At 33.6% G+C, this 72,089-nt stretch overlaps 2 protein-coding genes across 2 annotated transcripts; one reads left to right on the forward strand and one right to left on the reverse strand.

The window, feature by feature from the left end:
* Positions 1 to 3,415: 3,415 nt before the first annotated feature.
* On the reverse strand, positions 3,416 to 36,667 carry LOC124372259 (dynein axonemal heavy chain 5-like; the record flags this gene model as incomplete). The annotated part of the gene is made up of 19 exons (XM_046830635.1): positions 36,539 to 36,667; positions 33,212 to 33,404; positions 32,196 to 32,431; positions 26,593 to 27,114; positions 24,900 to 25,660; positions 23,956 to 24,019; positions 22,589 to 22,648; positions 17,627 to 17,848; positions 15,859 to 16,125; positions 14,418 to 14,630; positions 14,134 to 14,333; positions 8,921 to 9,085; positions 8,535 to 8,687; positions 8,218 to 8,425; positions 7,667 to 7,828; positions 7,344 to 7,568; positions 5,628 to 5,800; positions 4,479 to 4,657; positions 3,416 to 3,603 (listed from the first exon to the last, which is right to left on the reverse strand). Coding segments are annotated over exons 1-19 (4,320 nt in total), but the record flags the coding sequence as incomplete, so codon positions are not given.
* Positions 36,668 to 36,882: 215 nt separating this feature from the next.
* LOC124372258 (E3 SUMO-protein ligase ZBED1-like) lies at positions 36,883 to 38,702 on the forward strand. The gene is made up of 2 exons (XM_046830634.1): positions 36,883 to 37,974; positions 38,081 to 38,702. Exons 1-2 carry the CDS (start codon positions 37,315 to 37,317, stop codon positions 38,249 to 38,251), a joined length of 831 nt encoding a protein of 276 aa, XP_046686590.1. The 5' UTR covers positions 36,883 to 37,314; the 3' UTR covers positions 38,252 to 38,702.
* The last annotated feature ends 33,387 nt before the right edge of the window (positions 38,703 to 72,089 follow it).

Here is a 72,089-nt window from a genome sequence, read left to right on the forward strand (position 1 = left end):
GGCCAGATATACATATAGTTAATGGGTTCAAAAACGTATGGTAAATTCGTTAAAATATATTGTTAGATTTGTTATAAATGTCTTTGCTTTCTGAGTTTTTAACTCTTTTGACAGCTTTAATGACCTCATCAATTGAGACTTCTACAAAGATAAATGTTTTTCTTTCAAAATATGGTAATTTCTTATTAAGTTCATTCTATTAACATGAGGCTTTTTGATACTACCCTTTCTTTGGTGTTAACCGAATTGATAAAACAAATGGTTTAAGTTACCTGGAGTAATTGAGAATGTCGATTGAGATGCTAAATGTTTGTATTTTAGTTTATCTGCACCGAAAACGCCTTATATTGGCGTTAAAAACCTCTCCCCAGGCCTTATATTGGTTACTGCTATTTTATATTTTTGCGACATTGTGAGTTCGCATCTTCTACGGACTTTTAATAACATTTCTAGAGATTTAAATAGTTAACATGAAGCCTGTCACTAGTAGAAAGTTTTGTCGATTTCTCCAAAAACAAAAATTTCTTTCATTTGGTCCAGTTCCCCACTATACCAATAATTTTGATTTCGACCTTTAATCTCACTAACTGTGGAACGTTGTTTTTTAACTGTAGAGTAAAATGTTTATTTATGAACTGAAATGGAGAAATATGCATGAACGAGTTTTTGGGTAGAGAATACTCTTCCATTACTAAGTACGACATTCCAATCATGTGAAAACAAATGGTTTGTCAGATCATCAATAGAGGATTCTGGAAAAATTAAAAGAAAATGTTTCACTTGTACTTTTGGATTTAGCAAGGTTTTAGATGTTTCAGACAAAGTATTCTTTTGAATATTTAAAATAAGCCCATTACGATCCGAGAAAGAAAAATAAAGATTTTGCATGAAATAACCTGATCTAGGCAGACTAAAAAACATTATCAAGACAATGGGCTCCCCCAGTTTACAAAGGAAGTTTACAAGGAAGTAAGGAAGGGAAGTTTACAAAGCAAAACGTAGTTTTTTATAGCGGGTACTACTTCCATGAAAACGAGTAATCTAGGAAGTTCTTTAACATACGTTGTATAACCAATTTATATGACGAGAACTGTGTGTGTGTGTGAAATTTAAACTTTTTTCGGATAGCGGGAAGATGAAAAATAATAATATACTTTTTCTAGGGTTTGCAATTTTATATTTCATTCGCTATGGTAGTTAATCTTCATAAAGACGCTATTGATTTTCTGTGAAAGTTATGAGGCATGTGTGTGCCACATTTTATGTACATAGGACATAAGGAAGGTCTTCTAAGAATTCCAAGTCCATTTCTACCCCTATGGGTGGATTATATTAATGAAAGATGTAGTTATTGCTATGTATAATACACTGTATAATTCAAAATAAATATTTAAAGCACCTATGAGCAAAAGATATAAGGCAGAAATTACAGGATGGTTTACTAGAAAGGAGTCACTTTAGTTCAGACATGAAAAAATTGAACTTCTAGTGACAGTCAAGCTCCACGCGATTGAACTAATATGGGCTTAAATTAATTTACATATCGCAAAAATAATAAGTCGCTCACTATTAATTATATCACAAAATTTGTAAAGAAGCTTTGGAAAAGACTACGCCTGATTGTTGGATGAAAGTTGTAGAGAATAAAAAAATAGTTATTGATAACGCTTCAACCAATGAATGATTGCTGGGGGAGGCTGTAGAGAGACTACTAATATTTTGACTGAGGGACAGAAATTCGTCGGAAGACTGTGTCAGTGAACATGAGGTAAACAGTGAAAATATAACACCGATAACAAAGATGATGGTGATAGGATTATGGAAGGTATTCGGCCGCTTCGCTTTGAGGAATATTAATTTCCCTCAAATTATCTGTTAGTGAATTTACAAATATAAGTTTAATTAAATATTTGTTTTGGGTAAATGGATAATTTAATCGCCTTTCCTTAAATTAATATATTTACCAGAATCATACAAGCCTAATTTAAACATTTTCCTGTTGTGGTTTGTGTGAAAATAAAACTGTCGATATTTTATCTTGTGATTTTGGCATACGGGGCAAGTTGGTATGTGTGTTTCATTAAGCCATAATGTAGTAAGGTTCCGGCACAGTTACTGTGTACCTCGCTTGTTCTGCACCCTCACTCATAAGTAAAGACTATTAGTAATAAGCATTGCGTGATTTATAAATAAATACAAGTCTAATGAGTTTCCCAAAAAACTTGTTACGCCTTTAATTATTAACTTAGAACTCTGAATTATCAGTATGTCGTTCTTTAAGAGACATACAACAAATTATATATTATATTTTTAACTGTAATTATTTTTGAATTAGGAGGAGTTAAATTGAAGAAAGCTTAAATTTAAAAGAAAACTGTGTTTTTCTTCATATTTTTGATTATCACAATCAATAAACATATCTAAAATATCTCAATTTCGCTATATATAGATTAATACTACCTAAGCCGTCAAACGTTTTCAGATGTAATAAAGGGGTATATTTTAATGTGGTAGACGTTTTAAGTGAGATGTTTAGTGTGTGTGAGAGAGGTCGCCGGGATCCGGTAAAAATAACATAAATGTCATAATATAAATTCCTAAACGAAACGTCCACCGCCTTCAATTCTTCCGGCGAGCGCGTTAATGCAACCCGCACAGCACGTGTCAATAACCAACTCAGAGCTCTCCCCTAACCACGCGACTCAACGGACGGTCGCCCACTGGCCACGGATAGTGGTGGCGGCCTACCCCTCCGGCGATCCCCACCACTCCCTTTTAGGTGGTGTGATATTAGGTGCTATAAAACTCCAGCACGATCTTTAGGTGCCGTGCGACTCTCGGGCATTTCCTTAGGTGCTGTGAGATTAGGTACTATAATATTAGGTGCTATGAGAATCGGTGCTATTAGACGGTTAAATTTTAGGTGCTGTGAGATTAGGTGCTATTAGATTAGGTGCTGTGAACCCCCACGCAAAGTTCCAATATGCCAACATGATGTTATTGTAGAGGATTGCTGCTGCTTTTGAACATAGTCCAAGTATTAGTACAAGATGTATTTCTAAATGGTTCAGGGTTAAGCAAAGTAACTCAAAGGGATGGGCATTGCCTCTTGGATGTAAATGCTAAATTTTTTGTTTATAGTTGGGATAAAGCTTGTTTTAGTTGAGTGTTAGCCATTCTTTACTTTGCGTAACCCTGAACCGTTTTGAAATACGTCTTGAACTAATACCTGGAGGTTGTTATGTGCAAATAAATCATTTAAAATTTAAATATGCCGAACTCAGGTCACATGCAATGGTATCACAATGAGTGAACACAATGTGTTCTTCTATTATTTGCTTACCAATACTACCATCAATAAAAGATAACATTGTATCATCAGACTTGTGTTGTTGAAGTACAACATTGAACTCACCATGGTAATGAAGATGCCAAATTCAGGGCACATGTCAATGGCATCACCATCAGTAAACACAAAGGTCTTTTTCTTCTCTTTCTTGGCTGCCAAGACCACCGCAACCTGCTGGGCCGCCACTGACAGCACTGGCAACTCTATACGGTTGAACTCGTCAAAACAGCCCCATGATCCAGACTGTGCTAGGCCTAAACAAAATTTCACAGTAAATTATATTTCTAGTTTTGCAAACATTTTTAGAACCAAACAACTATTGTACTTCTCACTAATTGTAAAAGACAGAAGTAAACGAGGCTGTAGCAGGCTGTAGTAAAACTTGTACAATCTAGTCTGTAGTATTTTTGTTTGGGACACAGATCTAATAATTAGTGATAGCTCTTGTCTAATGAAAACTTAAAAACATTTTTTTATTAAAAAAAATAACACTACAAAACATTAATGATATTTGCATTAGCCTTAAAACAACTTAATGTAATACTAGAGTATTCCAATTGATAAAAAATATCTTCAATGTTAAAGTAGTTTGAAATTATGAATGAATATAAAGGCTTGCATTATCTTCTTTTAAAATGTGCAGAGTAAATTTAATTGTATAATTTCTTATTTATAACTAAAGTTGCATAATCTTTATGTTTTTTCTTACATAAAACAAATTATTTTCAAAAATAATTCTAATTAAAGCTCTATTTTTTCATTTATAAAAGTCTACAGAAGAAATTTTTAAACTTAGAACATAACTATTCAAACGTTTTATATCTTACAGTTTATTGATACAAATATTTTCAAAGAATATTCCTTTACTACTCACATAGACTGCACATATGATCAGGTTTTATTAGACCAATTAAAAAGGAGGATAAAACAGAAACTTAAGACAACATGCCATGACAGATGAAACAATATCAAAGTTATTGAATTAAATGAGTATCTTAATATTCATATTAAAATTATACTATTATTATTTTAATAGTTTTATTATTTAATGTTTTTAATATTTTGTTATTTAACTAATTTTAATATTTTAAAATATATTATTTTTTATGCTCCAGAAATAAACACTGACCCTTGTAAATCCTGCCAAGACCTCTATAGTCCATCTGGTCAGAGCAATTGAAGACGACTACGTACTTGGCCAGAGTCTTCCCCATGTCCTTGACTGTCTCTGTCTTGCCCGTACCTGCAGGACCACAGGGCGACCCTCCCATACTCATAGCTAGAGCCTGGGCCAGGGTGATGTAGCACCTGCAAGTATTCGTTTGTTCAGGCAGGGAATGAGTATTTTAAAGGAAATAGCTCATTTTTATTTCTTAGAATATGTTCAGGAATGTATACATTATTTTAAAACAAAGGCACCATTTATTGCACCTGTTTCATAAACTACTCATCCAATATATGTTGGACTGGACACAAGAAAAATTATAAATTGTAGGACATATGCTACTTTTAAGTTAGCAGAGAGTATACTGCCCCTTTGATTTAAATTATAATAATAATAGTATAATTAAATAAATAATTCAAAAATTTTAATATGCCTACTGACTAATATCAGAAGAAAAGTTTAAAAATGTGGGACACAATTAATGCTTGAAGGTTTATAAGTCTTTGGTTATAACACTTTGAGCAGAGTGGTGGTGAGCAGTGTCTCATTCGCTACAAATCACCACCCAGACATTGCTCTTTCCCGGCACCCCATTCCTCATTACTTCAACAGAGTGCCTCTTAAGTTTTCAAAGGAACTCCTATTGTGCATTTTGTTTCACCAGTCTGAGCTTGCCATTGTCACATTACCTTTTTTCTGCTTTCTTAGTTTTCAGCATCTCTTCCTATATACAGGTTTGCTGACCCAAATCAGTTAGAGGAGATTTACTGGACAATTCATTTTGTTGTGAATTAGCTAAAGGCTACATAAAGCTCTCTTGTTATTTCTTTCCACCCCTGCATGAGAGCTAGGTATGGTTAGCATCATCTTGTACCAAGTGTCCTTAAGGACTCCAAGGGGGTACTCTGAGTTTCTGGATTGGTTTTAATTGACCTTGAAAATGACCAATGCATGAAAAGGATGAAAATGAGCTCAGACATGGTTTTCTTCTGCAACAAGCAACACCAGTGTATATGATGACAAGAATGATATTTTTGGAGATAATTTCAGAAAAGTCTTGCAGGGTGCTGAGCATTTTGATGTTGAGTTTAATGCCAGATCTAGGGTATGTACCTGTCAGTGAGTGGAGTGATGACCAGACGCTCTGTACAACCTAGATACTCGTTCTGGTATGTGAAAGTGACGTCTGTGATGGCAATCCAAGTCTTGTCCATGTCCTCCTTGAAGTAGAAACGACACTGCTTCAGCCATTCAAAGTCATTGGCTGACTTCACGTTCAGTCGACACTGCAATTTAATCGTTTCACTATTTTGCTCAGTTATTATTTTCTACGTTTAAAAATATAATACTTTCACTAATTTTACAACAATTATTTATATAAAACTATTTCGCAGCTAAGAGACCAAAATGAAACAGATTCAAAAGTATATACTATATACCGTACTTAGCAAATAGTAGACATTAGAAAAAGTATTATATTATATACTAAAAAAGTTATTTCAGTCAATGTTTGAAGTGTATGGAAATAAGATAATCACCAAAGATAGTGTGTGCCAATTGTGCACTTGGTTTGAAAATAAATGAACAAATGTGCTCAATGTCTTAAGAACAAAGTAAAATACTCAGCATTGTGACTTATCAAATAGTAGCAAGAATCAATAAGAAGATTCCAGAAAATTTCTAATTCACAACAATGGAGCTTTGATGTATTTTTCCATCAAATTTCTTAAAGTTCGTTGCATGAAGTTGTTGTACATAAACTAGAATATAAATTCTATGCCAGTTAAATTCTGAATACCTTATTTGAAGAAAAACTTGTTTAAAATATGTGAACTGCGAGACCGAACTGTTAAGGTGTGAGCAGACAAATTTTTTAAGTAAACCAAGAAAATGCATGCTAATTATATCAGCAAGGAAGATAATGATCATTGATTTGGGACTGGAAAGGTATGCTACTTGTTGATTTTATTGTATGTGGCTCAACAATAAACTCTGATAGGTATTGTCAAAGTTGGGAAACAAGAAGAGTTAGCCTGCATAAGTAAAGAGTTAAAAAATTTTGTTTTTGCAAGACAATGCATGACCAAACACTAACTATAACTGCCCTTAAGAACTCTTGGGCGTTTTTAAATGGAAGATGTTTCCACATCACTCATATTGTCTAGATCTTATACCAACTCACTATCATCTGTTTTCAGGAATGAAAAAGTTGTTTTCAAACTAAATGAGTTTTTGTCCAATGCTGACAAAACTGACTAAGCAGACCCAGTTAAATTTTTCCACTTATCTTGAATGAATAAAAATACACATTCTCCTTCCTAGGAACCAGATCCCGTTTTACAACAGTTATTGCAAAATAACCAGGTCAAGCAATGTCGTACATGGCTGCTGCTTAGATGGCTGACCGCTAAGCGATCTTGTCTTGGCAAGCAGCCCACCTGTTGGTGGAGGTTCGAAAGTCACCTTTAAGCTGTCGATCTCCAGGTTGTGTTAGAGAAAGCTTCTTAGCCCTACTTTGCCTGCTAAAATAAGACATCTTTACTTTACTTTACTTTAGGGACATATTACCTGATGATCCAGTCTTTTACAAGTTCAATAAATGTCACAAAACGACATCTTCTGCTGCTAAATTTGTTTAATTTCCTCCACATTTTCACCATGTATTCATTAAAAGAAAGTTCCCATTGTACTCAATTTGAGGAATGTATTGCTCATCTATTGGCTGCAGAAAGAATTGCAAGAGAGATATACGTTTCAGATTAACCTTCTTCAATCCATGCAATTTAATTAGGAACTAAGGAAAATAAGTAGTATTACTTATGGACTGACAAGGATATCGAAGATGTCACGCTGGTGAACATGGATAGTGATGAGGGTCTCAAACTTGATCCGCTCCAGTTTAGTGAGGTCCCGTGTTGTCTGGTCTATTAGAGTGTTTAGAAGCTCCAGGAACTTATTATTGGTCTCTGCCATCAGCTTCTTGTCAGAGCGAGCCTGCATCAGGGCTGATTCTGCATCTCTTGTCCAGATCATCTGGATACCCAGGATACCAATCTGAACAGGAAACATTTATATGTCTTCTGCTTTGCTCATGAAATACTTAATATCAGACTAAATTCTTTGAGAAAATTTTAAAGTCTAAGATAGCATACCTGTGCTGGCATCTTGTCAAGGAAGCCGAGTAAGTTGAAATTGGGATCGTTAATTTGTGTAAAAGCGTTACGGATGATAGAATGAAGGGATTGCTGAGATGTCTGCAGCAGACAAGTCAACCACGTCTCCACACTTCCTTCAGCTCTCACTGCTCTCTCCAACTGAGTAACCAAATATTTAAAATTACATACATTAATTCATTTTTTCAATATTATGTGAATTTGCATATCAGACTTCTTTTAACCTTATTTAACATAGAAAATAAATGAAGAAGGTCTTTTTGGATATCATACCAGAACAGCTAAAGAATTTATCTGTACCATTTGAATTGCTTTGATTATTACCAGGTTTATTACGCATAACATTGAATCACTCTATCCAAAATCGTTCCTTAAACTTCTGATTCAAAGTAATACTGTATACTTTTGTTTATTAATTTGCATATTTTCCCTTTGAAAACTCAATAAATTCTTCTTCATCTCTACAATATTAGCATGCCAAACAACAGATTTATTGTAGCACACAGTTTAAAGTAAACAAAATATTCTACCTGAATGGATTCTCCCTCGGAGGAAATGATGGCAGTCATCTTGTTGTACTCAATGTCATGGAACTTTACAGACCTGGTATTGTCAAATATTGAGAGCAGATGATTCTGGATGGTGTGGGAGTCAGAGGCCTGGCCCAGGATCTCCAAAAGGGCAGGATCTGAGACGAAGAAAAATCTTGGGAACATCATCCTCTTCTTCTCCAAATACCTGTAAACACAGATGTCATTTGTATGAAATCAAAATTAAATCAGTAAGGTAGATTTAAATCTTCTTAAAGATAACAAAAATACAAAAGGTACAAATGTCAACATCTAACCCGCTGAGAGACTTTTGACACAGCTCCAGCTGTTCTTGCAAATGAGGTAACAGCTGTTTCAGCATGTCATCACCCACACAACAGGACACTACTCCAGGAGTCTCATGGGCACGTTGCATGATCTTCTGCCAGGACTTGTCAATCTTGCTGAATCTGTTGACAAGAAGAGAATATCAATATTTTCTAGTTCAAGCAAATCATCTTAACTGTAACTATATGGAGTTAACACAGAACATGTTTGTTGTGATTTCTAACTTCTGTTATTGAAAAATCCTGTTACCTTCAACAAATCCTCCCTCACTCAATTATAAAAAAAACTTTAAACAAATGGATCATAACTGTTATTAGTCAAATTAAAAGGCAACATTTTAAAGTAAACAATTTACCTTTTGGCTTCTTTAGGAAGTTGTTTAGCAATGTCACCTCCCACAAACACTGCTTCCAGATAGACCCACATGTTCTGCACCAACAGCCACCTTTCAAGTATCTCGTTTGTGTTGCCAAGATCAAACATCCACTGCTGGATCTGTTTGCGGAATGGAGCATTGTACCTGAGAATACAGCATTAATTTCATAAAGTATTTTTTTTAATAAGTGTCAAGATGTCTTTACACATTATTTCTCAAAAATTAAATTATTAACTCTTAGGAAAGTAACTAAGTTGTGGAACGTCACTCCTTTACGTGTTTATAGGAGTAAGGGCACAAGAACCACACAAGACCTAAAATAGTAAAAGAATATTTGTTTTAATTAAATGAAAATTATATACAGGGTTATCATAAAAGAATGGTGCAGTTTCAGTAATTCGTAGGAAGATAGTAGGGAAATTTCTAGATGTCATATTGGTATCTCTAAAAACCTCCAACCCAAAAGTTTGTTTATAAGCTGTTCTAACCTCTAGATCAGTTCTTGTATTGATGTTGCGGTGAATTTAGTGTGTTACTATGTTATCGGATAAAGATAAAGCAAAGTGGGTTTTATTGTTGGCTGAATTTAAATCCATAATTTTATTTCACATGCATTCCGATGTGAATTTGGAAGAGATACACCGTACAAAAATAACATAGCACGTTGGTTTAAACAATTCGAAGAAATTGGATCAGTTAAGAAACAGAAATCAACTGGCAGACCAGGTCTACCAGACGGTATGGTTGAACTAATTATAATTTGGCAATTAGAAGTTCTGGGAAGTCCATCCCTTATCAAAGCATTGAATTAGGTATTCCAGAAACAACAGTTCACAATGTTTTATATAAAAACTCAAATTACACGCTTATAAAATCCAGATACTGCAGGAATTGAAACCCAATGATTGTGTAAACCATTACAATTTCGCTGTTGAAATGTTAGACAGAATAAGTTAAAACGAATCATTTTTATATGATATAATTTTTACAGATGAAGCTACTTTCCATATGAATGGATGTGTTAACAGACACAATTCACGAATATGGGGGCTCTAGAAACCTACACATAACTGTTAGGAAACAACGTGATTCGCCTAAATTTAATGTTTGGTATGGTGTGATGAAAAATCGTGTAATAGGGCCTTTCTGCTTTGCTGAAAAAACAATTAATGCAGTTGTGTGTCTTTAAATGTTAACTAATTATTGCTTTCCTCATCTAGAACTCGGAAACATTCATCAACTTCATTCCCAATAAGATGGTGCTTCCTCACACTTCAGTGCATTGGTCACGGACACTTGAATGAAAGATTCGGAGATTGGTGGATAGGCCGGCAAGGACCTGTGCTGTAGCCTCCAAGGAGTTCAGACCTGACACCTTGTGATTTTTCTTGATACATCAAAAGCATTGTTTATTCACAAAATATTCTCGACCTGAACCACAAGATTAATGAAGCAATGACAACCATGACCGAAGAAATGTTAATGAATGTTTGGAGAGAAATTAAGTATTGTTTGGCTATTTGTTGAGGGACTAAGGACGCACATATTGAAATGTATTAATTATGTAAAAAAACTGTTTGAGATAAAAAATTAGATGAATAAACAACATTAACTGTAAATAATTCAGATTTTCTTTAAACCATGTTCGAATCCACACCATTCTTTTATGATAACCCTGTATAATACTGTTTCAGATAGTTATGTAGTCATTGTATGTGTATTAGGGTGGGCTGAAAAAAAAAATTATTTTTTTTTTCAAGTGCTATACCGCGGAAAACTTGCATATATACTTCATAAATAAAATGCAACTGGGAAAAAAATTATTTTTTCAATATCACGGTAGCGCAATGCAATTAAAATAGTTCGTTTTTTGAAAAAAACTTGGATTTTTATAATTTTTTCTCCGGTGTAAAAACTTTAAATAATCAATCGCTATAGTGAAAAAACTGTATAATTTGACTTAGAAAACAGAAATACACAATGAACCAGTTAAAAAAACAATGTTTACGGTAGTGCAAACAGCTTTAAATAACGGATAATTACGCTAAAAGGCGCAGTTTACAACACTGCCGTCCTGCGACAGTTTACTCACAATGCCTTTTAATAAAAAGTTTTGTTTTAATTTATTTGTTGTTTAAAGTGTGGGGACTGCAAATTAATAATTCAAATTCCTTTTAACATAGTTTATTAGCATCAACTTAATCATAGCATTACACATTTTTCATGAAAATTGTTATTGAAAATTCAAAAAGGAATTTTGATTTGTAGGATATATTTCATCACAAGTCCATAATCATTCTTGTTTAGGAAGTTTGAAGGCTGATTTGCTTTCAAAGCATGGCATAGCTGCTCTTGACTGTAGTGTAGTTCGGATGAGCCCATCTCTTGCTTCAAAACCAACTACTTTTTGTGAAGCGATGGTTACAAGTTTGATGCATCGTTCAACCGCTTGCGTATGACAAGGAAATTTGTCGAATCTCCATTCAGCTGCGGTGTCCCCAGTCAAGATTTTTGCACGAATTTCTTCGTTGCTGATTCTTCTTAGTAATGGTGGTGGTGACAATGTGGTGGCAGTCCAGTCAATCAGTTCACTGTACTCTGTGGCTTGAAAATTTAATTTGGGTGGATGGAAAGCTCTAATTGACTTTCTTTTGGGTGCTGATGTCCTGGCCTTTATGATTCGTCTCAAACCCAATTCTCTTATGTGAGTTCTTTTATCTACTATCATACTCAACATCAAGTTTTCTGGGTGGGCAAAGTAAGCGTTCCTTTCAATAACGGGGTCAATTACTTGAAGCAGATTTTCAGGCAGGAATCTTGAGGATTTTACAGTTTGAAATATGTGTTCTGGTCCATCAGTTAAGTACTTGCTTTTTTTGATATTGAACCAAACAGGCATGTATGACTTCAGAATAAAATGAACTACGATTTTATGTTCGTCTGATGGATATTCAACACTCACATACAATCTTAGAATCCTGTTAGCCATTGTTAGCCATCTTGCGTGAGAGAGTGGGCCAGGTTCACGGTGAGATAAATCTATAGGACAGATTCCTGATTGTACAGCAGAACTTATGTCCAGTAAATACTGTTGGTCCTTGCTCAATATGCTTCGGTCAATATCTGGAATTTCACACTCCACACTAGCAAATTTCACCAAGGGGAGTTTTTCGCAGTTATTGAGCTCTGTTCCGATAGGTCCTTTAAATGTTGTAGGCCCTGTAGTGTCTCCATCCAAAAACTGGAACAAGTGTCGGAGTGGTAATTCGTTGAAGTGCAAGAGACAAACTGCCCACTGCATTGGCCTTTTCACTTTTTCTTCAATTGTTCGAATTACGCCCCCTTTCCACCCTGTATTTGTAACGGTGCCGTCACATCCAATGACGTCTAAATCATCAAGGGAAAGTCCAGTTTTTTTTAAATAAGAAATTATACTGTCGGCAATGTTTTGAGCAGATCCAGAACAAGGTGTCACATGACCAACATATACAGATCCAGGTTCTTGAATGATAGAATAATGTTCTTCCTTAATCACTCTCCGAAAATGCTTTGAATTTACCTTTTCAATCACAATAGTGTCATCTTTCCTTCCATCAAAATACAATCCTTGAAATGTGTTGAGCTCAGCCTGATTCTGCACCTGCAGTTCTGTGCGGATAACCTTTTTCCCCCTTCGGATTTTATTTTTATCAATAACATTAGAATGTTCAGTTTCAGTTATAATACCAAAATCTTGCAAAAGGCTAGAAGCAATAGCAGCTGTTGCTCTATCAGAAACTCCAAAACGATCACTTGTTAGCGCAGTATTAGTCAATTTAACTCGCATCTGCCATGGTGTCTTTACAACAGGTTGAAACTCTTCATCGCTACTATCCTCATTTCTATTTATTTCAGTTGAGTCAAAGTCTTCTATTTGTGTAGGTTCCATAGTTTTTGAGCACGATGGCTGTGACAATGAGTCAACGTTCGACTGACATCTGCTGTACTCAGTGTTTTTTCTTTTTTGTCTTTGAATAATTTTTTTTGACTCCTTCACATCTACGTTACCAATTTTGCCTAAACTATGTTTTCTTTGAAGGTACAAAAACTTAAGTTCAATGACTGGTACTTTTTTTGACTTCTCACATGTACAAACAATCGATACCGGACACTCACACAAGTCAACGGCCTTTCGGCAATTGCAATCTAATGTTATTGTGCATTTGCATGCGGAGATATCAAACAGTCGCAAAGACTTTTGCTTGAATTCTTCAACTTTTTTTTTGAACGAGTCTTTTTCCTTATCTCGTTTGTAGGACTTCATAAGACCTCTGTAACTGTTATTGTAGGCATTGATCATTTGAACAATTCTGTAAAGGGAGACTGTTGGTATTGAGGATTTATCAAATAATTGCTTAACTTTCGGTGCAACAATATTAGAAATTTGTGAAAAACTGTTGTTGTTCAACAATTTGTTGTTGGTTTCCACAGCTAAATTGTAATGTTCAAGAAAGAAGCACTTTAAAACGTCTTCATAGGAAGGCAGTTTACTTACAGGTAGTTCCTTTGGGTAACCGAATATCGGACAATAAAACTCACTACGCGTAATTTTCTTGGACAAAGCCATGACACTCAACACACACTCAACTAAGTAACACAAAAGAAGCTTTGACACTGACAAAAGCTGCCGAGTCACTGACGCGAGCTCACAAAATGGCGAAGCAAGCGTACACAACGCAAGGAATTGTGGGTTGGGTACGAGTGGTGGGGGACACGGTACAGTCACATACAAAACGAATCATTCCGCGCGGGACGGTAGTGTTGTAAACTGCGCCTTTTAGCGTAATTATCCGTTATTTAAAGCTGTTTGCGCTACCGTAAACATTGTTTTTTTAACTGGTTCATTGTGTATTTCTGTTTTCTAAGTCAAATTATACAGTTTTTTCACTATAGCGATTGATTATTTAAAGTTTTTACACCGGAGAAAAAATTATAAAAATCCAAGTTTTTTTCAAAAAACGAACTATTTTAATTGCATTGCGCTACCGTGATATTGAAAAAATAATTTTTTTCCCAGTTGCATTTTATTTATGAAGTATATATGCAAGTTTTCCGCGGTATAGCACTTGAAAAAAAAAATAATTTTTTTTTTCAGCCCACCCTAATGTGTATAGAAAATGTTAGTATTTTCTGCTCAGAAGATTTGAACTGACCGGTTGGAAAGTAGAGATCCAAGCACCATGAGGCTGTCTTCCAGCTGGCCAATAGTCTCAGCTGTTGTATCTCCTCTCAGCAACAATTCTCCACGGTTGTTGAAGGACATGAAGGTCAACTCATGGACTGACCACTCATTAGTCACCTGCCTCAACTTGGCTTCAATGTCTTTCTCTTTCATCGCTGATATACATATGTCCTGCAAGCCATATATTATTGTTAAATCTGACCTATATGTATTTAACACTGTACTTGCACGAGAGATAAGCATTCATCAACCTACCTCAATATCCTCCTTGCACTTGAGGAGAGGTGCTTCAAGGATATTCTTGAGGCAGAATCCCTCACTGTCTAACTCGAAGTTGTAGTTTGTGACCTCCATGATGCGCTGCCAATGCCGAGGTTTCATTGCCTTGTTGGCCATCAGTTCCAACAATGGACACATGTCATTGAAGTCATCTATTGTGCGCTTCAAAGCATGGAATGCTGGCCATTCCTAAAACATACAATATAATAGATTTATGTTTGTTTTTTTTTTTTTGGTCTTACATCATTTTATTCTTTCACATAATCAAGTCTTAGGAAACCTATAAATGAAAAAAGAGAGAGCACTCCAGATAGACATATACTAAAATGGATTGAAGAATATAATTAAATAGCAATGGTACCTTTTCATCACCTTTACCCCTACTCTGATCAGAGGCAGAATTATATAATTTTAGATTTATACAGATTTATTAAATAATAGTTCAAAGTATACCAAGACATATTTTTATTTTCCTTACTCTCAACCTCAACTCAGTAATACTTCTCAGAACACCTTCACTATGACACAAGTCATGTACCGAAATTTAGGACAGCTAATACAGTAATAAGTTGTGTCCACCATAGACAATGAGTTAAAATATGATACGTATCTAGCTACAGAGTAAGTTTGAACACTTTCATTATGACATGATTCATGTACTGATTTTAGGATTAACCAAGATCATAGAAGTGACTGTCCACTGCAATTAATGGGTTTAACATTGCAGAAATTAGACTTACCTAAAAGTCATTTTGTCAAATATTTATAAACAAAAACTTGTACTATTAAATGACACAGAAAATTATACATATAAACATAATTTCAATTTTATTGTCAGAAGGAATAAACAACAGGTGTATCTTTTGAGCTGCAACTATTTACATTTTATAGAGGAAAGCATAAACTGGATTGTAGAGACATGAGAGATCTCTGTCCTCATTGAAAAGGAAGGAAGTATCTGGACCCATCTATTCAAGAGATAATTGCTGATATCATCTATTCACAGTGGGTCCTTCTCAGGTCGCAACTGGCATGCTGTAATGCCATAAACTTTTCAACACTGAGAGAGCAAATTCATTCCTTTTAACCATCCTCCTACTTGATCATAGATTTTTGACAAGAATACTTCATATAACTGGATCTTAATATATCAATGTAGAATAGAAACATCAAAATAAGTATCGTTGAAAAAGTAAATATATCACTACCTATAAAAAACTGTTCCGTGTTGGCATTTTAATTGAGGAAAATCATCAGTGTCAGTTTTAAATCTTTCTTGGTCGAAGATTTAGTTTAGGTACTTTCATGTTGTTTTATACATAACAGCATTATTTTGAATACTCCTAAATAAGTTAAACTGGAGAAGTACTGAATGGTTTCTGTGGGGAAATAACTTACTTGCCAAGATGTGTCTTACCTTGAGACCCTTTGGTAGTTTACGGCACCGGTTCTGGAACTCCATGAGTTCATTGTTGATCTCCTCTATGTTGACCTCACCCCAGGGGATATCATAGTAGCCACTGACTCTGTCTATCACATCATTGTACAACTTGTAGAGTTTCTGCAGCAAGTTGAGCTCCTTGCGAATCTGAGCCAACTCTGGATAGTCAGTTTGTGGGAGACCAAACAGCTCCTCCCCACTCTGATAGGTCTGAAGCTTGCGCCACATCCCATCAAACCGGTTCTATAAACATTGCAATTAAATTATATTAGATCACAGGATATTTCTAAGGTGTTCAGAAAAAGTAGCAGTTGTAATATTGGAACAAATGAAATGTAGTTTTTCTACTATCACAGTGATAGTAAAGCTGTGATGAAGAACATTTAACGGACATTGTGTGTGGCCGATTGCCTGTATTATTGTAAGTTAAAAATCATTTAGTCTAAATCCTATCTGCTTCTAGAGAAAACTTTCACAATAACAATTTTAGATTGAAGAAGCCTATGAAATAAGTACGGGCAGCACCAAAGTCATGTGCAAAACATGACTGTTTACTACCAAATGTGTGTATTGATCTTTAAAAGATTATAATAATTATTCTTACTATTTTATAAGCAAAGGCCAGCTTTCAATGATATCTAACCTAATGATAAGCTATCCGATTTATATTCGGAATACAAATGTTTAATTTTACAGTTGTTCCAGAAATCCTTAATTCAATAGTCAACAATAATTAATGTAATTTGTTATAGTTTTAAGGTCATTAAATGTATATATATATATATATCTGTATATTATGTGAGGTTGAGTGGTAGAGAGGGCTAAATAGCCCTAACTCCGCCTCTTGAATAAAGGCATACTTCATTTCATTTCATTTTTTCCATTTCAACATATTTACTAGGGGAATGAACTTTTTTTAAATGACTGAAGGAAAATAGCTGCGATATTGCAGACACTAATATCTCTGGAGCTCTAAGCATGATTCTATCCACCCATGGATGGAGAGCAAACAATTCAGGCTCTTCTGTTTTTATTTTTTATCAATCTGCAAAATGGTTGACTTGTCCTTTATTTTTTACTAATGTCGGCTTAAAGTAATGAATAAGATCTTTGACTTATAGTCAGGATTTTAAACGAAATTCCAAAATGAGATTAAGTAACTCTGCACAAGAATGATCAATCTTTTCAGAAAACAGCTCAATTTTATCACAGCAACTTACCAGTCAAAGCCTTGGGCTAGTTTATGCAGTTAATCTTTGGCAAGAAGCAGATATATCTATTTTAGCACGGTTACCAAATCTTTATTAAACTAAAGACTTCTTCTGAACGTTCCTAACAACATTAAAAGGGGCCAGAAAGGAATCCTGAACAATGAAAGTTGTTTAGTCGTCACCATTTGTAACCATATTTGTTAATCTGGACCATTATTAACCAATCAGAGATATGAAGACCCACATGTTAGTAGAATACTCTACTATTATTAAGGACCCAACAGGTCCTTCTTACAATTGTAACTGCCTATCTGTCCTTCTGTACGATAGCTCTTGATAGAGAGGTCCTAGAGCCTTGCAACTTGGAAAGTAGGTTCCTCTTGATCCAAGAAAGAACCTTATTGATTTTTGGATCAAAAGGTCAATGGGTAGCCCATCCATATGTGGGATAGAACTTGTAATATTGTGTTTAAGGTACTTGTCAATATTGATTTTATTGATCATTCACTAATTCATTCAATATTGAATATAACCTGGAAGAGTATGAGCCTGTCTGAAGCCTCACGAGGAGTGAGTCCTGGCATCATGGGTCCGCTGGTCCTGTACTCATGACAATACTCGATGTTATCCTGCCTGAACCGGTCCAGGTTCCGCCGCAAGTCCTCCTCAAAGTGAGGTTGCATTGTTAGCAACAACACGTTCACATCCATGGCTTGACCTAGAAGCCGCTGCCATGAGTAGCGCAAGTTATCCACCTGTATGTCACCAAACCATTAAGAAACTAATTCTATTATCATTATACGGATAAGGAATTAACAAATATTACAAGGTTTAATAATTCGAAACTTACATAAAATTAAGCACAAATAAATTTTAATAAAAACATGTTTTTAGAAGGATAATTTTAAAATATCACAAATTAAATAAATAATTAAAAATTTACTTTTGTTTTCTACAAAAAATATGAGAGTCTTAATTAGAAGTCACAAGTTTACTACTTATTAATGGAATGCTACATTTGTTTACCTTAAGAGCCAGCCGAAGTAAAACAATTTTAAGTTTTGTACCATAAGAACAATATTAAATATTAAACACTGTTAATTCCATATTTTTGATGAAAGAGTTATGGAAGTCTCAATTTGAATATATGATTAATATGTATCCATACACGTTTTGGTGTTGTTGATACCTCTCGATCACATGTTCATATACAAAATAGACAACAGATAGTCAGTCTCAGAATTTGTTATATATATTTTCAAGAACTCTCTTTTAGTACATAACTTTTAAACTCTGCCAAATGAGATAACATTTTCACATTGCAATTTTTAAAACAGAATTATTAGTCACCTGGCCAGAAGAATTTTTATAGTTTGCGAGAGATCTTTGAAGAGAATACTTAATCAATTGAACCAAGTGTTCAAATTATAATTTTACTTATCTCTAATATTGCTTTTTCCTATTTTTGTTCATAAGATTTTGAACAACAATTTTGAGAATTGGCAAACGACATTATAATGACAATTTGAATCGATTAATGAGTGGCAATCGATATTGTAATGTTGAACTGACACTCACATGTTTTGACAGTTCATATAGTACATAAATCAAAACTACCACCACTATTTTTATACCATTTTAAACAAAAAGAATTTCTAACTTCAATGGTGAAATTTGTTTTGCTGTTTTGGCAACAGTGATGTCATAAAACCTGTCAGAAATATTTTTCTATCTAGCCATTTTAAAAGTTGGTGATATATCATAGATATGGTTTATTATGGTGGTTTATAGCTTGTAATAGCTTTGTTTTAAGCTATACTATGCTAACTTTTTGTATATTTTGGGCATATTTAGTAGAAAAATTATATGTTTTTTGTTAATTAAAAAAAAGTCATATCTACAGTAACAAATGTAGGTTCATCTCACCACTTTTCAAAAATAGAAAAAATTAAAAACTGGTTATTAATTTACAGTATTGGTTATTAATTTTGAAAAAAATATCATTCATTTTATATACAGGGTGAGTGGCTCTTGGCGTGACAAAATTTTTTGGGTTATAATGCAATGTAAATGTGATACAATGGCGGTTATAAAAAAGTCTGACTCAAAAAATTAGGTCTGAAATGAATTATTTTCAGTTTTTCGAAAAAGCCCGTGTTTTTTTACGTAAATCTGATATTTCTCAGCAATGTATAGACATATGTGAGCAAAATACATCATTTTTAAATTCTCCGTTAAATTTTCAATTTGAAAAAGTTATCGGTTCAAACGGCAAGAAAAGAAAATTAAGCTTCAGGTCGATTCAAATGGCACAGTTGTTAAGTTTCAGAAAAACTGAAATATCATTGAACCCCATCTTTTTGCCACACCCTGTACACAAGAATGTGTCAAGTGTTATTAAAAACTTTGCCATTTAATAGGCTTTAAAATGGTATGATATATCACCATAGTTAAGTATTTGGTTACCTACTTTTATCGGTTTGAATATTAAAAAACATGCAAGCTACAAAAATATTAAAACAGTTTAATAACAACTTTACTTTATTTTTATGTTTTATAAAACTGCTTCATAAAACAAGGAATTGAAGACTACAAAAAAGTAAAGCAGGTTAAAATAATTTGTGGATGCTAGTTACGGATTAATGGTCACATCCTTTATCAATGTTTTAATTCCTTATCTTATCACTTTCACCAGTATTGTACATTCATTCCTTATCTTGTTTTGTAAGACCAGTGTCTATATGAATTACTTCTACCTCCAATAAACTATTTTTTTGCTGAATTTAGTCAAGTGTACGCTGCCATGGAGTTCACTACTCGAGAATACGCAGATATGCACTTTATTTACGGGTTTTGTGATGGAAATGCGCGTGCTGCCCAAAGAGAGTATCAAGCTCGCTACCCTGATCGCCGACTTCCCAGTCATTCTGTGTTCTCAAGACTCCATCAACGTCTTGTGGAGGGAGGTACATTTAACAAAAGACCTAACGAAGTAGGACACATTGTTCATGATGTAGGATTAGATGAAGTAGTTCTAAATTCAGTTAGGAATGATCCAGAAGTTGGTAGTATACAACTTGCTAGAGACGTAGGTGTATCACTATGAAAGGTTTTGGACATTTTGCATAAGAATAAGTTCCATCCATACCATTTTACGCCTGTTCAAGGTCTTAAAGCAACTGATTATGCTCATAGAGTACAAATCTGTCGTTGGTTGCTAAACAGAGACATAGAGCAGCATATTTTTTTCGAAAAATCCTTTGGACTGATGAGTCATTATTTACAAGAGCAGGAATTTCCAATTGTCATAATATGCACCACTGGAATCAACAAAACCCACACCGGACAAGGGAACAATCCTTTCAAACACGTTTTAGTATTAATGTTTGGTGTGGAGCCTTAGGCGACCAATTGATTGGGCCTCACTTATTTGATGGCACTGTAAATGAAACAAACTACTTAGATTTTTTGCAACACGACCTACCTAACCTTTTAGATGGTTTGAACAATGTTGAAAGAGACAAGCTTTTATTCCAGCAGGATGGAGCCCCTCCACATTTTAATGCAACAGTACGTCAATGGCTGACTGAAAACTATCCCGAGTGGATTGGACGTGGGGGAACTGTCGCATGGCCTGCATGATCTCCCAACCTTACACCTATGGACTTTTTTTTGTGGGTTTTTTTAAGCAGGAAGTTTATTCCACCCCAGTAAACTCAGAAGAAGAATTACGACGCAGAATCGGTCTGGCATCTCAAAAGCTTCGGGAAAAACTGTCTTTTAAAATTACAGTAGGAGCAATGAGAAAGCGAGCAAGAGATTGTGTGAGAAAAGAAGGTCGCCATTTTGAGAATGAAGTGCAATGATTTTACTTTTAATGTTTTGTGTTCATGAGGTATTCTAATTTTCATTTACCTTATTGATAATTGATTAAAGTTCCATTACTAAATATCTTTACTAATGCTCAAAACATTATGTTTATTATACCGTCCTATGACTACCCAGTGTTAACTTTTAACCTACAATGATTTTTTTAATGGCAAAACACCTAAATAGTTGGTCATATGGCATATAATATTAAAGCCCATTAAATAGCAAAGTTTTTAATATCACTTGACACATTCTTGTGTACAGGGTGTGGTAAAAATATGGGGTTCAATGATATTTCAGTTTTTTTGAAACTTATCAAGTTTGCCATTTGAATCGACCTGAAGCTTAATTTTCTTTTCTTACCGTTTGAACCGATAACTTTTTCAAATTGTAAATTTAACGGAGAATCTAAAAATGATGTAGTTTGCTCACATATGTCTATACGTTGCTGAGAAATATCAGATTTACGTAAAAAAACACGGGCTTTTTCGAAAAACTGAAAATAATTCATTTCAGACCTAATTTTTTGAGTTAGACTTTTTTATAACCGCCATTGTATCACGTTTACATTGCATTATAACCCAAAAAATTTTGTCACACCAAGAGCCACTCACCCTGTATATATATATATATATATATATATATATATATATATATATATATATATATATATATATATATATATATATTAATTTTATGTATATATATTAAAAACTGTATCACTTATGAATGATATCTTTTCAAAATTAGTGGTTTTTACCAACAACATTTCAAAGTATATATCATAATTTATGAAAATAAAATTATTATAACAGTGGAAACATTTCTTAGATAGTATTGATAAATTTGACCTAAAATCTGTTATCAAATTGATAAGGCTTAAGAAAATACTCTTTGTCCAATTTTGTTAATTAAATATTATGTCATAAAACATAAAAAGTTAATTAAAATTGTATTTTCTGATGAGAAAAATGATTTCTTTAATCTAAACTATATTTGTTTGTAAAATTCATAATTAATTGTAGTTTTAGTCATAAAAATAAAATAAAAACGTTATTCATAAATATCAGTAATTTAGACTCACATACCGTACAAATGTTGTTACAATTTAAAATATTTAAATGGATCATATATAGCATGGTTTTAATAAATTTAAACTAAATACTTCAAAACTGTTGAATTAGAATTTTTGAGAGATTCAGTTTGCTTCATTTTGATATGCACCTGATGGACTAAAAAGTTTTAAAATATTATAAAATTCGTTGAAGCAATTTTTTTAAATTTTCATTGTTGACAAAAAAAAATGGTTGTTATTGGTATAAAACCATAAAATCAAACTTGATTTGGTTTTATCAGACTATATATGGCAGATTTGAGAAAATTCAGTACATACACACTTGTTTTCAAAAAGCATTTATTTGGTATTAGAAACCCAACATTAAAAGAAAAACTAGTAAACAATTTTTTACAGAAAAAATACTTTCTTCACTGTTGAGATTGTATAGATAGAAAGGACAAAATATTTGTTTATCAAATGCAACTGAAAATAAGGTTGAAATGAATAAAGAATGCTAGAGAACAATAGATACAAAGATCATTAAAAGTAAAATTGACAAATAACATACCAATTCTAAATCCTCTCTGTCAACAGGCAGCTCATAGCGAGTGATGACATTGAATGCCTCCTGCAACATTCAACAGGTTAAAACTGAAACTGTAACTGAAAATGTAAATTAATTAACCTTGTAACACAGTCTCTGATTCCATGAAATTAGAAATATTCAAGCAATTTTGTAAGATTGTGAATATCCATTATCCTTCTGCCCAGCTGTCTTTTAGAATACTCTTTCGCACTACAATCTTTAAAAATAGTATTTTATTCAATTCATCAAGCTGATGGACGATTCATTAAGTTTTGTTTGCTTTATGTAAGTTTTTGTGAGGCATATTATTTTTAAATTTTATATTAATGTTATTATTTTGAATATTGAGCATGTTAAACTAAGTTTGCAATTAATGAAGTATAATTCAACTGAAATTATATTTTTATTAAGTCAATAGTTAATTAAAATTACGTTTTTACTATGCTTAACTAAAATTCAAGTTTTAAATTGTTATCAATTATTTTAAGATTCATATAGAAAAATAGTTTTTTTGTCTTTTCATATTCTAGTATGAAACATATTAGAAAACAGCACTTTCAGACACTTTGTAATTTGACTTTACATGTTTTACGTGTAACAATTATTACTTTTTGTTTGTGTTTTCCATGTATTAATTAAGTATGGTCTTCAAGGTCGTGCACAATAGGCAATGTTACAAATCGAGTGTGACTAAAGCGGCTTATAGACGGGGAAAGTAGAGACAGCAAGTTACTGGCGGCCAGTTACTGCCTCTTCAACTTACCGCTTACTTCCCCTGTCTAAAGGGGTCCTTTCCACTCCAGCGGTAAGTAATTACTTGCTGCCAGTAAAAACAAACCTGTTTGTTTTTTACTGGCCACTCCACGGCAAGTAGCGGGTCACGTGGGCGATCACGTGACCACTGGCGGCCAGTACTTTCCTGTCAAAACAAGCACTTCCCCATACTTACCGCCAGTAGAGCAGTGGCAAGTAAAGGAACGGATCGCATTGTGATATGTTGTTGTGGTGTAGTACGTTGTGAAAATGTCAGGAAATTGCGTTGCAGAGAAGAAGAAAAGTGCAATTAAGTGGAATAGTGATGAAATTTCAAAGTTTTTGGAGGTTTTTCAGAGCTACGAGCTGCTATGGAACTGTCGTCATCGTGAATACGTTGACAAACAAAAGCGTGAATCTGCTATGCATAGGTTAATGACCGACATTCAGAAACAAGGAATACAAGTACCGGATATTTGTTTTTTACGGAACAAAATTAAAGTGATAAAAACAACGTACAGACAAGAACGTGTCAAAGTTGAGGAATCTAAATCAAGTGGCAAAGGTACGGATGACCTGTATGTACCAAGACTTACCTGGTACACTCTTGCTGACTCTTTTTTGAGAGTTGTGGCTTTAACACGCCCTTCAAAATCAAACCTGGCGAAGCAGGTAAGTTCAATTATTTTTTATTATATGAACCTATTATTTACAAGCATAGTCGTAGCGTATCAGAAGGGGGCCCATTAGGGAAATTTGAATACCCTCAATGGAAACAAAAATTATATACATTATTTTTTAACTGTATAACAGTTAATATTTGTTTTTAGATTTCATGCTAAGAAGATTTAAGTTTATAATTATTAATAATATTGTAATGTTGAGTCCCCTCCAACGTTGCGTTTTTTGTTATCAAGGAAAACTACAAAAATGTACAAGGTAATGAAAGGATGATAGGATGTTTGACATTTGCCATCGTTATATATTACAATAAAAAATAACACTACGTTTCGAGGATTGAAATCTATCCTCTTCTTCAGGTGATTAGAACTAAATTACATTAAGCTACGACATTTGGCAACGGGTTGCCACTAGAAATAAGAGTATAAAATACTCGTGCTTGCTCTCGTGTCCGTGGTTTGTGCGCGTAACGTGCGTGTAGTGTACACAAGCAGTCTTCTGGTATGTATGACTTATTTTATACTTTTAAACTTCTATTGGAAATCCGTTGCCAAATGTTGTAACTTAATTTAATTTAGTTATACCTGAAGAAGAGGATAGATGTCAATCCTCAAAACGTACTTCTATTTTTATTGTAACAAATAACGATGGCAAATGTCCGAAATCCTATCATCCTTTCAAAGCTTCCATCGTCAATAACAACTTCAAACAAAGTACAAGGTAATAATATATTTTATTAATTTACTACAAATGCACAACGGTACATATTTTAATGAAACACTAAGAAATCAATATGTTTACAAGAAACTCATGATTGTCTTCTTTTTTCAACTATTCAAATCCAATCGATTGTTTTTGCCAGGGGACGGAACCAGGACCTATGAAGTAGGTAGCAAACTTGTCTCTTTTATCAGACGCACTTTTAGAGGAAGGGTTTGTTGAGCGGTCAACGGTCAAGGACGGCAAAGAAGTGGGGGTTGACCGCCATCTTCCAGGGTGAATGACCCCCGTTTCTGTATCCTCAAAATCGACGCTTCCTTTTTCCAAATAAGTTGTGGACGATGTAGTGCGGAACCAATTGTGAAGTATGCATGTGCACTGAACAATCAAGTCTACTGTTGGAAGGTTGAGATCGATGGATTTCTCAAATATTCTGAACCGTGATGCCAAAATACCGAACGCGTTTTCAACAACCCTACGAGCCCGTGATAAGCGGTAATTGAATAAACGCTCTTCTAGTGTCAAGTTCCTTTTAGAGTAGGGTTTCATCACATTTATGCTCAGTGGAAAGGCATCATCTGCTACTATTACATAGTCATTCGGCCAATTAAGCTGATTTGAATCCATAGCTCTCTTTAGTGAAGATAGTCGGTAGACGCTGCTATCGTTTGCTCTGCCGTTTGATCCAACATCGATGTACAAAAAACGGTAATCTGCATCTACTAATGCCAGCAAAATTATGCTGTAACCTCCTTTGTAGTTGAAGAACTCAGAGCTAGATCCAGGTGGTCTTTTTATCGCGACATGCTTCCCATCGAGGGCTCCACAGCATGATGGAAAATTCCATTTTACATTGAAGCTTCTTTGTATGTTTTCCCATTCACGTGTAGTGCTTGGTACCTAAAAACAACATTTGTATTAGATAGTGTACATAAATAACATTGACACTAATAGTGATAGCCTTTTATGTTGCAGGCTGATTGTGATAACACTACGGACCAGGACTTCATAGAGGAAACATTAGTGGAGGTGGAAGAGACTGATAACACTCAAATCGAGAGCCAGCTGGATGAAAATACAGATCAGTCTGTTGAAAAAACAACTTTTGTTCCTCCACATAATATTAAAAAACGACGAGTCAGTAAGTTGGCCAAAGTCGAGCAATCAATTGCAAAACTACAAAAGATAGCAGAAAACCGACCAAAAAGTACAGCTTCTGCAAGTAAAAAGCAAGATGAGTATGATGCGTTTGCTCAACACATGGCTACCCAGTTGAGGACCCTCCCGCTCAGAAGCTTTATTATCCTGCAAGAACAATTTCAAAGCCTAATAACTAAAGAAAGGCTCAAGACCATGAACCCACCCCCATCTCCAATCATGTCGACAGGCAGCAGCTACGATGACAATGATGACAGCGAACTGCAACCTTACTCTCAGAGTATTTTTCAAGATCATGGCACGTTTTATACAGAATTAAACTAAAACTGTTCTACATTCTTTCATTCTATTCACATTTTTTGTACGTTACAAATCAAACTTTGAATACATATAATTGAAATATATATTTCATACAACTGTGTGCCCGTGTATCCATATAATAAGCTTCTTTTAAGTTCACCTAACAAACTAGTGTATGATACATTTTTAAATAAAACTTTTACATTGCAAAGTGAGTTCTACTTTTAATAAACCTTAAAGTTTGTAGGTATAAGTTACGTAGCGAAGTAGGCCTACGTAGGCTTAAGTTGTGTCAAATTTGTATATTTTGAATTGAAATTTGTATGTTTTTACTAAACATTAGGTAATTTAAAGAATGCGTTGGATCTGCTTACCTCCATAAAGCTCTTCAAGCAGGTCACAATGGCTTTCATAACATCTGGTAAAAAAATCGAAATTGTAGGTGCTGGTATGCGAAATAGCAATGATAGCGACTGCAAACTGTCACCTGTAGCCAGAAAACGCAGAGTTGTTTCAAGCTTTTGTCTGGGGGTCAATGCTTTACGCATTGGAGTACTTTGCTTACGAATTATGGGTTCTACCATATGTAGCAGCTCCTCAAACTTTTCGACACTCATACGTAAATGTCTTTTAAAATCCAGAGGATCTTCCATTGCGAGTTCTCGAAAAAGAGTTGCAGATGCACCAAATTCATGTCTCCTGTCGACCCACTTCTTCACCCAAACTCTTTTCCTATTCAAAACAGATTGCAATTCTTCACTTAAAAGTACAACACAATCTTGAATTGCTTCATTAAAAGCTTCGCAATATTCTTCATCACAATCCGACATGATTTCACAATAGACTGGCCTACTGGCCGACAGTACAACTGATATACTTGCTGCCAATAACTTTCCCTGTGTAAATGGAAATTGGTGGAAAGTGACGTATTGTCAAGTACTGGCCGCCAGTAACTTGCTGTTTCTACTTTCCCCGTCTATAAGCCGCTTAATGATGCAGGGTTAAGTAAAATTACAGTTTTAATTAATGTTGATTAATCAAATTTATTAACATTTTATTTTTGAGTGTTTAATTTATATAGACGATTTGTGATTTATAAGATTTTTGTAACAATGGCAAAGGTCTACCAAACTGTTATCCTTTTAGACAATAGACAATAGACAAACTTCTTTATTAGCATATTCATCAAGAACAGTAATAGAGTCAGAAATTAAATAAACTTGTTTTGGAAAAATAATTTTTGAGTCCGATGATGCATCACATTTGAGAGCGATTGGTGAGTTCCAGTTGAGGCCTCCAGTCTTGGTTCAAGAATTCGTCAACTGTGTAGAAAGGCTGTCTAACAAGCAAGTCATGGAGTGCTTTTTTAAAAGCGTTACCCTGAAGCTCTCTTAATGGTTGTGGTAGATGGTTCCATAGCTTTCGCCCAATGTAGGTTGGTTTCTCCTCGAAAAGTGCTGTGCGGTGTATGGGTAGAGTATAGCTTGTTGCATTGTTTAGTTTGATATGGATATAAAACATATTAGAAACACTGACACTGAAGCAGAAATTACTGTAAAGATACACAATGTTGCTTAACGATGAAAAATAATTGTAATTGTAATAAATTATATCTGAAGAAAGTATGACTGGTGTGTTGTTATATCTTTTTGTTTAAAGGAAGGGTAGATTTTTGTGAAACACCAGATGTGTTGATCAAGTTCCAAACATTACATATAATATGTATAGTAAATCTAATAAAGTGTACTCTAATAAAGGGGACATATAAGTATTTTCTATTTACTGACCATAAGATAAATAAGGAAACTAATGTCTTACACAGGATGTGGTGGAAAAGGTTCATTTTCATTGCATGAACTGCAATATAATATATCCGATTGAAAAGGAACATTTTAATTGTCACTCTTGCACTATGAGTAACTTTCCTTGCATTAAATATTACTGTATTAATGGTCTGTTACTTTGGTTGGCAAACATATTAAGATATTGCTGTCTGTATCTTTTGTATTAGAGCTTAAGAGCTACATGGAAATTAGAGTAGCTAATATAAAATGATCTAACAGCTAAGTGAGGTGAAAAATTACTGTCTTAGCCGCCGATGAGCATGACCTGCTTCATACTTCTCTCCACTGTTCATTACTCACTAGTCACTTCCTAGCCTATAAGTACTAGAAATGTCCCCAAATTGCAAGTATTGTCTAGACATAACCGATGATGCTTAGCACAGGTTTTCGAATGCGATATACGGAAGAACCACAAGTCAGTGCGAGGTGATCTTTGGAAAGGCTATCAATCTGGCAAGCCTATACAAGGAACCACCAGAGAGTGCAGTTGGTGGCGACCAATAGAATGGACTGGCCTGCACGACGTTGCCACACAACTGCCGCTACCGCCCGGCACGGCTGGCGCATTGTGACTGATAAACCGCTGCGCTGTCACAACTAACACTGATACTGAACATTTAAAACTTATCAGTATAATTGAAAAACAATATTTAAAATGCGTTGACAGTTTGCTATATTATATTTAAATTACTTGTATAGTTTATTAATGTTATTACAAACTAACTATCGATTAAAACAAACAAATCGTCCCGTCAGTTAGTCAGAGTAAAGTACTTGCTTATTTCCATACCATACAACAATCTTTTCAGTGATTTTAAATGATTACTAAACACACACAAAATTAATATACATGTTGCTTATATTGGACACTGCATGACGTGTTGCTTGATTAAAAATAATTAAAAAAATATAACAATATAATCAATTTTAAAATTATCGAACAATTATATTTTTAAATTATGAAATAATCAAATTTTCCACTAAATAACTTTTAGGGCCTACTATTTTAAAATGAAATACGTTAAAAAGCATGATTGACTTAATAATATTCTTACCTTTGCACTTGTATATTATTTATTCGCTCTCAGGCGGCAATATCATAGCCAAAACCTCGGAATCTTCTTCATTTTCACTTTCTGCCTCACTGCTACTTGTATCAGAACTGTCTGCTAAGTTTATAATTATTTGCTCTACAACACTTGTGCGGATACATTCCTTTTCAAAATCAGCTTGCTGCAAGGCTTCTGCGTGCTGAACACTTGATTGCCAGTCTTCTTTAGTCACTTTGTCCAGAGCATCATGAACAAGATTCTCAACTTAGGTTATTTTAAATGTCTTATTATTACGTGCTACCTCTCCCTTCACTTGAGCCCATACCATTTCAATGGGATTGTACTGGCAGTGATAAGGAGGGAGCCTGACAACTGTATGTCCCATTTCATTGGCTAATACGTAGAGTTCATAAGTTTTTTGTTGGGTTTTATATGGGAGAACCCTCATTATAAGTTCTGGTTTCGTTTCTTTCATACAGTGTTGTATGTTTTTTTGAGACAGCCAATTTTGAATCTCTTCCTTTTTCCATGAATTTGGAATTTTCTCGGCGAGTACTGAGTGGTATGGAGCATTGTCCATAACAATGATCGAGCCTTCTTCCAAAATGCATAGCAATTTTTTAAACCGTTTTCTAAACGATTCAGCGTTCATTTCATCGTAATAGTCCGAACTGGATGATGTCTTAGACCGAAAAACCCACTTACATTCTTGCAAAAACCCATCTTTTGCCGAACCGACATGACAAATTATTAATCTTCTACCTTTGCTGGGAGGAACCTTTAGTCCACTAGACTCAGTCGTATCCTGCCATATGTATTTTCGAGTATGGTTTTCATTAACCCATGTTTCATCAAGGTAATATATGGGCCTACAATCACCAGATTCTCTAAGCTCTTGCATAGTTCTCAAAAATTTTAAACGAGCCGCTACAATATCATTTTGTTCCAATAAAAACTTTCTACCATCATTGGTTTTCTTATACCTGAAACCAACATGCCTTAATAATCTATTTGTTGAAGTTACCGATCTGTTGTAATCAAGTTTTTGTTTGAGATCCTGCGTGATTCTTTTTGATGTGGGAAATTCCCCTCTGTCGTATTACAAAAGGACAGTTTGTCTCAAAACATCTTTTTCAAAGTCATCAAAGCCTGTTATTTTGGATTTTCGACTTCTTTGTTTTCCTGGCGTTGAAAACTTAATTTCTGATGATGAAGGTCCATCTTCTTCGGACAGCTTAGCTTCTTTACTTATTTTGTTAACTTAATTTTTCTTTCACTTAAACCGCAGGCCTCAGCACACAGTTTACCACTTTGCTTAAAGTTTAGAGTTTCTCGGAAATTTGTCAACGACAGTTTTTTTAAGAAGTTGTAAACGTTGTAAATAATACGTCGTTCTCCACTACGTAGGGTTTTTCCACTACCGCTCTTACTTCCGGATGGCTGTGCACTTGAACAAACATCATCACACTCCATTTTGTCCAAATAAGGAATCACAATAACAAGTATATTACAATTTAATGACACTACACAGAAAATAATCGGTACACTTATAATAGCTACCAATAAACAACACTTAAAAACACGAAAACGTTCATCAACAGTAAAATTCAGCACAAAATAATATACGCGTACTGGAATTGAAGAGAATGCAGTATTTTCAACTGCCACTGATTAAGCGACAATAGGCACTGACTGACGGTCAGAGACCGGAAGGAGGAAGGGGCTGTTTCTTGGAAACAGTATGACTCATCCGTCTGGTATTACCACCACTGCTGGCTGGTGCGGCTTTTGTTTACAGGTATTTCACCCATTTCCTCCACATTTTCACTCGTCTGACATCATCTATTATGTACCGTGTTCAAATTTCATTGGATGTTATAGAAAACCGTTACTTTAGAATTTTATAAGAAAGTGCATTCATATTATAAAAATACTTGTGCTGTATGATTTTTCAACTATGGCCAATTTAAATATTTAAATCACCCACGTGTGAAAACAGTTTTACATAACAGAGATTCAAGACTATTAATAGCCAGGTAGGAAAAATGCTTTCAAATGGTTATAAATTTATGAGAACCGAAGTGCGTAACAAAATCGTTGCAGCAACAATTTCCACCGTTATGTACTGAATAAGTATATTTATTGAAAAGAACATATATTTCAGATGTATTTGATAACTTTTTTACCAAATTGAAAATCCATTTAACATAACATGATTATACTATGCAAACATGTAATGCCTTATTATATATCAGTGATAATGGCATTATCTAACTGTTAAATACAGGAAATTAACGTTTTTGCGGTATTTTTATGTTTTCTTTTTAATTTATATTTCGGCTAAAGATTTTAATCCTACGATCTTCGTATATGAGTAATATAATACAATAATTTATTTCAATCCATTTAACTCAACATGGAAATAAGCTACAGAGATGTACTTTTTTTTTAAAATGACCGTAAAATTATATTTTGTAATACGTAGTTAATTAATTCAAGACAGCTCTAACATTTCTTTCAAGCGTAACGGTTAAGTATTTTAAGAACGCTGGACTCGCGCGGCTTTTGGTTACAGCGGGGAACAAGTTTCGCAACGTCGCTCAGTTCTCGTTGGCCGCTCCAAGGTCACCAGCAAAATAGGCTCCTCCCTCAACTGCACTCTCTTGTGGTTTTTTGTATAGTGTTGCCCATGCTACAGCAAAAATAAAACTGGGAGGATGTTGCAGCCTACATGTGAATGCAAGAAAAAAATTGTCAAAAGAGGCCAGTAAGGAAGAAGAGATATCATAAGATGCAACACAGACTGGGTTGAAGTAATGCTAACACGGTTCTGAACCAGTCTTCCCTGCATCTACGTGTGGGGAACGAAAACAGAGGTTGTTTTTTGTTGGTATGGGGATTTTCCGAGTCCGACATACCAGGCAGAACATCTAGTCCTGATGATGCTTAAAAAGTATTTTATCCTCTGAAAAAAATAATAAGTACTAGTAATATGTTACTATAACAGGAATTAACATTATATCAGTAACCAGCAGATTTCCAACTCAGCTAAAGTTTTAATGTTACAGGATCAAAACTGACCTCTATAGGCTCAATCCTGAGTTCCATGTCAACCTCCTGCTCCCGAATCTTCTTGAGTGTATCCATAACCAGCCGCACATCGTCCAAGTCCCGGATTTGGCGGTCTAGCTTTCGCTCCATTTCACTCATTACTGCGTACACATAGTCCATCTCTCGATGATACTTCTTTTTGAGCAACTGACCAATTCGGTATGTGCATGCCTTCACCTCCGTCAGAAGCCCGAACTTCAGCTTCTCTACACAGAAACAACTTAAGCGTGGCAACACATCTTTCTTTTAATAAAATTTTGTAGTTAAATTATATAAAAGACTACTGGACACAATGACATTTTAAATCTTACACTGTCCAGCCTCTATATAAAAATAAATATTCCTTGCGGTTGGAAGATTTAAAGATCAATGAAACAACAAATAACTGAGTCTAACTAGTGCAGCAACAGAGAAACTCCTTTTACATGTCTGTCCATCCGTTAAGTTGAGGAAAACAGTGAAATTTATTATGAAATTAAGGTGAAACCAGGAACACCAAACCTGCTGAGATAAAGTAATTTGTGACACCAGAGCTGTTTAGAATAATATACCATGAGATACAGAGATGACGTAGCCTGTGATACCGAGATGTTGAGGTTAAAGGTAACCAACCACTGATTCCAAGATGGTGAGGTTATGGCAACTTATGTCATGACAAATACTGAGACATTGAAAAACCTGTAACATCACAGTTACTGTGCAACCTGTAACACCATAGGTGGTGAGATGTAAGTAATCTGTGATGTCAGAGCTATGGGGTTAAGTTGACCTATGACAGGAGATATTGGTCAGGATAACCTATGACATCCACAATTGTTAAAATTAACATGTTATAGAACAGGTATTGAGAAAACACCTCTGATACCTGTTAATAGTGACCAGAAACATTGTACACATAAATATGTGTTGTAACCAAAATTCTACATGTATTGGGCGGGAAGAGGAGAACCAGTTTTCAGTTGCTGTGAATGTAGGAAGATAGTTACCGACGGATATGGTGAGACAGTTGCCAAAAACTTGCATATCCGGCTCCACAGCCAGCTCAGCCTCCAGCTCGCCATGTCTACGCAGGGATGCCTCAGACTCGGTCAGGTTCACACTGTGGATATCCTTCTTGACGTTCTCATTCTCCCACAGGAACTTATAGGGCAACCACCGATCATGGAAAGCTGCCAGATCCTGCAATTTCCTTTCTTGGTTAACAGGATTTTCAAGGCAAATGACATATTACAATTATTTTTTGAAAGAATCACATTTTTTAATTATTATTATATTAATGAAGTAGTTCATATAATAATAAATAAGTGTCATTAAGTAGTCTTAATATTAGAAGTCAAATGTATCATAGTTACAATGGTTGTTGTGTATCTGTACAATCTCCCATCATTCCATACATCTCTTATTTTCATTAGTTCCATGTTTCTTTCCACTTATGTTACTATTGATTTAAATATGTAAAATGATTGTAACTGCTTAGGAAATGGACATGATTATCAACACAACCATATAGAGATGAGCTCACAAAGGTGCAAGTGGTACACATGGTAGAAATTTTAAATTTGGACATCTTCACATAAAAACACTGAAACAATCATTGTGATGCAGGACTAGCAGATGGAATTTCCCATATAGTTTCCACTTACATATCACGATGTGTACATTTTGTGTTAAAGCAATACACTTAACTGATATTATTGTATTATTGGCATTTTATTTTTTTTTACATACAACTTTTTGTTGACACATATGAATTTTGTATCGCTAACATGTTTTTTTGACTCATTAATTATTTTACATCCTAAAATTTATGTCAAGATTTTACACCTGAAGAAAAGGGTAAATATTAGCTCTCAAAACGTACTAGTATTTCAGTTTTTGTAACATATATTGATAAACAAATGTCCGAAAGCCAGCATTGCCAACCTCACTGCCTAACATTTTTAAACACCTGACTTCTGAGTGTTATAATAATTAATTAATTATTTTTATAAATGAGAGATTGTTCCACTTTTTAACTTTAATCTGGCATACGAACGGTCACAGGCCTGTCAAACAGAATAATAGAGAGAATCAGTATAATACGATGTGTATACTAGTAAGAACATGTGTCTCGATTACATATAAACAGAATTTGAAATTGTCAAACACGTTTATTGATTGACAAAAATTAACTATTGTTGTAGAATGATAAGTATAAAATTTTACTCTGTATTGATACTATAAGTCTTATGGAAATATCATCTATTTATATTCACTACTCATATAAACTCAGTGTATTTCGGTACCTCAAGTCATAAATTCAGTAAGGATTTTTGGGGCTAAAAGAATGTTATTAGCCCCACACAATATTAGCTAATTTAGAATATTGCATACACTGAATTATCAGCCTTTCAATTTGTTAAATATTTTTATTTTATTTTTTAATTTTGTACATATACAGTTTACATCTTAATAATATTATAAATGCGAAAGTGTCTTTGTTAGTTTGCTTTGCTTTCATGCATACCATTGCTACACGTTCAACCGATTGTGCTGACATTTTTAATGGAGTCCCTGGGATGAATATAGGCCTATTCTTATTTCGAAAATGCCTCCAGGCTGCGTCCTACTAGTCTCTAAAGCACTTAAAAATCCAATCTTGGTCTCTAAAGTTGTGAAATATTAATTGAAAGAGCCTGTTTAATGTTACCTATCAAATGTTCTGAGTAAGCATTGTACTATGACAGCAAGGTCATATATTTAATTAATTTAATTATTTTAAATTTATAGATTGAAAGAATAACAAAAGTAAGAACAATTCTTATTTCAACATCATGGCAACAAGCAGTGGCGGATTTCCCATTAGGCACGATAGGCAACTGCCTAGGGGCCGCAGGTCTAAAGGGGCCGCAAACCCCAAAAATAAAAAAAGATTTTCCTCCAGTACATAAAATTGTTTTATTCATATAAAACGAGTTTTTCAATGTACAGTAGACAAGACTCCCGATTTACCGCGAGCGGGTTAACCGCGATGCTATCCGCAACGAAAATAAAAAAAACCCGTAAATTTACGCTACACAAGAATTGTAGTAATTTAAATGCGCGATCGCCTTCGTTCATCTTTCCGCGCCCCGTCTATAGGGCCATCCTTCCCTGCGCTCAGTACAGTTCGAGGACTTTAGCTGTGCGCGTAACCTTGAGTGTGTGGTGATAGGCGAGAGGGGTGGCGGGGTAGCATTATGCGCTGCGTCCCGAAAACATTTCCTGTGACTCATGGATAAACCCTCCTTTCAGGAATCGTATTGACCCAAATAACTAATCACACTCACTACAATCAGTCTGTTTTGTGACAATGCTGATTGTGGTGGAATTAAATAACAAGAGAATACCAAATAATAGCAATACTAGGACTTATCCTTTTTTTCAGTTGTTATGGTGTTGTTTAACATGCTTTTGAAAATAATGTATTTGTCAATACTAATCTGCAAATCGAAGTCGTGAGTTTAAAGTCTTTAAAGAGATTGTTGCGCCTTCATCTCAGCGGCTAGCACGTAAACGCAACCCGCCACACAGATAGAGTTTATTTGTTGAAAGGGTAGTATTTGGGCCCTACGAGCACAGCTAAATTCCTTCAACTGTATAGTTGCCGCGCCCGCGCCAGACGACCAATCGCAGAGTGGGGGAAGCGCGACACGAAACGACAGTAAGATGCTCCTGCTAGCTCCCGCTTGACAGCTAGTGTAGTGATGCGCTAATCGAATAAATTTGTTAATCGAATAGTTGTTATTCGAATAATTTTGTTAATCGAATAATTTATTCGTTTGAATCTGAAGTGAATAATATGAATACGTTCCAATCCCACGGTACTGCGCCGTATCGCGCGGTTAGGGCGGAAATAAGACATCTCCTTCCTTGCCCTCTCGCCACAATTCCTAGAATAGGGCTCTCTATATAATATTTCGTTACTAAAATGTTACTTGAGTATCAGACATCAGTTCAGTTCTTGTCACTTGTCTGACCACATACGTGACTAATTTAACATGTTTGTTGTTGAGATTAAGTTATAGTATTATTTTGTGTTTTGTTTTTTCTGTATTTGCTGTGAATAGTGTTAACTGTTAGACTCCTCAAAATGAGCAGGAAAAAGTTTGAAGCGTGGGAATATTTTGATCAAAAGGAACAAAATAGTGTTATTTGCAGGCTGTGTAAAAAATCTTTGCAGTATCAAAATAATACTAGCAACATGAGGTCCCATTTAAAATTTAAACACCCACACACTTTAAATTTTAACGAATCAAATATTAGTTGTGAAAGTGGTGAAATGTCCTCCGAACCATCTTCCTCCTGCAGCCAACACAATCTACATCCTTTTCAGCCTCTGTAGCATCTTTGGAGTCATCTGAGCCCTTAAAGAAACGCCCTCGGCAGCTTAAACTGACACAGGTAACCCAAAAAAACGTCATTATCTCAGTCGGAGAAAAAGTCTATTGATCGAACACTCGTTAAAATGATTGGTGTAGACCTGCAACCTTTGTCAATAGTGGAGAATAGAGGTTTTAAAGAGTACTCTAACAAACTTCAACCATTGTACACACTTCCTTCAAGAAAGACATTAACAAACACAATCATTCCAAGTATTTGCAATGACATTTCCTCAACAATTAGATCAATGCTTAGTGAAACTGAGAGTGTTGGTATAACAACGGACATTTGGTCCTCGGATTTAAATGAGTCGTATTTTACAGTGACATGTCATTTCATTTTTAATGACGAACAAAAAAATGTCGTTCTTGAAACAAGGGAAATTCCTGGCAGCCACACTGCCGTAAACTTATCAAGTGCATTAAGCAAAGTATTTTCATCATGGAATATTTCTGATAAAATAACAGCAATTGTTACAGATAATGGGTCCAACATAAAATGTGCTGTCAATGAGCACTTAAAAAAGACACACGTACCTTGTGTTGCACACACCTTGAATCTCTGTGTTACTGACACAATTGAAGACAATCCACCATTCAAAGAAATTGTAAAGAAGGCTAAAAACATAGTTACTTATTTTAAAAGTAGCAATTTGGCCGCAGACAAGTTAAAGGAGACGCAAACTGAAATGAAACTTCCACTTTTAAAAGTAAAACAAGATGTGTCTACAAGATGGAATTCCACTCTAATAATGTTAAATAGATTGTTAGAAATAAGAACACCCTTATGTGTTGCTTTGTCACATTTACCAAAGTCTCCGGAAACCCTCGATGCCTCAGAGTGGCAGGTTGTAAGTGATTGTGTCAAAGTCCTCCAGCCTATGGAGACAATTACTGAAGAACTATCGGGTGAAACTTACCCTACGATTTCTATGGTTATTCCTCTAATCAGAAGCGTACAGTATGTCATCAAATCTTTGTCGCCAGGAACGGATGTTGCCATTTATTTAAAAAACAAGCTTCAAGAAGTTATTCATAGGAGGTTCTCTGCATGGGAACAAAATAAAATAGCATCAAAAGCCACGTTTCTCGATCCGAGATTTATGAAAACTTCTTTTGGATTGAAAGAAAATGCTGATAGGGCAGAGAAAATAATCATGGAAGAGTTGGAATTTAATATTAAAAATAAATCAGACTCTGTTCCTTCGTCAGAGGAAATTATCGAAGAAGTTCAGGAGACAGAAGAAACTGTTTCAGAGCAGGCTACGCAAGCAAAAACAAAACTTGCAAGGAGACAAAATCTATGGAAATGGGTCGATTCGAGGATAGAAGAAAAGAAGAAAAATCAAGTATCATCTTCCATCGCAAGTACTGCTCTAATAGTGCGGCATTACTTAGAACTTCCTCAACCAAAACGTTGGGAAAATCCTCTACCCTTTTGCCGTAAATACAAAGATGTACTGCCTGAAATATACAATCTCCAAAAAAAATTTGTGTTTGCCCGCCACTTCTGTTCCGTCAGAAAGACTGTTCTCAATTGCGGGACAAGTAGTAAATGATCGGAGAAACCGATTAAAGCCAAAAAACATTAACAACATATTATTTTTACATTCAAACTTGGAGTGAACTTTCCATTTGTGTGTTTTCACATTAATTTAACTTATTTTGTGCTGGTTTTTGAACCTAAACTTTAGTTTTCTTTGTTGCTTTCCTAAGTAGTATTAACAGAAAAATTTATGTGTTTTTATTACTTTTAATCAATACTACTGTTCATATTCTTGTTTGTTAAAATATTTTAATATTCACTGAATTTATGCCTTTATTATTAATTTCCTTTAAAATGTAAGAATAAAATTGTGTGTAATAATCCTGAAGTTGTTCTAACATTTGTTTACCCCGTTAACATTATTACTTAACAGTAAAATAAGTAATAAATAAAACATATCTGGTCAAATAAACAATTCCAACATTTTACTAACGAATAAAATACATGAATATTAATTTACTAATAATTTCAATATTTCATGAATTGGCAATTATTATCTTAAGTGCAATGCTATATAAGGTTAATTTTTAAATAACAAATTTAATACGTAATTTTCTATATCTAAAACAACAAAATTAATACAATGTTTTAATTTAATGATAATATTTTTCTTACTGATCAATCATAAGTGTTATTTATTCGTTCAGCTCACATTTACAAACAGCTGAATGAATAAACAGGTCCCATACTTCCCCCAAAGAAAGAATAATAATTTGAGCGAATAAAACTAAACGCAAACGGCCGCAACCCGTAACAGTTTATTCAAAACATTTATTCACCCAAATTATTCGAATAATTTTAAAACAATCGATTAATTGTATGGCAAAAAACTATCAAATAACGAATAACTTTTTTATTCGAATAATCCATCACTAAGCTAGTGTAGTGATCGGCACTACCCCAGCAGGGTTGAACGTTATTGTTGACTGTTCTGTTCGAGTATAGTTGTTGATATATGTTTTAAACGTGCTGTTACATTCAATCTATAAAGTACGAGTATATTACTAGTATACTATCTATTTTTGTTTTAGTTTAGTAACAGTTCAGTCATTCGTATTTCAGTGAGTATGCCTAGTATGAGTGAAGTGAATTACTGAACAGTAATTCAAGTAACAAAGTACCTAACTGACGTCCATCAGTCCATCAAAGATGTCTCAAAATTTGCATTCAGCAAGTAGTGCTTTCAAGCGTAAGTTAAAAAAAGGCAAAAGATGATGCTGCCTCTAAATTATTAGATAAAACCCCTAAACTAAACACATTTTTCATAACCTCCAAAACAACTTAATTTGACAGCAAAGCGACTGGAGAAGGATCAGGGTCAAATGCATTACAAGACGTGTCTACACGTAGTTGTAGCTCAGAAACAAGCCCTGAAAGTAGTTTTTTAAGTAATGAACAAGACGCCCTTCACGATGACGATAAATACAAACACTCAGTTATACACAGCCTTCCGGATTCAAATCCACAAATACAGTCTACCAGTAGTCTTAATGTACCAGAGAAGAATGTTAACTTTGATTTAACTGATCCAAATTGTTGGGGGCCATTGACCAACGAAATGAAAGACATTATAATTAAAAGCTTACCAAAGCACCTATCAAAAATTACAGATTGTGACTTTTCAACATCTAAGCGTGTGTATTTAGATAAAACGTGTTATGCCAACAAGAGCATGCTGTTTACGCGCATGAAAAATGGACAATTACAAAAGAGGGAATGGCTGATGTATTCACACTCTGCAGGTTGTTTTTATTGTGTCCCTTGTACCCTATTTCACAATGAATCAATTAATTGTGACACTGCTTTTACAAATAGATTTAATGATTGGAAGAATGTAAGCCGCCTTTCACAACATGAAAAAAGTTCAGCTCATAGAAATAACACCCTTTCTTTTGTTAAGAGAGGAAATGTTCTTGGTAAAATTGATTCTGCATTACATCAACAGTACATGAAAGAAGTTGACTACTGGCGTAAAGTTTTATCACGCGTTATTCACGTAATAAAGTTCCTTGGGTCTCGGGGATTGGCCTTTCGATGTTCTAAGAATGAAGTGTTTGGTTCTTTAACAAGTGGGAACTTCATGGGAATACTAGAGGTTGTAGCTGAGTATGACGATTTTTTAAAAGCACATCTTCAAACGCATGGCAATCATGGAACAGGAAAAGTGAGTTACTTGTCAAAAATATGCAATGAATTGGCTGAAATAATGCATAAAAAAATTGTTTCAACCATCGTCGAGGAGTTAAAATTAAGTAAATACTATTCTATCAGTATTGATTCTACACCCGATATAACTCATCACGATCAGTTAACATTTATTGTTTGTTACATTTTAGATGATGGGTGTCCAATAGAAAGATTTTTAAGCTTTATCAGAATAGACGATCACACTGGTGCCGGAATGGAAGAAGTTGTTTTGAACATGTTGGCTTCCCTAAAAATACCTTTAGATGATATGAGAGGCCAGTCGTACGACAATGCCGCGAATATGTCTCGTCAGTACTCAGGACTTCAATCACGAATCAAAGGCCACAATCAACTTGCGGAATTCATTCCATGTTCCGCTCATTCATTGAATTTAGTAGGAACACATGCAGCTAGCTCTTGCCTTCAAGCAACCAAGTTATTTATGTTTATACAAGAACTGTATGTTTTCTTTAGTGCATCAACTTCAAGATGGGTGACCATTGAAAACCTGATAAAGGACAGCGATAGTAAACAAAAGCTTTTACCTAAGAGACTTAATACTACAAGGTGGTTAGCCAAGTGGAATGCTTCAAGAGCTTTAATTTTTAACTACTGGGAGTTTCATGCAGCACTTGAAAAAATAGCGAAGAACCCACAAGAAAAACCAGAATGTAGAGTTGCAGCTGAGGGTCTATGCAACTCATTTGGCAAAATTGAAATAGTAATACTACTGGCAGTTTGGAATGATATCCTTGAACGTTTCAACGCTACTAGTAAAACCATGTAAAGCACAAGTGCTGACTTGGGAATAGTTTGTAATCTGTTTAAATCACTTAGAGATTACGTACAGACCCTTAGAGAGAGATATGATTACTATGAACAGAAGGGTATGGAATTAATAAAAAGTGAGGTAGCTAACTACGAGGAAGACACGAAAAGGAGAAGGAAGAGAAATAGAATGTCAGATGAAGACGAATTAAATGGCACTGATAATGATACCAGTAGGTTTGATGGAAGACAAAACATGATTGTATATACATTTTATATTGTTATTGACAATATAACCCAGGAATTAGACAACAGGTCAAACATTTATTTTGATCAAAATGAGGTTTTTGGTGTTTTGTATAACATGGACAAACTAAATGATGAAGAAATTCATCAAAAAGCGTGTGGTTTGGTGGATAAATATTCCTTGGATCTCACATCTGAACTTGGGGAAGAACTGATCCATTTTAAAGCGTTTGTGGAAGAAGCTGAAGGTATAGAAGAAAACGCAAAAGAACATCATTTACCTGCTTACTATTTAAAATTTATCAGGGAGAAACAACTGACAACACTCTTCCCAAACATTGATACTGCACTAAAAATCTTATTATGCATGATGTCTTCAAATGCATCGGGAGAACGGTCATTCAGCATTCTCAAACGTGTGAAGGTACCTACGCAACTCAACCACTGACACCAGACTGTCCAGCCTAGTTGGGTTTTCTGCAAATGCTGAACTGTTAAATGAACTGAATTTTGATGATATTGTAGACGAGTTTGCTGCATTAAAAGCTAGAAAAGTTGATTTGTAAGGAAATATAAAACATAAAACTATTCATGTAATCAATGTATAATGTCACTAATATGATTTGAATATTATAAAGTGTACAAAGCCACTAACTTAGTTTTAATTGTAAGTCCCAACCTTTTTATTTTGTGTAGTTCTGTTTTTTTAGGTAGGGGGGGCCGCAAGTTAACATGTGCCGCTAAGGTCATAATCTGCCACTGGCAACATGGCCAGTTAATCTATTGTGGATTTTATTTAATCTACAATTGTGAATGTGTACATGAAAAGAATTGAGTTTGGTTTCCTTAGACATTGTGGGTGGCATATTAACAGTAACTGAAGGAAAAAAAACTGAGGGTCTAGATATTCGTATAATTCAACAAACTATTCGCTCTGTGACTTCGATTTGAGGAACAGAAATAGTAATTTTAAAAACTATCACATTCCATATTGGTTGTAGTTATTTTTGGATTATTAAGAAATGTGCTACAACATATTCAATCATTTGACTTTAAAAGTCTACCTTAGGGCTGATTTTTTTTTGCTAAACATTAATGATTAATCAAAGAAAAATAAAATTTTAGAAAAATGTAGTTCTTTCTTCAGCATTGATGGGTCTGTGGGTACTTTTTTTAAGTACTTTAAGTGATATTTTGTTTGCATATTGCTTCCTTCTTGTACTTCATTCTCAAAATTGAAATATATTTCTCCACTTTTCAATTTGTAAGAGTATTTTCTAATACAATTAGTATGATAATACATTAAAAATAATGCCAATATGTGCTATATTCTGATCATTAATTATTAAGAAAATCACCATTTGTAAAATTAGATAACTATAATATAGTAACGCCTGAACAATTTTAAACGCTTGTGCTTTTACACAACAGTTTAGAGCCCAGTTAAAGTAATGTACTAACCGGCTTGATCTCCTGTGTGCAAGATGACAGCAAGGAAAGCGTCTTGACCACCTCCTTATTCTCCATAACGTGGCTATAGAAGTTGCGGTGCTGGAATGGGAAGGCAGGCCGCTGTTCTGAGGCCATCCGGTAGAGTCGTCTGCGCCGCGTTCGAGAGTCCTCATTGGCACCTGACGACGGCTTGGGGTCCTGGTCGAGGCGAGATACAAGATCAGCCAGGGCTCGATTCTGCATGCGGTTCAACCCGCCGCCGCCGAGCTTACGCCACCCACTCTGTATCGAGTCGGCGCAACACACACACACAAGACACAAGGACAAAACACACACACACAACGGACAACACAGACACACAGATGCATTAGTCAAGTGTCAGTGACTACAATGCTACACTACCATGTTGTACATTCACTTTCAACTGACATGATCCCCAAAGTACTTCAGTGTGAATTTACTTCAGTTTGCATACAGTTAAACTGATTCCCCTTAACAATAGTTACTAAAATCGTCCTGAAAATGATTATGCAAGACAAATAAAGAATTCATGACAGGAAAGTTGAAGAATGTTCTCTAGCACCTGTTGTCTTTCAGGCAACAGTATAAAATAATATAACAATACAGAACAAAAATAATAAAGTGGATATTGCTTGCTCAGTCAGCAAATTCAGTTCCAAAATAATTAAAATTGAGGTTAAACTTTGATTATCCATTATAATATATCTCATGAGCCACTAACAAACAATGATGACCTCCAACAATATTTCACAACCAAGCCTTTTAAATTTCAATTATTGATATTATAAGCGTAACAATACTATGGTCTTGTCGCTTGTTGTATATGTTCCTTGAATACTTCTGACACCTACATTGTTAACTATATATTTTTCAAGTGCGTGATTCAAATGACACATTCTGTTGGAGCTCACGAATTTTCAAACCTATTGAAGAGTAAAGGAAAATGTGGAAATGGAGATTTCTCGTGATAACCATCCATCACTGACTGGAATTCTTGAGATTTCCATGTAAATACTCATAAGAGTAACCACAGATTGCTTCTTGGTCTGGTTACAGAGAAATAAGACACTGTAGAGATTGGAATTTCTCCAACAAGCATTACTAATAGGTATGCTAAATATATCTTGACATTCAGTTGTAGATGATGGTGTTTCAAACCAGTTCGTTTTGTACCTGGTCAGTTATATTGGGCCAATGCCTGATAGTTTAGCTTAGTGGTTGGTGTTGGAGTAACACCATTGATTAACAAGAAATATTAATTTTTTTAATATTTTATTTTTGAAACCTTTTGACAATTATACCTAAAATAACTTGAAAAAATGGTTTTATCATTGAAATACACCTTTTCAAATGACCTTTTCTAAATGGATAATCAAAGTTCTCAAACTCAGAGAATTGTATGGAATTCCAGAATGCTTGTATTATGGAAAAAAAAATATTTTGAGAGTAGTTAAAGCTTTAATTTAATCACTATTAATTCATTCCCTTCAGTCTAAAATATCTACATAACTTACTTGAGGACAATTAGTAGTATTCCATCGTTTCTGAAAATATGGAAACAATAGTTTGAATTTGTTAGTCTTCCATAAAAGTGCCAAACCACCTTTTGTTTTTATTTATTTATTATAAAAATTAGATAAAAATGAATTTAATATAAATAAAATATAAGTATGTAGAATTACAGTACAAGACTCTAGATTTTGAATAAGACAAAGAAATCAATTTTATGAGTACTAATGGTTTAAATTATAAAGGAAATTTGTGAATTTGGTTGTTTTAAGTAATATGTGTTATGTAATGTAATTATGTGTTATGTTATGAATTTCAAAAAAATGTATGTAACTTTACTTCTTTTCTTCAAGTTTTCAAAAAAAATTAATAATGAATGAAGTACATCATTTATACCCAACTTTAAGATTATAATAATGTATGTATAGTATATACTTCATACAATTATTAGTATATTAGAAATTTGTTAACTGATGCAACTGGCTAAAAAATACTGGATATTAAAATTTATTAAAAAAATTTTACAATTTCTAAGAACTTACTATTATTTTTAAGTTTGAAAGAAGTTAAGAAAACACTTTTGGTGTAAATAGTCTAAAATTTAAGAAATGTTCACAGAGTCTACACATACAGTAGGTATAAGCTTTTGTGGTTAAAACTTTTCTTTATCTAGTAATAAAAGAACTGTTACTTTCATTTTAAAATTAATGTAAGAAACACCTAAAATAATGTAATATAAGTAAAACCTATCATATCCGGTATCTCTGATATCCGCCCTAGTGACAAACAATAAAACTAACTATAAGCTTTGTGAGCAAGAAGAGCTATGTGAACAAACTCGATTACTCTCTCCCACATGTCAGAGGGAGGTGAAAAAGAGAGAGAGGGGTAGGAGCTTTATTTCCTTTCATGATGACCTCACCCATGCTACTTTTGGAAACCATCACTTTGTGCCTACACAACTAGTATAATCAAAGTTTCAAGAAAACTGTTATATCAGTGCAGTTGTGTCAGTTTATAAATACACATTAAAAGTGTATAGGATAGTTACTTTTTAATTAAGTAAAGATATGAGTGTTAAATAATTATTATTACTGGACATTTAACTTTTTCTAAAATAAATTTATGTTTATACCCTATTAAATTGTGTTTTATTTAACATAAATGACCTCAAATACATAAAATATCCAATTCATTAGTTTACATTTATAGTTTCAAATAGAATACAAATTTGATATATATAATATATTTTTAAACTTTCACAAAAAACAGTATTCAACGTTTCCATAGTTAGATAGTGCTTTTAAAGGGAGTAAACTGTAAAATTCGTAGTTCATTTACAACAAACTTTTGTTCTTCATATAATAATTTCATATCTGGTTTTAACAACATACCTGTTACCATATTAGCCCCCAGATATTACAGGTTTTACTGTATTGGTTTTGTCAACAACAAATATGCTCAATAATGTATTTGTTAATTTGCAACTTTTCAAGATTTCTCATTAATAAATGTGTAATGTCAATGAAACTGTTCTAGAAATAACATATACTTCATTTTTAATAATAACATTTGAGTGGAAAGAAAAGTTTTGTTTATATGCTTTGATTATATTTAATTTGTTAAAAAATTAGAAATTATGGAAATCAAACTTGACTGACAGAATGTAAAACATCAGTATAAAATCATTCCATATCAATTTAAGCATAAGCTGTGACAAATGGGGTGCCACAATGCACTAATCTAGGCCTGTTTCTATTTCTTCTATAAATGATTGATCTCCCATCCAGAGTGTAAATTTTTGAAAAAATATGAATGCTGTTTACGCATCGATTGTTATTAAAATATCAGAATTATAGGCTTCTTCAATTTGACTTGATCAATTTGCTGTGAAACAAATATTTGAATCTAAGGCTTACACTGATAAAAAATTTTAAATTTGCAAAGTAAAATATTTTTACTTCTTTCACTGTATTTTTATGCAAATTATTTTAATGATGAAATTTGTAACTTATATAGTCATTTTCTGGAGCCTTAAATGTGAAAATGCAATATCAAAATCATTCTCCTTCTATGAAACCCAGAAAATCATGCATTAAAAGAGAACACTCTTACCTTCCATTAACTCTGTATGCTGTTATGTTTTGTGTATAATAACAATAACAAATAAGACCAAGCAATTGGGGAAGACAACTATACTTTCCTGAATCCTAATGATTTGCTTACATTGTTTGGATTAGAAACCAACATAAAACGTATTCTGACTCAGAATCTTATTAGAATATGCAACGTGATATATTATATATAAGTAGATATGAATATGGCGGTTCTAGCTCACTTTTGGGACAGACAGAAATTCCATACAAAATACTGTTTAAAGGACAATAAACGAATCTGTAAAATCAAACAGTAAGGCGGTTCTAGCTCACTTTTGGGACAGTCAGAAAATCAACGTAAAATACTGTTTAAAGGACAATAAACTAATCTGTAACTCACAAATGAAAAATTAACCGAATCTTTAGCTGTTTTACTGTTCATTGTAGGCTTCTAATTTCTAAGCTGTTTTAATGAAAAAATCCAGAAATCTTAATAAAAGATCTATAAACGGAAATAATGAAATTTGCTAACAATCACTCGAGAAACCGGGGAGAATGTGAGTAAAACCGCATTCTTTTCACGAGGTTCTTCATTTACTTTCTCCAAATGTACTATAAAATCATCAAAGATTTCAGGTTTAAAATCGTAGTCAAATTCAATGTCTAAATAGTGAAAGATTATAGGTAAAATCTTCTCATAATAAACGTGTGTATTTAAACCTACAAACCTAATGTATTCTTTGAAAAGGAAAATAATTTTGTCAACGGTTCCAAGAGATAAGTAAAAATTTTTGTTCTTTTTTCTAAATTCTGAGACAAATTTTGTTTGCTTCTTATCTCCATATTGTAATTTTCTAAGCAGATTATTCAAATGTGTTAGCTTATTTCGAAATTTCTTAGGTTTAGGTCTTTCATACAAAATTAAATTACAATCTCTACAAACTAATCTTTTATCAATAATTTCTCCTCTATTATAACACTTGTAACAGTTGGCATTATACTCTTCCATTTACAAAAAGAATAAATGGAAGCTATGGAACTAAGTCTGCCGAGATATAAATTTTTCAGCGCAAATGTTTATGTTTATATTTCAACTACCGAGATAAAAAGAAATGATTTTATTTTATTATTCAACTATTTAGGATATTTTGTCTATGATTACAAAGATTATTACGGAAGAAATCGAGATTTTTCATCAGCGAAAGAGTATATTTTTAAAGTTTTAGAAGGAATGAAAGAGAACAATATGAACATCATTAACTACTGAATTTCTCTAATATCGTTCTTAATCACATCATAGGCTAAAAATTTCTCAGAAACCACAACCACATAACAAATCGCGTTTGTAACAGCATTTTGAAAATCCATATTGATAATTATATCGTTCTTTGAACTAGAAATATTTGTCAAACTCTTTGTTGTATCAATGACATATAAATGGGTCTATTTGCTATAAATTCTTTGGGGTTGTAATACATTTCCATATTTTTGTAGTAAACTTTCTTAAAATCTTGATACATCTGATACATGATTCTGAAAAGACCTCCGGAAATGTTTAAATTTTGTAATTCATCTGGATAATAAGAACCGTTCAATTTTACTCTGATATTTTTTACATCCAAACTATCAAACTTTGAAGGATTTTTTTCTTGATTATTCTGTCTATCTGTTTGAAAACCGATGATAACGAACTTGGGATTGAAGATATTTCTATAAATATTTGTGATATCGAACGAATAAGTTGTTCCGGAAATACCTTTTTGTTCAATACATTGCCAATCTAGAAAATTAAACGTGATGTTTTGAGATTTTATAATTTCATCAATCAACCTAATTTTACTCGTGGTTTTGTAATCAATCATCGGAACTCTAATGAAAAACTCGTTAATTGTAATTTTGCCATCAACAGGCATAACATTTCCAGTTGCAGTCTTCAGAATCACATCATCGTCTTCTGCTCTTATAAAACTTAGATAAAATCCTCCTTTATAGATCGGAATAGTAACATTTTCAAAAAATCCTAAGCCGAAATGTGCTAAATCACCGACCGCTTCAAATTGTCCAAATTTAAAAGTTGATTCAAAACTGTTTGAAAATACATCACTTTTGGAATAACAAATGGTTCCTTTAATTGTGCTTAATTGGCCACAGTTTTCGACTTCTTCTATCAATTTATTGTGTTTTCTTACTTCAATCTTAGAAAATAAAAACGGTATAAAATTATCGATTAATCTAACATTATCAGTTCCAAGATATGCTTGACCATCTTGTTTTGTTAAAGTTCCAGAAATATAAAACTGGAAGTTAGACGAGCAAAAGTTATCTCCAAAATCAATATTAAACTCAGTTCTTTTATTCGGTTCATTCAAATGTTGTTTACTAATTGGATAGAAATTTTTAAACTCCGCCCTTTCAATATCACTAGCATACTTTCTGTAGTCCACCATTTAATAAGAGAAATTTTAAACATCATGTATAAGTCGATAAGAAAAGATTTTAGTCATTTTTTAATGATCTACTTCGTCATATTCAGGATTCTGTTCCTTAAATTTTGCGATCTCGGTCACATATTTCAATAAAATCTGCACAGGATAGTAACCGCTATCTATAATATTGTTCCAATCAACTGTATCTTTATTTTCATCCAAAAACTTTAGACTCAAGTGTTGATAGAGACAAAGAACAGACATATGATCTTTTAATTGATAATGTATATTTTCTTGAATGAACTCTGGGGACAGATTTTGATATTTTGCAATGTTATACCAATTCAATTTGTTTACGTATAATCTCATCATATCTTCGGATAATTCATATTTTTGAGAAATGTCATCCCAATGTTCTTTTTTCAAATCTCTTTCGTGTTGCATGATAAAAAGATCGAAAGCACTGTAATGTCCCGCCATCTCTATTTATTAGGAAAAAATTTCAAGTTTTTATAAATTGGCTCTTTTTTGAGTTACATTCAGCACATTTTCCAGAAATTCTCTTAACTCCATTGATATTTGCATAGTATTTTATATCATTTGTTTCAGTTTTTGCCTTACACCTCACACAGTATATGAGCGCCATTTATATAAGGAAATTTTATCATGCATAAAACCCTACACGAATACCTATTTCAGTAAGATCTTCCTCCATATTATTAAGTTTTTCTTGTAATTTTTGAAATTTGACAGCATAAGAATCATTGTATTCAACAAATTTATGACCAATATTCTCAAAAGTTTTCGTAGCATCTAAACTAAACTTATCAAAAGACTCTTTAAATTTAGTAAGTTTTTCATTAATTTCACCAACATCGTCTACTGATCTTCTATTTCTGGCTTCTAACTTGTCATAGACTTCTGTTGTAAAATCTTTAACATGCTGTTTATGATTCTCATAATTTTGTTTTAGTTCATTAAACATTTTAATAGGATCTTCTAATTGAATCATTACAACAACATCAAATGGATTAATTCCTTTACTAACACCGCTAATTCTTTTTCCTTTAAAATCTAAGGCATTTTTAACATTCGGATCATGTAAATCAACAATATCGATGTTTTCTGATAATTTTAGAGGTTTTAAAATTTGTTCTTTAACAACAACATCATGTTTGTCAATACCAGGTCGAACACCGACAATTCTTTTCTTATTAGCCAAACTAACATAATTCTTTTCAACTTTGATCGCTTCAGTAATTTTATCAGCTTTTTCGATATGAGACATTAAATTGGTAAATAATTTTTTTTACACCATCATCAAATTCTTTTTCCAAAGTTTTTATTTTATCAGCAACTTCATTTGAACTCATGAAATTTGCAAGTTTGTTATCATATTCTGCTTTAAAATCTTCAATCTCGACAGCAAACATATCTGAATCTGGAAGGTTTTGTAATAAATTTTCTAACTTGTTATCAAACTCATTTCTCAAACTATCAAAATTCAAACTATTATCTACATTTTGAATAATTTGCGTTCCGAACACATCAAAAATATTTTGCGAATCCATATTTATTAAGCAATAATTTGTTGACAACTTCTTTAAAATCTTTACCATCAGTCAGTTCATTCAAAACAAAAACACATAAATGACCACAAATTGGGGGATCTTTATAGTCTTGAATCTGAGAATCATTGTAGTAGACGCTTGATTTTTTCAAATATTTAATCAATTCTATAGGTGGTTTGTCCTCAATTCTTCCATACGAATCAAAATAACATGCATTCTTATCATTTTTATAATAACAAACCCAATGCGTTCCACTCCCCAAAATCGAGTCTAAATTCACAATTCCACATTCGAATTTCTTAACTTTTTCAGGTAATGTATCTCTCATGAAAATTCCTCTAAAATGTTTAATGTTTTTGCAGATTTCTTCCAATTCCCCGAATGTTAAGGGTTCAAATTTTTTTTAATGTTTGATTTCACGTAATTCAAAGTTTTTTCATCTAATCCAGATCCTGTAACATCTTCCAACTCTTTATCTAACCAATTTAAAATGTTTCGAACAATAGGAATCACATCTTTTTTAACGATTGGAGCAGCTTTACGAACATAAGGAACAACATTTTTAACAACTGGAATATTTTCTCCAAAATCTAATAAATCTTTCAAAAGTCCACCATTTTTAAGTTCTTTCAACTGATTATAAGAAAATTCTATTCTGGTTCCTTTATTGTTTTTCTTATGTTTTTCGAGTTTATTGTATTGTCTATTTGTTAAAAATATCTTATCTTCGCCATTTTTTAGTTGATCTATTTTAAATTGAATACTAACGGGTATTTTTTTCTTAAAAGCGGATTTTATTTTTTCTTTCTGATTTTTGCTGAAATTTACGTTCACCTCCATTTATATAGTTAAAATTTCAAGTTCTCTTCAATTCCCATTCCTAGTTTTCTCTTCAAAAACATTGCTCCAACTGTTGGAAGTGCAACAAATCTTTCACCTAAACTAGCATCTTTTGATAAAAATCTATCCATTGCCTTATCTTGCAAAACTTTATCTGCTATATGTCTGGAATTTGTGTCACTATGTTTTGCATAAAAAATATCGTGTTCCATAGCAGCTTGGTCTAATTTATTTATACCAGGATCTCCTCTTTTTAGTCTTTTTTCGAGTTTTGTGCCAGGCCCCAGATACTGATAAGTTGGTACGTGTAATTCAAAAGGTAAATTGTTGATAAAATCATTCAAAAGTCCGCTACCTTCAATCATAGATGAACTTATTGCTGGCAAAACTCGCTTTAAATATTTAATTCCATCAGGTTTTTCAATCATTTCGTCAAGTTTGTTCGAAATAAAATCTTTAATTGCTTTCTTTTCATTCAAAAAATTGTTATTTCCAGCCTTCTCTTGAGCATAAATATAATTAATAATTCCATCGAGTTTTGTCAAATCGTCGATATATCTGTACTCAATCTTATTATCATTGTATTTTCTTACACCTGATCCTTCGATTCGTTTTTCCCAAATTGGTTTAATCAAATTGATATATTTTTTACCTCTACTTGACTTAGGCTTCTTAGTAGATGGATCATTATTTTTGTAAATTGAGTCAGATTCCCATAAAATTTCTGTATACTTTTTCAAATCTTCTTCAGAATATAAATTATCTTTTGGAACGTCATTGTCTGTTAATAATCTCCATAAACCTTGAGTACCTTCGTACATTTTTTCATTAATAATTATATCATTTTGTTCAAAATTAACGGGTAAATTTCCAATCATAAAACTTTTCTTTTTTCTATCCCAATACAAACCAAATTTATCATCCTTCGCTCTAGGAAGGAATTTTTTACCAATTTCACCAATTATTATATCCGTTGTTCCAGGACTTATTGGTTCAACTATGGTAGAGTCTTCAATGATTCGAGGTCTAAATGGTGTTGAAGATGGTAATTTTGGCAATTCAAACTCAGATTCTGGAATCGAAATATCGGCAAATTGTCGTACAACTGGAACCAAATTCATTAAATTTTGATTATCGCTTAAAACATTTTCAATTTTGCCCTCAACATTTTTTATTGCAGAAGTTACAGGTTGATTAATTTTTTGAATAAGTTCTTGTTCTTCTTCATCAATTCGAATCTGTTCTTCAAATTCTTTGATTAATTTCTTTTCGATTTGATCAAGTTTTTTTTTCGCTTCTTCAGAAGTTACGTTCACCATTTATTTAGGAAAATTTTGAAACGTGGAACACGAAACGTGGAACGTAAAACGTGAACGTGGAACGTAAAACGTGAACAGATTTACCGTTTTTCAGTTGTTTTCATAATGTAAATAAAAAGTAAAGATAATGTAAAAATAATTGTAACAAATATTTTATCAAGTAGATTTGCCAGACCACTGAGCAGCATTTATATTAGAAAATTTATTCAAATATTTACCATTTTTAGGCTTCAAAGTTAGATTAATAGTTAAAAATCCGTAGTCTTCCTTCCAAATTTTATCACACAGCTCATTAAATTGGTTAAAACTCATATCAGATCCCACATAATTGTTGTAAATCTTTCTCGAATAGTGATCGTCTTGCTTAAAAACACACAACATATTCAAATTATTTCTAATAACTTGTTTATCAACCTTTGAAAAGCATTGAGAAAGATAGATACAAGATATGTTTTTGTGACGAGACATTACGAAATATTCCTTAATAACGTCCTGATTTTCTAAAATACAATCATCAAAAACGATTAACGAATTGGGTTTACATTCGCTTAACGGAACTATGTCCTCAGAAACATTATAAAAATGTGATATTTTTTTGTTTAAGTTTTTCTCAATATTTTCAAATCTTTCTTGTAATTTTTTATAGGCGTCTTGTTCTAAAGATTTACTAAAAAACATACAAATTGGAATAAGGAATCAACCTATTGTAGATAAAATTCAATAGTAAAGTTGTTTTTCCACATCCACTTGAACCAACAATTAACAATCTGATTGGTTGATCTTTCTTATTTTCTTCAAACGTTTGAAGTTTTATCTGATCTTTTTGCTTTAAAAATTTCTCCATTTAAATAGCGAAAATGAAGCTGTTCAAGTTGACTTCAGAAAGCTCTAAATTAGTTTTAAACTTGGAACATCCTATACACTTAGAGGAAGAATCAAATTATTTTATCGGTTTAAGCGGTTTTTATTCTGACAATTTTGTAATAAATATTAGTGAAAGTTCTCCTTATTGTATAGGATTTAGTGAGAAGAACGTAACAAAATATTATGGTTTAAACAAAGGATATTATACTTTCGATCAAATAAAAAATTCCCTTAAAAATTATCTGAAAACATTCAAACAATCAGATAAATCTTTAAACTTTGACGAAAACAAGTTTGAAATGCAAAAAAATTATCTCTCTAATAAAATTCAAATAAAATCACCAGTAAGAATAATGTTTTCAGCAATTATTGTAGATTTGTTAGGGTTTGTTCAAGAAACTATTGAGCCAAATCAGGTATATTTAGGAAATAAAACGCCAAAATTTAGACCGTTTGATGTAATTGAAGTACATTGTAATCTCGTTGAACCTAGTTTTGAAAATCATACCGAACATTTACACAAAGAATCTGAAATTTTGTACACTTTTTTCCCAAATGTTGCTTATGGATCAAAAATCAGTGAAAAAACCGAATGAAATCGATTATATTCCAATTAGAAAAAATATTAAAAGAATTCAAAAAATCGTTCTAACTATACAAGACTCTGAGGGAAATTTAATAAATAATGAGAGTAAAACAACAATATATTTAAGATTGTCGAAAGAATGATGAATCAAGGGGGGAACGAATCGTTCTTACCTTCAAACTTTCAAAACGAGTTGATAATGATGATAAATACCAATACTTTTATCTAAAAGATAAGGTAGCCCTCGAGGGCCACCTCACAAATATTCACAAAAAATACGAATAAAGACAATGTTAAAGAAAAATACAAAAAAAGCTTTGAAAACATAGATTCTGACAAGGGTATCGAATCGCGACTCTTTCAAAATCTTCATCCTGACCCTGTTTTCATCAATGAATCAGGACTTTATACTCAAAATAAAAATTGCTTGTTTAAATTTTATTTCTATCTAAATGGAGTCAGTTGTAGACCTACTTAATAATCAACTAAAATTCAATAACAAACATATCTTTACGATTGTTGACGAAAACAATGTGATCTGGTTTAAGGCTAAAGACGTAGCAAAAATTCTAGAATATGAAAATACTATGCAAACGATCAGAATAAACGTTGACGAAGATGATAAAAACTTCTATTTTAATCTAAATATAAGGGGGGGCTATAAATAGCTTACCTTCAAACTTCCAAAATAACACTGTTTTCGTTAATGAATCTGGGCTTTATTCTCAAAATAAAAATTACTAGTTAAATTTTTTTTCTATCTAAATGGAGTCAGTTGTGAATCTACTCAAATTCAATAATAAAGAAATTTTAACATTTGTTGACGAAAATAATGAATTTTGGTTTAAGGCGAAAGATGTTGCAGAGGTGTTAGAATATAAAGATACGAAGAAAGCAATTAAAGAACATGTCAAAGAAAAATATAAAAAAAGCTTCGAAAACATACATTCTGAAGGTAGGGGTGATTCGCCCCCGCCTTCAAACTTTCAAAAAAACACTGTTTTCATCAATGAAGCAGGCATATATTCTTTAATCTTGAAATCTAAAATGAAAATAGCAGAAATGTTTCAAGATTGGGTTTTAGAAGAAGTTTTACCAAGTATTCGTAAATTTGGTGTGTACAAACTTGAAAACAAGATTAAATATTTAGAGGACGAAGTTAAACACTTGCAAATTAAAGATGAAATAAAAACGGAAATAATCGCAAAACAAAGTGTAAAAATTGACTTAATGAAACCAGACCTTGTTTGTAAAGATTTTGCTAAGAAAAAACACCATGTTTTTTGTATTAATTAAGAAGAATCACATGTGGGAATATCCTTATTACGTTATCAGAGCTCAAAAGAGAGAAATACCGAGAAGATTGAAAGAACTTGAAATTGATTACCCAGAAATGGAAATTTTATTAAGACAAGGAGATCCAAATAGTATAAATCTCTACAACCAAATGAAAGAATCTTTGAATATTTTATACAACGGAAATCATTTTACTACAAATATGGCAGAATCTCGACTGATTTATAGAATATCTAAATTACACGATGAAAATGTTAAACTCTTGAATTATGATATTTTGTTTGTAAATGTTTTTGATAATTATTTAACCATTTTATAGTTCTTCCACATTCACATTGAGTATCTTCATAATATAATCTATGGTGATTCTTCTTTACACAATCTTTACAATATGAGTCTTTCTTATCTCTACTATAGGGATGACTATTAAACTCTGAAATTTTTTTAGTTTCTTTACATTTAAGACATTCTTTCTCTTCCAAAGTTAATTTTTCTATTTTATCATACAGCTCTTTATGATACTTCCTATAACAATCTTTACAATTATAAATAATTCCATCTTTTCTACTTTTATCTTTATAAAAAGCTTCAAAACCTTTTATTTCTTTGCACATTGAACATTTCTTTTGAGCCTCCATTTATATAGAAAAAATCTTTGACTTTCTCAATTCATATTCATAAAACTTTCCGGTTATTTCTTCATTATTTAAATCTTTTATACTATAAGTTACAGGATCTGTGTTATTAATTTGATAAATCACAAAGATTTCTCTTGACCAATTGTTCTTATATTTGTTCGAAAATGTTTGTTTTTTACTAACAATTCTTACATGATCATTGACTTTAAATTTAGTTTTCGTGTGAATTTCTGGTGGAACATACTTAAAAACCGACTCTAATAACTCTTTTTCTGCATCTTTATCTACGTCTTTAGGCTTCATTTTGATTGTGCTATGAACAGTATCGTTATATTTCTTTACGATTTCTTGAAGAATATCGATCCATTTAAAGTTTTTATTAATCTCAAAAATTACTTTCATTCTCTCATTTTGAGTTCTGTTATATCTCTCTACAATACTTGATTTCTCTTCGTTTTCAGTATGATAAATCTTAATGTTGTATTTCCTCAAAACATCGTTAAATTCTTTATTTTTAAACTCTAAACCCTTATCTGTATGAAGTAAGTTAGGAGGTTTGTGATTGATCCTTATGGCATCTTTTACTATATCTTCGAAGGCTTTTGAAACATCTTTACAGTTTTTTCTTTTGATAGCTCTTGACCAAGCATATTTTGAGAAAGTATCAATAACATTTAACATATACTTAAATCCATCATTTTGATCTGAATAGTTAGACATTATAACTAAATCTGCTGCCCATAAATCGTCAATTCCTAAAGTTATAATTTTTTCTCTTTTTAAACTTTTTTCGTACTGGTGCATGAATTTCTCTAGCTTCAATCTCGATTTCTTCCTTATTCTTAGATTCTTTCTTTACTTGTTTTTCATTTGGATTCTTTATAAATTTACTCTTATTTGTCTTACATTTTGAACATTTTGCTGCAATTCTATACAACCCGTTTTGAGTTTGAACGATTTTAGAATCTATATTTTTCGTTTTTTTCTTGCATTTGTGGCAGTGAATCAAATCATCTTCCATTTACATGTCAAAGTTTCCAAGTTTATTTAACTCATCTAATATATTAGATTTTGCTTCGCCTTTATATCCATACGGTACTGTATCGATCTTATTTTCTAGGACATTTCTCTTATCATCTTTAGCGTTCAGTGCCAGCTTGTTTATGGTGATGGTATACAATTCATGTTTATAGCTTTTTATTACAGTCATCTCCCTAAATTCTTCTTTATCTTCGAACAAACATCTCTTTAAGTTTTCGATATTTATTGTTTTATTTACAACGCTTCTCTTAATTCCTTTACACCTAACTGGGTTTTTATCTAGATATTTGTACGAGTACATCTTAGACCTTAAACCACAAAATTCTTCTAAAACTTCGCTATTTAACTCATCTTTGAATTTCCCTATTACCTTCTTATTTTTAGTCGTGAAACATTCATGATCTTTTGGATAATCACTTGTATCAAAGTCATCTATATTTTCTTTAATAATTTTAAAAGGATCTCGTTTCAATTCTAGAAAATAACTGTCTGTATCCATGTAACACAGATTCAAATCTGGATCAAACTTCTTTAATTTGTTGTAATAAAACTCGTACATTAGCAATTTTGAGAGGTCGAGAACTGAAAATCCTATGTAAATCGGTTTGTTAAATTTAACCTTTTGTTTGTACATGTGACTCGCTATACAGTTGTCGTCAAAGATGTTAAAGCATTTGAAGTTCGTTTTCTTGGCCTGTTTCATTGAAAATTCTTCATTTCCTAGTCTAATATCACATCTGTTTCTCACATTTTCCATAGATTTTCCAAAAACAGAGTTGTTCATCAGCTTGTAAAAATCTTTCTCAAAGTCGCTTGTAGCTTTGGTTCTCATACTAGTATTAAAATCAATGTAATCTTTCATAAAAGGCTTCTGATCGAATGCAATAACTCTATTCACATGTTTCAAAATCATACCTTGTTCCAGATAGAATTTCAAATTTCTAGAATGAACAACATATTCAGTTTTATCCAGTAGAGTTGTGCAAAGTTTGTTGTTATAATGTTCTGGAGCAAGAGGCAAATCTTTATGATTTTCATGTAAATTCTTCGGATATTCTAGATCGACTTCGAGAATATAGCCATAATCTTCGTCGCCAGTGAGTTCCAAAATTGTTTCTTTCCAATCTGCTGTTGTATACGTTTTAGGATCCATCCACTTGATTTCGTTATATGGTAAATTTTGCATTAGGCCATACCCATAAAGGTTATTAGCATCGACGTACAACAAATAGTTTTCAGGCTTTGTCTTATCAAAATCTTTTAAATATTTGTTATTTGCTTTCACATATCGTTTAATACATTGAGAAATGCCTCCGCGAATACCTTTTTCGATCATCAAATACATATTATAATCACTAATTAATTGTAATTCTATATTCGTTAATTTTAACATAGCATCCCATGCAAGACTGGGAGCTGTTAGATAGTGTGCTGGATCAAGTTTATAGCAATTCAAACAAATATTCCTAAAATTTTCAAAGATATCAGCGAGCAATAGAACATCTTGAATGTTATAGAGATCAGAGTAATTTCCTAGATTTTTCTCTTTTAATTTGTTCCAAACATTTAAGTAGTGTTGAAAATCTTTCTCAGATATGCTCTCGTCTGTCAAAAGTGAATAGAAATCTTGAATTCTCAATTCTTCTGTGTAATCAAGTTTTTCAATACTATCGATAAATTCATAGGGAAATATTCCTTTTCCAGATAGAATTTTAAAGATTTCTTCTTCGTCATTTGGTTGTCTATCTAGAATTGCGTTCAGACCATCTTGTATAAAATGATTTGTATGTTTGAAGTCTTCTCTCTTTAGATTTTTAGCTAACTTTTCTATAGACGATGCCATAAATCTGAACGTATCTACGAAAGAAAACTTGATGAACTTTCTTGGTTTATCATCTTCAAACTCATACCCATATCCAGAATTTACAGAATAATTTATATATTTCTCATCGGTGTTTGCGATCAAATCAACGTTTCCATATTGTTTAGCCAATTCTTTTATGTACAAATGAGTATCGTAACATGACATATTGTGGCAGAAAACGGGAATATTTTGAGGAAATTTGAGATTCAAGTTACAAGATAAATGAGCAGCACCTCTAAATTTACCTGTTAAATGACAATGATCTCGTACTTTTTTTCTTGTTTGATTATCAAAACCCTCACATTCACAAATATGGCAAAGATTTGAATTTTGATATGCAATTTCTTCTTCTTCGGTCAATTTCATAGGTATTTTATTCTTAGAATTATATTTTGTAGCTATGTATTTCGATAATTTATTGAGCTCTTCAAACAATTTTGCAGGAACATTTGGCAAATCTTCTTCATTTTTTGCTCGATAACATATCGGCTTGTACATACGATTGGTCACATTAGACACTAAGTATAGAGTAAAACCATATGGAATGTGCTTCTGAATCTTGGTTGTGATCGATTTTTGCGGATTGTTTTTGCATGTGGGAATCTTCTCTAATATGCTTTCAAAGTCCATATAAATTACGTACGGATGGCTAAACTTCTTTTGATAATTAGTAAATTTAGTTGTTTGACCCGGAAACGGCATAATTGGCTTACAAACTTCGTGATTTTTACAAATTTCTAAATGGTCTGTTAAATCTCCAGATTTGTAGAAATGGCTTAAACATCTTCTGCATAGAAATTTTTTGTGTTCATGCTTAGATAACTGAGAGAAAACGAGCTTATTTAAATCTGTTATCAAAACATAATGAGATTTGTCTTCTTGTTTAACATACAATAAGTCAATGTTTAACTCAGCGTCGTATTTTTCAGAAATTTGTAATGGAACAATATTGAGTTTCTCATCATAACTGTAGATATTTATAGACATTTTTGGATATTTGTACTTGGAATTGTGACTTCGTTTTTCAAATAATTGTATATCTTTTAAGGACATTGGATACTCGAAACCTGAAAATATCTCGTCATTTACAAATTTCTCGTATTGCTTTGCTCTGTCAGCATTCTTTTCGGGTTTTTCAATAGCGCATCGGATAGAATAAACAAAACAGAAATCATCTTTATTTTTGATATTTACACAAGCTTTCTTATCTTTGATTTTCTTTGGTAAATCGATATATGATCCTGCGTTCATAAATTCGTGTTTATTAAGGCTCAAAATCAGTTGTTTACAGCGTTTTAATGTCCATCCAGAACCTCGATTTGGATGATTTGTCTGTTCTCGATGTGTTAATTTATTAAATTGCTTAGTAATAAAGTCGTTTATGTCAAAGATCTCGTCTGCTTTTATAGTAAAATACATTGGGCAAGTTTGTGTTTCACCGTTCACTAAAGTTCTTTCGTATTCGCATTCCAAAGAGAGATATCCCTTCATATTTTTAACGGTTTCTTGAAATTTTTCGATTAAACTTTTAATTTCTGGACGCAAAATAGAAAGATATTTGTAAATTGACATGAAATTTTCATTTAAATTCGTTAAAATGTATTGCTTGAAAAGACCATGGATAGAGGATAAAACTTCTACATCAATGATATTTTCGGGTTTCTCATTAAGAGTTTTGTCAATTTCTTCGATCATTTCAGACTTAGTTTTATCGTTTGTTTCAATGGACAATTTCTCAGCGATTGATTGAATTTTTTCATCTTTAAATAGATTGAGATCTTTTTTACTTTCCTTAAAATTTTTCTTTAGTTCACGCAATTTTTCTATATTATACATCTTCTCGTGACCATCGATTTGATTCTCTTTAGCCCAAGTCTTCAAATAATTTAATTCTTTTTCATAAATATCTTTATTTTTCAGATGATTCTTTGACTTATAATGTCGGGTAAAATGATGTTCAAAAACATCTTTTTTGCAGTATGGGCACTCTATCTTTTTCCGCTCCATATTTAAAGAGCAAAAATTTGTAAACTAAAATTTTGAGAAGTGGTGATTTTTGACACAAATCAGCACAAATTGTAGTAAAACAGCTGTAGATTCTTCTATTTATTATAGAAAAATCTGTAAACTAAGACTTAAAATTATTGAAAAAATAGTATAGTTATAGTAATAAAAGTACTTTTATTACTATATTGGTTTGTAGGGGATAATTTAAATTCTATAATACTATTTTTTCAATATTTTTTTCTTTAACTTTTCCAAGATTTTTCATTAAGATTTTAATATATTTACAACAGAATTTTCGATAAATATCGTTCACATTATCAACTTTAAAGCTAAAAATTCGCAATAATTAGAGAAATTCAGTAGATTTTCAGGATTTTTTCAAAAAAACTCTAGTATATGCACCTTAAGAGCTGTAGTTTTGACCCTAAAAAACCGTGTTTTTAGGGTCAAAACCCCGGTTTTTTGTGTATTTTGGAAGTATAGTGTTGATTTTTCACCTTAAAAGTGTAGAAGTATTAATTTTTTTCTATGTAAATGGCACTGTTACAAGAGTTGAATAAGGTTGGTGATTTAACATTCAAAGAATACAAGAAATTAATAGAATTAGAAGAAAATAAGAAATACAAAATTTTGAATCTGGAGAAAATGAAAGATAAATTCGGGTTTACAATAATTGCCGAGTTGGAAGATTATAAAGTACACTTACCGAACAGATTTTTGACTGTTTTGGATGAAAAAAAGATTAAAGAATTGAATAAAAATGAAAAATTACACTTGGTTGTTACTGGAAAGAAGACTATTAAAGATAAAGACTGTGTTACAATTAACTTCGTGGAATAAAGATTTCGAAGATTTCTGGATTTTTTCATTAAAACAGCTTAGAAATTAGAAGCCTACAATGAACAGTAAAACAGCTAAAGATTCGGTTAATTTTTCATTCGTGAGTTACAGATTAGTTTATTGTCCTTTAAACAGTATTTTACGTTGATTTTCTGACTGTCCCAAAAGTGAGCTAGAACCGCCTTACTGTTTGATTTTACAGATTCGTTTATTGTCCTTTAAACAGTATTTTGTATGGAATTTCTGTCTGTCCCAAAAGTGAGCTAGAACCGCCATATTCATATCTACTTATATATATATCAAATTTAACTCCTTGTTAGAATGTATAATAAATTATTATCAGTTAGCTTCTGTGATCAGTAAATAAAAAAGACTTGAAAATGACAAAAACAATTTCCTTACAAAGGAAAATCTATTTTCAAACTACTATTAGCCCATTACAATACTAAAGTAGTTTCAAACAACTAAAATATCTGCTAAATATATTTGAGAGTTACAGAAGATCCATTCATTGCTTTTAAGTTACTGACTTTTCTAAATATCTACATAACTTACTTGAGGACAAATTATAGATTTCCACCGTTTCTGAAAAGGAGGAAACAGTAATTTCAATGTGTTTATATCTATAAATGCACGATGATTTTTATCCATAATTTTGGTTTTTGTATTCTGATTTTGATATGATTAATAGCATTTTTGTATTAGAGCTTAGATTATTTTATTCAGCTTAATTAATAATGTTCTGTTAACTGAAAATTGATTAGTACCACTATTTTAAAGTTGAAAGTTATTTATGACATTGATTTTATAGAAGACTATATGACAAAAATCTTAAGAATATATTAAAAGTAGTAGTACTAACATTTATTTCTATTTAACAGGAAATATTCAGATATTTACAATTTTTTTAAGTTTAATGAAAAACTACAATCTCAAATGGATGTGGTAATAAATAAAATGGCTATGTGGTATTTAATTTTTTTGTAAAACGAGGAAAGTATAATTTTTTAAACATGTTACTGAAAAACTCCTTAAATAATCTTTTTATTTAAAAATAATGTCTAATCTACATTTGTAACTTATAGAGATTAATTAGATTACATTGTTATTTTTTTTTACATTAGACGCTTTTGTACAAATAATAAAAACATTGTATTGAGTGTCAATAGTATTTTTCCAATTGGAGGCTTCACTTTTTATCTATAACTGATTCATTATAATCCTAGCCTGGTAATATTTAAAATAGTGTATTTTATGATCTAACAAAATCATTCATTGGTTACAAATTAGGATTTATTTACTATGTCAACAAACTTTTAATTTATTTCACAGTTTAATTCATGAAAATATTAATCAGATATTTAGAATTCAAAATACAATGTGAATAATAACTGTTCATATATATGAACAGAATTGAAGGCACAAATAAAATGAAATTTTTGAATAATAACGGATTTGTTTTCCTTATTTTTAAATTTTGTATCGAGACCATGTATTGCAGTAAGCAATCATTAACACTGGATCTGACTCAGAAGTTCGATGTCAAGGCGAATAATATTATCTTCTCATTGTGGAGAATCTGAAGCAACCATATCAACTTCTATATCCAGAATTGAGGTCACCAGAAGACTTGGTGGTGGATTAGGTTATCTCAGAAAGTGTGAAGTTCTCAGTTCGGTTTGGGCCTAACATTTTCACTACTTAGGAGAATCTGAAGCAATAATATCAACTTCTATGTGCAGAATTGAGGTCACCAGAAGACTTGGTGGTGGATTAGGTTATCTCAGGAAGTGTGAAGTTCTCAGTTCGGTTTGGGCCTAACATTTTCACTACTTAGGAGAATCTGAAGCAACCATATCAACTTCTATGTGCAGAATTGAGGTCACTAGAAGACTTGGTGGTGGATTAGGTTATCTCAGGAAGTTGTGAAGTTCTCAGTTCGGTTTGGGCCTAACATTTTCACTACTTAAGAAAATCTGAAGCAACCATATCAACTTCTATGTGCAGAATTGAGGTCACCAGAAGACTTGGTGGTGGATTAGGTTATCTCAGGAAGTGTGAAGTTCTCAGTTCGGTTTGGGCCTAACATTTTCACTACTTAGGAGAATCTGAAGCAATAATATCAACTTCTATGTGCAGAATTGAGGTCACCAGAAGACTTGGTGGTGGATTAGGTTATCTCAGGAAGTGTGAAGTTCTCAGTTCGGTTTGGGCCTAACATTTTCACTACTTAGGATAATCTGAAGCAACTATATCAACTTCTTTGTGTAGAATTGAGGTCACCAGAAGACTTGGTGGTGGATTAGGTTATCTCAGAAAGTGTGAAGTTCTCAGTTCGGTTTGGGCCTAACATTTTCACTACTTAGGAAAATCTGAAGCAACCATATCAACTTCTATGTGCAGAATTGAGGTCACCAGAAGACTTGGTGGTGGATTAGGTTATCTCAGGAAGTGTGAAGTTCTCAGTTCGGTTTGGGCCTAACATTTTCACTACTTAGGAGAATCTGAAGCAACCATATCAACTTCTATGTGCAGAATTGAGGTCACCAGAAGACTTGGTGGTGGATTAGGTTTATCTCAGAAAGTGTGAAGTTCTCAGTTCGGTTTGGGCCTAACATTTTCACTACTTAGGAGAATCTGAAGCAACCATATCAACTTCTATGTGTAATGTATGCGAGTCGACACTGTACTCTCTATGGGTCGGGAAGAATAATTAAACTACACATTTAGAGTAACATTGCTCTAGGACCGCTCGTAAAGGAACGGACGGGACGCGGAGGTTACATGACGGTGTCTGGTGGTGGACTCTGGGTGGACTGCTGGCTGGCCAGCTTGGACCGTTGGTTGTAGGGTAGTGGCGTGATGTGACGTCACAGGAGAGCAGCCTATGAGCATTCTTTATTCTTTTAGACCACATCGTATGTTACATCGCCTGACAATACATACTGCCAACATCACTGGTGCAGACATTAAATATCACTATGGATACCTACCAACTTAGTACTTCTCACACTAAATACACTACAATCCTCCCCCTTAAATACATAAGTCCCCTACAATTTTAGAAATTTTATCAATTACAATTTGTTTTACAATTCTCCAATTTTAAATCAATTACAATGAATAAGAAAATTGACATTATACTCTTTTATTTTTGTAAGTATAGATTATAGAGAACAAAATACAAACTCAATATAATCATTTCACAAATCACAAACACTTCAATCAAAACCAATAAATCAGAATATAGCAATTAATAACACATTGAATGAACACAATTCACAAATCGATAATAATAATGCTTAAACAATATTAATTATATACAAGTCACAATTGGGTTGTATTTACAAGTCCATTTTGACTAAAGGTTTACGATCCCTTAGTGGGTATCGTCTAACAGGTGTCATTTGTTTGGGTGAAACGCTGGAACTGTTATTGTTTACATTTGTACGTGGGCTGGGGCTTTGCCCCTGAGCGTTTCTGTTATTGTTATGGTTTTTGCGGAGAGGGGGGCAAGGTCGTTGCTAAAAGTACTGGCGACCTTGCGCTCGCTCTGTCCCGCGACTGTATATCGATCGTTTCCTGCGTGTGCTCTGTTGCCACGCTTGCGTCTGGGAGTCTAGGCATTGTTGTCAACTCAGACATTTCCGGACTACACTGTTAAACCTACCAAACTGGTCGATATGTCGTTTTCCACCTCATGCCCGTATTCAGTTCAACTAAATACGTGACTGGTCCTAATCGTGAAACTACCACACCTGGTATCCACTTATTTCTACCTCTGTAATCTCTGGCTATGATTGGTTGTCCAATAGCTAACTGTCTAGTTTTACTACCCCTATAGTACAATCGTTGTTTTTCTTGGATTATCTGACATTATTGCCTTAACATTTGGGCGAATTAAATCTAACCTAGACTTTAGCGATCTGCCCAACATTAATTGAGCTGGTCGATTAGATTGGTAGTAGAATGCACTGTATTTCTATAAGTGAACAGGAAGTTACTCAAAGCTAATTCTAAATCCTTGGAATTATGAAGAGCTGTTTTTCAATTTATTTTTAATAGTTTCTGACTGACCGTTCTGCCAAACCATTGGTTTCTGGGTGGTATGGTGGTGAAAAACGTGTGTTTGATACCATTTGACATCAAAAATTCTTTAAACTCTTGACTGGTAAAAGGTGGTCCGTTGTCGGACACTATGTAGTCTACAATACCATACCTACTAAATAATTCCCTTAATTTCACAATCGTGTGAACAGCTGCCGTTGAAGCAACGGGCAACACCTCTGGCCACTTAGAGTACGCATCTTTACCACCAAAAATAACTTGGACTGAAAAGGTCCAAAAAAAATCAATATGAATTCGAGACCAAACTCGTTCCGGAACATTCCAATGATGCAGGAAAGCCTTGGGCGGTTTTGCTCGTTCCTCCAAACAGGCTGCACAGCTGTTAGCTAGTTGTTCTATGTCCCGGTCGATATTAGGCCACCATACATATGCACGGGCTAATGCCTTCATGCGAACAATACCTATGTGTGAAGTATGCAATTCGTTCAGAATGTTTATTCTGAACCTTTTAGGTATTACCACCCTGTACCCCCCACATTAGGATTCCTTGCTCCAAGGTTAATTCCGACTGTCTAATTTCAAATGGCTTTAGATCTGGTTTCAGTTACAATAGGCCAACCTAATTCTACATAGGATATTACCTTTTTGATTTCACTATCTACCATTGATTCTCTTTTTATGTCTACATAGCTTAATGGTATGTCATTTTCAGCTAAACACTGCAAATAGGTACCTATGACATTAATATTAAGGTCATCATCCGAGATTTCATCTTTTAATCTCACTATTTACAGGTAATCTAGATAAACCATCGGCATTGCCCATGGTTTTTGGGACTTAACATACACAATTCTCATATTGGAAACCACTTAAAAACAAAGCGTATCGTTGTAACCTACTGGCTGCGAAAGCAGGTAACCCCCTTCTTTGGTCCAAAAATAGCCACTAAAGGCTTATGATCAGTCTTTAACAAAAACTGTGTACCATATAAATATTGACTAAATTTCTTAACACCAAATACAATGCTTAATGCTTCCTTATCTATTTGTGAATAGTTTTTCTCAGCGCTATTTAACACTCTACTTGCGAATGATATAGGTCTTTCTGTACCGTCGTATTGAATCTGACTCAAAACTGATGCAATGCCATATGGACTAGCATCACTGGCTACCACTAGTGGTAATGCAGGATCATAATGCGCTAAAACTTCAGCAGAGATTAACTTTTGCTTAATCTCTTGTAGTGCCTTCTTACATGCTAAATTAAATACAAAATCGGTATCCTTTTCTTAACAACTGATACATTGGGGTTAAAATAGTGGATATCCTAGGAATGAAACGTGAATAGTAATTAACAAGACCAAGGAAGGCTTTAAGCTGTGTCACATTTTGAGGTTCAGGTGCCTTGACAATTGCTTCAACCTTACTAGGTGCGGTATGCAACCCTTGTTTACTGATAACAAAACCTAAATATTCTAAACTGTCACAGAAAAATTTACATTTGTTCTTGCTCACTGTGAACCCATTGTCTTCAAGTCTTTGACACACTAGTCTAAGTCTATGCATGTGTTTCCTCATTGTTTTTACCTGTTACTAGAATGTCATCTAAAAATACAGTTACCCCCGGGATACCTTGTAATGTTCGTTCTATTATTCTCTGGAATATTCCGGTGCTGAACTGATACCAAAACATAGGCGATTGTAAGCATACAATCCTTTGTGTGTGCTAATTGTACAATACGTTTGACTATCTACCAATCTAGTTTAAGCTGCTGATAAGCTGAAGATAAATCTTTTTTAGAGAATTTTTCTCCGTTTTGTAGGCTGGCAAATATTTTCTTCAATTTTCGGTAACGGGTGTCGGTCTACCTCCAAGAAAGGATTTACAGTTATTTTATAATCCCCACAAATTCTTATTTTCCCCATTAGCCTTAATAATTGGTACAATGGGAGTCCCCCATTCACTGGTATCTACTGGTGAAATAACGTTCCTCTTGTTCTAGTCTAGTCAGCTCGGCTTCTACTTTTTCTTTAAGTGTAAAAGGTAACGTCCTAGGTTTAAAGTATTTTGGTACTACATTTTCTTTTAACTTTAATTTAACTGGTGCACCCTTGAAACATCCCAACTTATCCGTAAATACATTTGGAAACTCATTGTACAGTAATTCTACTTGTTTGTTGTTGTTGACAACAGACGGATTGACAGATGTTTGTTTGTTTACCTCTACAGGTGTGTTGTGGCTTCCACTGACAGGCGTGCATGCGTCTGCCGCGCTGCCGCCTGCAGTTGGCACAACCCCCACCATGCTCGTGGCGATCAGCTGACTGTACATTGTTTACATTACTAGGCACTCTTAACTGTTAAATCTAATGCTTGCATCCAATCACGCCCTAACAAGGGATTAGCCCCATTAGCTACGATGTATAAAGCTAATTGTTTCTCTTTACCTCTATGTTGTACATTGACCATAACCTTACCTAAAGGCCTGATCTTTTCATGTGTATATGAAACTTAATACTAAGCTAGTTGGATACATGTTTATATTTCCTAACTTAGTCTTACAATCTTTTTCTGACATAACTGAAACACAAGCTCCACTATCGACTTCAAATACAATTTCCTTACTTTCCACTAATAACTGTACCGTTATTGGCTCAATTTTATTAATCTTAGTTTCTATTTCTTTAACCGTAAATAGATTGGAAATGTCATACACATCGTCATTGTCTTTATGTTTCCCGTGATTATCTGAACCGGACTCTGCTGATTCTTTACTTTCCTCTACATAGTGCTGCCTACCTTTATAAACATATTGCTTTTTATTGCTGGTAAAACTGTTTCCCTTTAGCTGAAAGCTCCTTAGACCTATTTGTAAAAACATTTGGTTTGTTCTCATTAGGTTTGTTAACATAAATTTTTCGATCTACAAACTCTTTTCAAGGTGTCCCTTCTTTTTACAATGATTACACGTGTACTCACGAAACCGACATTGCGATGCTGTGTGTGATCCTCGCTTGCCGCAACAATAGCAGGTGATGTCTCCCAGCGCCTTCCCGCCGTCCGATGACCGTCTCGCTGCGATGCTCGCCGCCTGTGTCCTTTTCGGTATCGACCCGCTGCTCTGCAATCCGGTGAATACGTTCCTCCTGCAGTTGTCATCTGGGCCGCCCCCTTCTCAGCAAATTCCATTGCAGTAGCTAGTTGCACGGCTTTTTCATAAGTGAGGTTCTCCTCCCCGAGAAGTCTTTTCTGTATCTGTTGGTCTCGCAGACCCGCGACTAATCTGTCCCTTAAGTAGTCTGGCAATTTATCACCAAATTCACAATACTTAGATAACTGTTTTAAATGCACAATATAATCGCTAACCGTTTTCATGATCCAATTGATTCCGCCTACTAAATTTAAATCTTTCTTTCCGTGATAAAAGAAGGCTTGGGATGCAGATGATTTCGCTATAGTGTCCACAATTTCCTTGTACACTTGTCAGAACGGTTTGTCTGGTGTAATTATAAGTCTTTCAGTAACGTATAGGTCCTTACACCCATAACTGTCAACAAAGTGCTTAGTTTCTTTGAATTATCGATATCATTACAATCAATAAAAAACTCAAATCTCTCTATATAAGACTGCCACGATTTCTTCCGCATATCAAAATAACCCATAGACCCGATAGTTGCCAATTTTGTTTTCTTGTACACTCCGTAATAAACTGTTTTAAAATGTCCCCCGGTAAAAATAATCGTCTAACGGCATTAATTGCAACGATTAAAATCAGCTTGTGCGCTGCTTACACCAAGAATAGTTTATATCGATCGGCGCGTACCTTACTACTACTCCCGACCGTTGGAATGTCCGGAATGTCCTTGCACATTCGCGGTTATTTGCACGTGTTCATTACGATAGTTGCCCTTCCGCACTATATCACTGTAATTCACTGTTTCAATGTCCCGAATGTCCCTGCACATTCGTTGTTATTTGCACGTGTTCATTACGCTTGTTGCCCTTCCGCACTAAATCACTGTAATTCACTGTTGCAGTTGTTTTCCTCGTCGCCACTGTAAGCGACGTTCCACTGTTGCAGTTGTTTTCCTCGTCGCCACTGTAAGCGACGTTCCACTGTTGCAGTTGTTTTTTCCTCGGTCGCCACTGTAAGCGACGTTCCACTGTTGCAGTTGTTTTCCTCGTCGCCACTGTAATGTATGCGAGTCGACACTGTACTCTCTATGGGTCGGGAAGAATAATTAAACTACACATTTAGAGTAACATTGCTCTAGGACCGCTCGTAAAGGAACGGACGGGACGCGGAGGTTACATGACGGTGTCTGGTGGTGGACTCTGGGTGGACTGCTGGCTGGCCAGCTTGGACCGTTGGTTGTAGGGTAGTGGCGTGATGTGACGTCACAGGAGAGCAGCCTATGAGCATTCTTTATTCTTTTAGACCACATCGTATGTTACATCGCCTGACAATACATACTGCCAACATCACTGGTGCAGGACATTAAATATCACTATGGATACCTACCAACTTAGTACTTCTCACACTAAATACACTACACTATGTGCAGAATTGAGGTCACTAGAAGACTTGGTGGTGGATTAGGTTATCTCAGGAAGTGTGAAGTTCTCAGTTCGGTTTAGGCCTAACATTTTCACTACTTAGAAAAATCTGAAGCAACCATATCAACTTCTATGTGCAGAATTGAGGTCACCAGAAGACTTGGTGGTGGATTAGGTTATCTCAGGAAGTGTGAAGTTCTCAGTTTCGGTTTGGGCCTAACATTTTCACTACTTAGGAGAATCTGAAGCAACCATATCAACTTCTATGTGCAGAATTGAGGTCACCAGAAGACTTGGTGGTGGATTAGGTTATCTCAGAAAGTGTGAAGTTCTCAGTTCGGTTTGGGCCTAACATTTTCACTACTTAGGAGAATCTGAAGCAATAATATCAACTTCTATGTGCAGAATTGAGGTCACCAGAAGACTTGGTGGTGGATTAGGTTATCTCAGGAAGTGTGAAGTTCTCAGTTCGGTTTGGGCCTAACATTTTCACTACTTAGGATAATCTGAAGCAACTATATCAACTTCTTTGTGTAGAATTGAGGTCACCAGAAGACTTGGTGGTGGATTAGGTTATCTCAGGAAGTGTGAAGTTCTCAGTTCGGTTTGGGCCTAACATTTTCACTACTTAGGAGAATCTGAAGCAACCATATCAACTTCTATGTGCAGAATTGAGGTCACTAGAAGACTTGGTTGGTGGATTAGGTTATCTCAGGAAGTGTGAAGTTCTCAGTTCGGTTTGGGCCTAACATTTTCACTACTTAGGAAAATCTGAAGCAACCATATCAACTTCTATGTGCAGAATTGAGGTCACCAGAAGACTTGGTGGTGGATTAGGTTATCTCAGAAAGTGTGAAGTTCTCAGTTCGGTTTGGGCCTAACATTTTCACTACTTAGGAGAATCTGAAGCAACCATATCAACTTCTATGTGCAGAATTGAGGTCACTAGAAGACTTGGTGGTGGATTAGGTTATCTCAGGAAGTGTGAAGTTCTCAGTTCGGTTTGGGCCTAACATTTTCACTACTTAGGAAAATCTGAAGCAACCATATCAACTTCTATGTGCAGAATTGAGGTCACCAGAAGACTTGGTGGTGGATTAGGTTATCTCAGGAAGTGTGAAGTTCTCAGTTCGGTTTGGGCCTAACATTTTCACTACTTAGGAAAATCTGAAGCAACCATATCAACTTCTATGTGCAGAATTGAGGTCACCAGAAGACTTGGTGGTGGATTAGGTTATTCTCAGAAAGTGTGAAGTTCTCAGTTCGGTTTGGGCCTAACATTTTCACTACTTAGGAGAATCTGAAGCAACCATATCAACTTCTATGTGCAGAATTGAGGTCACTAGAAGACTTGGTGGTGGATTAGGTTATCTCAGGAAGTGTGAAGTTCTCAGTTCGGTTTGGGCCTAACATTTTCACTACTTAGGAGAATCTGAAGCAACCATATCAACTTCTATGTGCAGAATTGAGGTCACCAGAAGACTTGGTGGTGGATTAGGTTATCTCAGAAAGTGTGAAGTTCTCAGTTCGGTTTGGGCCTAACATTTTCACTACTTAGGAGAATCTGAAGCAACCATATCAACTTCTATGTGCAGAATTGAGGTCACTAGAAGACTTGGTGGTGGATTAGGTTATCTCAGGAAGTGTGAAGTTCTCAGTTCGGTTTGGGCCTAACATTTTCACTACTTAGGAAAATCTGAAGCAACCATATCAACTTCTATG

Source organism: Homalodisca vitripennis, unplaced genomic scaffold, assembly GCF_021130785.1.
Source record: "Homalodisca vitripennis isolate AUS2020 unplaced genomic scaffold, UT_GWSS_2.1 ScUCBcl_2796;HRSCAF=7895, whole genome shotgun sequence".
Taxonomy (NCBI): Eukaryota; Metazoa; Arthropoda; class Insecta; order Hemiptera; family Cicadellidae; genus Homalodisca; species Homalodisca vitripennis.

Bases quoted from the DNA above. Each gene is read 5' to 3' on its own strand.
- LOC124372258 (XM_046830634.1), top strand. From the start codon at position 37,315: ATGAAACTTCCACTTTTAAAAGTAAAACAAGATGTGTCTACAAGATGG. The intron at 37,975-38,080 runs GTATCATCTTCC...GTAAATACAAAG, and splicing joins AAGAAAAGAAGAAAAATCAA to ATGTACTGCCTGAAATATAC.